At 51.1% G+C, this 70,376-nt stretch overlaps 2 protein-coding genes across 2 annotated transcripts; both read right to left on the bottom strand.

Moving 5' to 3' along the window:
* Positions 1-26,691: 26,691 nt before the first annotated feature.
* Fbxl18 (F-box and leucine rich repeat protein 18) lies at positions 26,692-52,948 on the bottom strand. The gene is made up of 5 exons (XM_036172479.1): positions 52,830-52,948; positions 46,912-47,127; positions 43,552-45,095; positions 34,261-34,479; positions 26,692-27,800 (listed from the first exon to the last, which is right to left on the bottom strand). The coding sequence occupies exons 2-5, from the start codon at positions 47,122-47,124 to the stop codon at positions 27,644-27,646; spliced, it is 2,133 nt and encodes a 710-aa protein (XP_036028372.1). The 5' UTR covers positions 47,125-47,127; positions 52,830-52,948; the 3' UTR covers positions 26,692-27,643.
* A 7,568-nt stretch (positions 52,949-60,516) lies between these two features.
* Positions 60,517-64,176, bottom strand: Actb (actin beta). Its single transcript, XM_036171847.1, has 6 exons — positions 64,079-64,176; positions 62,956-63,084; positions 62,623-62,862; positions 61,741-62,179; positions 61,471-61,652; positions 60,517-61,341 (listed from the first exon to the last, which is right to left on the bottom strand). Exons 2-6 carry the CDS (start codon positions 63,076-63,078, stop codon positions 61,198-61,200), a joined length of 1,128 nt encoding a protein of 375 aa, XP_036027740.1. The 5' UTR covers positions 63,079-63,084; positions 64,079-64,176; the 3' UTR covers positions 60,517-61,197.
* Positions 64,177-70,376: the final 6,200 nt, after the last annotated feature.

Below are 70,376 nucleotides of genomic sequence, written 5' to 3'. Positions count from 1 at the left end.
AAAGGTCAGTCAGTCTCCTCCTGGATGGCGACTCAGAGAAGCTGGGGTCACGGAGCTTCTCTGCCGGATTGGCAGGCAGCTAGCTCGGGCAGGTCTAAAGTCTCTCTTCCGCATCCTTACCTCTTGCGTAACCTTGGGGAGGGAGGGACCTTGTGCATCTGGTAAATTTCAGACTCCCTGAAACATGTGTGTTGCTTACTTCCTGAGTTCCAAGGAGCCTCGCCCTGGGGTAGAAGGTTTCAATTGGGAAGAAATTGCTACACTCCAGTCTCCAACCAACACAGCCCTCCTGCAAAGACCGACTGGAGTAGGAAATAGTGCATTTCCCTGTGTGGGACTGAGTCCCCGCTGCTCACAGGGGTAGCCCAAGTTTGAAGTGACGTCAGATACAGTGTCCGGTGAGACAGCTTCCTGACTTGCAAAAATTTTATCTCAGCATGACAGGGCCCTGGGCCTAGCTTTCATGCCCCAGGCCCAGTATTTAACCTGTGAACTAGTCAGGGCCTGTCCTTCCAGTTTCCATTTTTCTCTGCCTATCAAAATCCCATTCGCCCTTGAAAATCCTACCATTACGAACTGAGAGCCTCAGAAACGGAGAACGCAAATAAATCTGCCTTCCATAAGTTACCCGGTATTTTGTCCAGCCATGCAAAGGAATTCGCGAAGTGTCCCCTCTGGGGTTTAGGGTGTCAGCATAGGAATTTGGAGAGGGCCCATGGAGAGGCGCAGCAGACTTCAGTGAACATGCATTTAATGAAAGAAGTGACAATCTCGTGGTGGAGTGTCCGGCAGACGAAACTCAGAAGGGGCCGAGCCTGCCTGGCTCACAGTTTGGATACTGGACCTGAGAAGGTGCTTTCCTAGAAGCCAGATTAGAGAACTAATCGTCCACCATGAGAGGTGACAGTGGTTCAGGGTGCCTCACAGCCCTGCATGTCAGCCTTGGGGGGAACCAGGGCCCCCAGCTTGCCATAGGAGCCCAGCTTGGCTAATGTAGGTGCTGGCTTTCCCCTTCACAGCTGCCTGGCTTGATCAGTATTCATTCAAGCTTTCATTTTATTTGCATCTTTGTTAATGTGAGGGAATTATTCACGGATGCTTCCGGCTCTCTTCTGTCAACAGGCACTTCTTCCCCAAGGTACTAAATGGCAGCTGATTTCACCATCAGTCAGCTGTGGCTGTGGGGACCCCTGAGAGGTCAGTGCTGGCAGGAGGGGGTGTGGCCAGAATGGATCACTGTTAATCAAGAAAGGGAAAATGGGTAAGAAACAAGCACTTTGCTTCACTCAGTCTTCTCATCTGAAAAATGGGCTCTGTGTGCGTGTGCGTGTGCATGCGTGCGTGCGTGCGTGCGTGCGTGCGTGCGTGTGTGTGTGTGTGTGTGTTTGGTGTGGAAGATCATATCTCATCCGTGCTTGTGTGGACTGGGCTCACTAGTGCCCTCTGCAGGCCCCCCAGGAAAGGTGTATGGGAATTGCTGATTTAAAGGGGATTTACATAATCCTGAGCTTGCCTGGAACCTAGCCTCCCCTAATCCTGGGATGTGCCTTAGTTCTGAGAATATGACCCCCAGATTCTTTGACACTCTGTGGTGGTTTGATAGGTATGGCCCCCATAGACTCATATGTTTTGACCGCTTGGCCTGTAGAGAGTGGTACTGTCAGAAGGTATGGCTTTGTTAGAGGAAGTGTGTCACTGTGGGGGTGGGCTTTGAGGTCTCCTATGCTCAAATTATACTCAGTGTGGGACACAGTTCACCTCCTGTTGCCTACACTTCGAGATGTAGAACTCTCAGCTCCTTCTCCAGCACTGTGTCCACCTGCGTGTCGCCATGCTCCCTGTTATGACAAGAATGGACAAAATTTCTGAAACTGTAAGCCAGCCCCAATTAAATGCTTTTCTTTATAAGCATTGCCATAGTCATGGTGTCTCTTCACAGCAATAGAAACCCTAACGAAGACATAGTCCTTCTGCTATAAAGTGAGTGTCTGGGACCCCATCACTGGAGAGGAAAAAATGGGAAAGTCCAGGGTCCTTCCTTGTTATATAGGGAGTTAGATGCCAACTCAAGCTATGCAAGAGCTTATGTAGAAAATGAAGAACAGAACGGTAAAATAAGGGATACTAGACTATAACGTGTTACCACAGCTATCAGTTAGGTGAGTAAGACAGTCACTAAGTGGCTGAAAGGAAATCCACGGCTGGGCAGCAATGGCACACGACTTTAATCTCAGCACTCGGGAGGCAGAAGCAGGAGGATCTCTGAGTTCGAGGCCAGCCTGGTCTACAGAGCGAGTTCCAGGACAGCCAGAGCTACACGGTTTCCTGGACTTTAGACACTCAATTGCCACTGTCCAAAGGCACTCAGGTGTACCCCCCCACTTCCACAGCAGCCCTTGTCTCTGGGACGACAGGCTGCTCTCTGAGACCAGAACTAACATGACCTTGAACTGGCCTGACCTTTGAACTTTAGCTTAAAGCTCTTCAGTACCTGTCCATTTTGATGACCTCGGTGAACACAGTATTTATTTGAACCTGACTTCTTATCTCTCACTCAAGAAAAGGGTCAAGGAGAGGATGCCCAGGCTGGAGAAACACAGGGCAGGTGAGGGAGAGGGGTTTGCTCCTGCCGCCTTAGTGTGTTGTTCTGTTTTTTACTGCCTTTTCATTCTCCCGGGGGTTGGGAGGGGTGAGATCTAATTTTTTTTTTTTAATGTATACAGTATGTATGACTGCAGGCCAGAAGAGGGCGCCAGATCTCATTACAGATGGTTCCATGCTGCCATGTGGTTGACTGGGAATTGAACTCAGGACCTCTGGAAGAGCAGTCGGTGCTCTTAACCTCTGAGCCATCTCTCCAGCCCAAGATCTAATTTTTATTTCATTTTATTTATTATTATGGTATATTCGTGTGTGCTCATGCACCATGGAGCTTGTGTATGGAGGTACAGGACAACTTGAGAGATATGGCTCTCTCCTCTACCGTGCAGGTCCTGGGCATTGAACTCAGTCTGTCAAGCTTGGCAGCAAGTGTCTTTTACTTACTGAGCCATCTTGCTGAGGCAGGGTCTCACTCAGGTTGGCCTTGCCCTTGTGGCAATATGTAGCTAGAGTTTTCCTGCCTGGCCCAGGGTCAGGACAAATCTGTCTCACCCGCCAGTCCTGCAGCTGCTCAGACCCAACCAAGTAAACACACAGAGACTTATATTACTTATCAACTGTATGGCCGTGGCAGGCTTCTTGCTAACTGTTCTTGTATCTTAAATCAACCCATTTCTATTAACCTATAAGTTGCCACGTGGCTCGTGGCTTGCCGGTATCTTAACATCTAGTCATGGTGGAGGCTGGCACTGTCTCTCTGCCTCAGCCCTTCCTTTTCCCAGAATTCCACTTGTCTCCTATACTTCCTGCCTGGCTACTGTCCAATCAGTGTTTTATTTATTAACCAATCAGAGCAACACATTTAACATACAGAACATCCCACAGCAGCAATCCTCCTGCCTCAGCCTCACAAGTGCTGGAGTTATAGATGTGACTGTATAGTAGTATGCCTATCTTACTGTGTCCTAATTTGCTTCCCAGGGCCAGGCTGGAAGGAAGCCTTCACTGGAGTGAATGCATGGATGAGTAAATGGGTAGATGGATGGGAGGATGGATGGATGGAAGGATGGATGGATGGATGGATGGATGGATGGGTGGATGGATTAGTGAGATAGATGGGTAAGTAAGTAGATAGATGGATGGGCAGATAAATGAATATGTAGTAGGCAGATAGACAGATGGATGGGGAATGAATGAATGGTTAGATGGATGGACAGATGGACTGAAGCACATGGATGGGTGAATGGATAGATAGATGGGTGGTTGGTGGGTGGACAGAAGGATGGATGGGTGGACATGTAGGCAGGGAATGGAGAGATGGGTAGCTAGATGGACAGATGCATGGATGGATGTTCTCTCTGCTCCTGTCCTGCTCTGGAAGTCACTCTCTAGTTGGACTGAGAGAGCCTGGAAACTGGGAAACCTATGTCAATACTGCTGCCTCACAGGGGTCAGGTGGGAGCCACCTGTCTTTTCCTTCTTTTTACATTTTTTTTAAAAGTTTTATTTATTATGTACACAGTGTTCTGTCTCCATGTTTACCTGCATGCCAGAAGAGGGCATCAGATCTCATTCCAGATGGTTGTGAGCCACCATGTAGTTGCTGGGAATTGAACTCAGGACCTCTGGGAGAGCAGCCAGTGCTCTTAACCTCTGAGCCATCTCTCCAGCCCCTACCTGGCTTTTCTGGGCCTTGCTTGGACCATAGCTTCATGGCAGGCCTCTCTTGACACCCAGTGGGTCTTGGTGTGATGACAGAGAGAAAAGGAGACTGCTTCTCTTTTCTTATTTTATTTTTTTCAAGGCAAAGCCTCACTATGTAGCTCTGGCTGTCCTGGAATACACTATGTAGCCCAGGCTGGCCTCAAACTTACAGAGATCCACCTGCCTCTGCCTCCCAATTGTTGGGTCAAAGGCATGCACCACCATACCTGGTTGCTTCTTAAACCAGGCCAGCTGGTTCGAGGAGGCCTGGCAAGAAGCCAGTGGAGCCTAGGATGGCCCAGCCCCTCCTGCAACACCCACCCTGCCTGCCAGACGGAGGGAACAGAGCATCTAAGCTGGGATAGCACATGAGAGGTATAGGACAGAACCTAGGGGAGATGCGGAGCCCAGGGCTCCTCAAGCCACACATGTCATATCAGCAGAGGCAGGGGAGGGGACTGGCGCCATTTAATTTCTTCTTTATGTTTCTGTAATATACAGTGTTTCTCTGGGGTCAAGTATTGAGTTCTTAAACTAGAAAAGGTATAGTGTTTTGTTGTTGTTTCTGAGACAAGGTCTCATGTAGCCTAGGCTAGCCTCAAACTCTCCATGTAGTGGAAGATGACCTTGAACTTCTCATCCTCCTGTCTCTAAGTGCTAGGATTACAGGCCTGCACCCCTCTGCCTTTTTTTTTTTTTTTTTTTTAAGATTTATTTATTTATTATGTATACAGTATTTTGCCTGCATTATGTCTGCAGACCAGAAGAGGGCACAAGATCTCATTACAGAAGGTTGTGAGCCACCATGTGGAGGCTGGGAATTGAACTTGGGACCTCTGGGAGAGCAGCCGGTGCTCTTAACCTCTGAGCCATCTCTCCAGCCCTTCTGCCTATTGATACAACTCCGCAGATCAACAAGAGTCAAACCTTCCCTGTGGCTCTGTGGTTAGGGTCCAGGGAAAGGCACAAGTTGGTTCATGCAGTGAGAAGCCAGGCCCCCCCTGCTCCAGATTAAGCCCCAGGGACCATAGCAGCCACCAAACTAGATGTGCCTGCCCCTGGAAGACTCAGGGACAGAGTCAAAGCTGCTCTTGTCATCCAAATACTACTTACTGTGGCCTCTTCACTTTGCTTCCTATAGCAAAGGAGGTTACAGCATGGCTGCTAGTTCCTTCATGGACAGTGTGGGCCGCATCCTAGTGTGTGCGGTGCTGGGATGGGACCTGTGGCTTTGTGAATGCAAAGGAGGCTCTCTGCCAACTGGGGGTAGTACTAAGTCATTTGGGGGGGGGACTGAGAAAGACCTCCCACTGAGCCCCCAGGTCAGGGAGCCACTGGCTTCTCAGGGAAATGAATAAGGAGAACCCAGTGTGGGCTGGGTCTTCTGGCTTCCCTCAGGCCCATGATGACTGAGTACAAAAAAAATGTGTGTCATAGATTCTGAGCTCTGAGTTCAGGGCGGTGTCGGGAAGCCGTGCAGCTCAGAGGAGAGGGTAGGCTCTGTTTCTGTGTGGAGGGATGGCGGGTACAAGCCTCCCTGTGTCCAGCTGCCTGGGTGAAGTGGCTTCTGACCAGAGATACTTCAAGCCCTGGAAAACAAGAGCAGCCCCTGAGGTGAGCGGTGGTGGCAGCGGCGGCGGCGGCGGCGGCGGCGGCGGCGGCGGCGGCGCATGCCTTTAATCCCAATACTTGGGAGGCAGAGGCAGGCGGATCTTTGAGTTCGAGGCCAGCCTAGTTTACAGAGTGAGTTCCAGGAGAGCTACACGGAGAAACCCTGTCTGGGAAAAAAACAAACCAACAAACAAACACAAAACAAAACAAACACCAAGAACAGTTCATGTGTTGCAGCCTGTTCCAGGCCAGCCCTCAGGCATAATTTCACAAGGTTGGCTCCATCCAATCATTGCACTTTGAACCCTGTGGGTGTTAGCTCCCCACAGCTGCAGAAGGAACATTTCTCTCTCTGCTGTCCTGGGCTGTGTTCCTGATGGCAGGCCGCTGTCCCCAAGAGATGTAGCTTTAGCTTTAGTTAGCAGTCTGGGGTGATCCCTCTTAGCATACAGCTAGAAGAGGCCTGGGGGGAGGGGCTCCAGTGCCCCCCACCATCTCTGTGGCTCCTCTGGATTCTGCAGACTTTGGTGACACCTGCTGGCCACTTGCCCCATCTCCATGGCAACCACAGCAACTCCATAATGCTGAGATGGAGAAGGATCGCCTAGGCGATGGTAGTGGAGAGGGTGAAGGTTCACAGCACCAGACCTCTTCTGAGACTGATTCCTGTGTCTGTTCCCTGCTGCCCTGATCTTCCATTGCCAAAAAAAAAAAGGAGACTCCAGAGGGGCTCAGTTGATAAACAGCATGTCCAAGTCCTGGATTGGGTCCACAGCACCCCATAAACCACTCACAGTGGTGCACACCCATAATTCCAGCACTTGGGAAGTAGAGACAAGAAGATTAGAGGTTCAAGGTCATCCTTGGTGACATAATGAGTTTAAGGCCAGCCCTGGCTATGTGAGACCAAAGCAGCAGCTAGCTAGTTAGGAGTCTAATTGACCTGTGTGTGAGTCTCTGGAAGGAGAAAAGGGTACAGATACTAGAGCCGTGCATCCTCACTGTCTGTCCGAGTTCACCTGTGGCCTTCACACCTGCATCAGGCCTCGGCCTTCCCACACTCACCTGACAGCTCTAAGAGATTTGGACATCTGGATAGCGTCTTCGGGGCCAGCCCTGTCTCTTTGGCCTGCCACACCCTAGGCACCCCCCAGCCACGATGCTGGAAGGCCAGCCATCCAGCAGCATGATGGGTAAATGCTTTATGAGTGTGGTGATGGTCCCCAAAGTCCTAACCTGAGCTGCCCACTGAAGATGCTGCCAGCAAGGGAAGGAGAGTCCAGGATGGGCTGTGTCCACTTGCCACTGAATTCCGCACAAATGACAGAGAGGCCCAGGGGGAGAGGAAGCTGGGTCACATCTAGATAGGGTCATATAAATAGTGACGTGTTCCTCCTCCAGAGGGACCCAGGGGCTGGCAAGCTGCTGACAGCCCTGCTGGGCACCACTTCTCACCTTTCCAGTCTTGGTTATTGCTGTTTTGAGACAGAGCATCTCTACATAGCTGTGACTCTAGAACTCACTCTGTAGCCCAGGCTGGCCTCAAACTCACAGAGATCCTCCTCAAACCTCCTCTGCCTCCCGAGTGCTGGGATTAAAGGCTTTTGCCAGCCACCATGCCTGTCACCTTTCCATTTTTTATAAAGATTTATTTATTTATTATACACAGTGTTCTGTCTGCATGTGTCCTTGCAGGCCAGAAGAGGGCGCCAGATGTCATTACAGATGGTTGTGAGCCACCATGTGGTTGCTGGGAATTGAACTCAGGACCTCTGGAAGAGCAGTCAGTGTTCTTAACCACTGAGGCGTCTCTCCAGCCCGCCTTTCCATTTTCTAAAAAGTAAATTTATTTACTTCTGTGCATATATGTGTGTGTCCTTAAGTGTCACTGAACACAGGCAAAAGTGAGGACAAGCTGCAAGTGTTGCTTCTCTCCTCCCACCATTGAGTTTTGGGGTAGAACTCAGCTTTTGGGTGGCAGGGCTTGGCAGCAAGCTCCTAGACCCTGTGAGCCATCTTGCAGCCCAGTCAGCCCCCTTGGTTGTTGTTGTTGAGACAGTCTCACAGGATAGCCTTGAACTTCTCATCCTCTGGCCTCAGCCTCCTCCCAAGTAGAGGAGGAGAGGCGTGGACCACCACGTTGGGCTCTCCCCCTCTGGTTCTCTCTTTTTGTCCACCTGGTTATCTGGTTAGTTGGATAGCTGCTTGTTGTCAATTTTCTCCTTTGGGCAGTACTGGGGATAAAACCCACAGCTTTATCCAAGTGAGGAAGTGCCCTGCCACTGACCACACCCCAGCCCCTCACTGGGGGATTCTAGGCAGGGGCTCTACCACTGAGCCACACCCCAGCACCTCACTGGGGGATTCTAGGCAGGGGCTCTACCACTGAGCCACACCCCAGCCCCTCACTGGGGGATTCTAGGCAGGGGCTCTACCACTGAGCCACACCCCAGACCAACTTGCTCATCTTTCTTCTTTCTCCCTTCTGTCACTGCCTTTATGCCCTGTCTAGCTCGCTCGCTCTCTCTCTCTCTCTCTCTCTCTCTCTCTCTCTCTCTCGTGTGTGTGTGTGTGTGTGTGTGTGTGTGTGTGTGTGTGTATCTGTATACACATATATGTGTTTCTGTGTGTCATCTGCCTCTTCTAGGACCGGGTCTCTCAGCAGTGGTGGCACACACCTTTAATTCTAGCACTCGGGAGGTAGAGGCAGGTGGGTCTCTGTGAGTTCAAGGCCAGCCTGTTCTACAAAGTGAGTTCCAGGACAGCCTGAGTTGCTATACAGAGAAACAACCCTGTCTTGGAAAAACAAAACAGAAAACAAACAAACAAAAAAGACTGGTCTCTCACGGGCCTGAAGTGCATGGATTAGTCTAGGCTGGCCAAGAAGTGTCAGAGCCTCCTTTCAAGTACACACCACAATGCCCAGCTCTTTTAGATGGGTTTTGGGGATCAAATTCAAGTCTTCATGCTTGTTTGGTTTTGGTTTTGGCTTTTCAAGACAGAGTTTTGTTGTTGTTGTTGTTTTGTGTAGCCTTGGCTGTCCAGGAACTAGTTCTTTAAACAGGCTGGCCTCGAACTCAGAGATCTACCACTGCTAGCGTTTTTGTTTTGTTTTAAAATCTTCACACTTGGAAGGCAAGCACTTTGCAGACTGAGCCATCTTCCCAGACCTTGCAGACCTTGGCTGCCCCTCTCAGCCTCCAGCTCCAGCCTCTTCCTTGCCACTCAACTACATAACTCCCCAAGGTACACACAGCAGGTTCCACCCTAAGCTTGTTGCTGACTTTTCTTCTAGAACATCCTTCTCCCAGGAATGGGGCCAGCCTCTGCTCTGTAGGCCTGGGAGGTTCCTGCAGGGGCCCTGCAGGAGGACAAGAATGACATGCAGCTTAGCACACAGTTTAAGAGAAAGGCTTGAGGTTCTGTGTGTTGAGGCAGTGTAGACCTGTGAGCCAGCACTTGACAGAATTGAAATGAAGATGATCTGTGGCTAAAGAGTGAGCGGTAGGCTCATGTGCGATATATGAGACCCTGTTTCAAAAACAAAACAGCCAGGTGGTGGTGGTGGTGCATGCCTTTTGATCCCAGCACTCGGGAGGCAGAGGCAGGAGGATCTCTGTGAGTTCGAGGCCAGCCTGGGCTACAAATCAAGTTCCAGGAAAGGTGCAAAGCTACACAGAGAATCCCTGTCTCAAAAAACCAACCAAACAAACAAAAATAAAAACAAAAGACCGAAAAACAAAGGGATAGGAGAGGTAGCTCAGTGGTTAAGAGCACTGGCTGCTCTCGCCGAGGACACAGGTTCGGGTCCCAGCACTCACAGGGCAACTTGTAACTGTCTGTAAGGTCCCCTCTGCTCCACAGGATCCTGCATGCATATGGGGCACATAACTCACAAAGCACACATACATACACATAAAAACAAACAAAAGTGTGTACATATACATGATGCAATGTTCTTCAGCTTTCCTTTTAGAAATACTTATTTTTAGTTTGGGGGGGTTGATTTTTTTTCTTATTTCTTATTTTTATGTTTTGTCTGCATGTATGTTTATGTACCACATGAGTGCCTAGTACCTGAGGAGACCAGAAGAGGATGTTGGATCCCCTGGAACTGGAGTTACAGACAGGTGTGAGCTGCTCTGTCTAGGGAATCACACCCAGATCCTCTGGAAGAGCACTCAATGCTTTTGATCCCTGATCTGTCTGTCCAGTCCCCATCCACTTATGGGGTGGGGAGTAGGGGTGGGGATTAAGATCAATCTCACTACATAGCTTTGGCTGGCCTGGAACTGGATATGCAGACCAGGCTGGCCTCCAATTTACAAAGATCTACCTTCCTCTGCCTCCAGAGTGCTGGGACTAAAGGTGTACACTACCATGCCCAGACTGCTTTCCACAGGGCCTGAGGAGGCAGCGGCATGGACATTTCCCCCACAGGGGCTTGAAGTGACCTCACAGGGTTCAGGTACTTCTTCTTTGTTTTGCTTTATTTTTCTGCTTGTTTTCTGAGATGGGGTCTCACATAGTCCAGGCTAGCCTCACTAGGTAGCTGAGGATGAACTTGAAAACTCTGACACATTCTGCCAAGTAAGTGAATCTTTGGGACACACTGCTAAGTGAAATAATACAGACACAGAGAAATGATTTCACTCATCCGAATGCCCTAGACTCCTCCAATTTATGTGCACAGATAATAAAATGCTGAGTGCTGGGGCCAGGGAGAAAGAGTCAGTGTTTAATAGGGACAAGGGCACAGTTTGGGAAGTGGAAAGCTTGTGGAAATGAATGGTATCGATGGTTGTGCCACACTGTGGCTTGACAAGAACTTGATAGTTAAGGTAAGAAACTGTGTGGTGTGTGTATTATAACACAATTTTCAAAAAGGTTAAAGGCTGAAGGCATGCCTCAGCTGTGAAGTGCTTACTTAGGATTCCTAAGTAAGACACAATGGATGTGGCTCAGTGGTAGAGCCCCTGCCTAGAATCCCCCAGTGAGGGGCTGGGGTGTGGCTCAGTGGTAGAGCCCCTGCCTAGAATCCCCCAGTGAGGGGCTGGGGTGTGGCTCAGTGGTAGAGCCCCTGCCTAGAATCCCCCAGAGAGGGGCTGGGGTGTGGCTCAGTGGTAGAGCCCCTGCCTAGAATCCCCCAGTGAGGGGCTGGGGTGTGGCTCAGTGGTAGAGCACCTGCCTAGAATCCCCCAGTGAGGGGCTGGGGTGTGGCTCAGTGGTAGAGCACCTGCCTGGAATCCCCCAGTACAGGAGGAGCTCTTGTCTAGTGAGGCCCTGGGTTCCTTCCCCAGTACTGAAAACAAAAATTATGTACATGGGAGCTGAAAGAATAGTCTTCCCCAGCAATGAGCCCCTAAATTAGTTATCCAGTATCAAGTGTTAAGCCCTGAAATCATATGCATACAAGTAACATTATGTGAACTGATCTCTCTCTCTCTCTCTCTCACACACACACACACACACACACACACAAAACAATTTAATAAATTAAGGCCATGAATTCAAGAGAGAGCAAGGGAGATGTACAGGAGTGGAAGGATGGGGAGGAAGAAGGAAAAGATTGAGAATGATGTAAGTATACCCTGACTTCAAAAACAAAAGAAGAAAATCAGTTTTGTGCATGGATCAGATAGGATCATGTTTCCATGTGACAGACAGACACTTATGGGGGAGGGGCACAGCCTCAGGAAGGAAGAGATAAGCTGTATCGTTCCATCTCCTGTGGTGACGCACAGCCGGCTTTCCACAGCGCCCGCCCGAGGAGATGATGCCGTTTCTCCCAGAAGTCCTTGAAGTGACCTCACAGGTTCAGGAGCCTCATTCTTTTGTTTTTGTTTGGTTTTGTGCTTTTTGGTTTTTTGGGGGGTTTTGTTGTTGTTTTTTTTTGAGAAAGGGTCTCATTTAGTCCAGGCTAGCCGCCCTGAGGATGACCTTGAAGTTTAATCCTCCTGTCTCCGCCTGGGTGCTGGAAAGGCAGGTCTGCACTAACCCGTTTGGTTGTCCAGTTCTTTCTTATCGTGTTCAAGAGAAGAGGAGTTTTGGCCATCTGGGTGGTAAGGATGAAGCGATCCTCTGGTCCTGTGGGGGAGGGGTCAGCTCTGAGGTCTTCACAGCCCCGCCCCTGTGGGAGACTCTCATCTCTAATCTGAGATGGAGTTTGTGGGTCTAGGTTTTTGCTTCAATCTTCTTAAGCCACTTGCCCATCTCAGGAGGATTAGCCCTGCTCATCTTCAGAGCCTCTTAGCCACTGACCTCCATGACCCAAAGCAATTCAGGAGGCACATAGTGCCTCTGCCCCACTGGCCCTCCTCCTAAGAGAAACCACGTCCTCCTGGAGGTGGGATCACCATGACCTGCCAGCACACAGAACCTACTGGATATGTGAATTAACCTCTCGGCACCTGCTGTGTCCTTGGTATCAGTATTAGTCAGGATTCTATAGAAGAACAGAATTTATAGAATGAATTCATTCATTCATTCATTCATTCATTTATTTAAGTGGCTCACAGGCTGTGGTCCAGCTAGTCCAACAATGGCTGCCTACGAGTGGAAGATCCAAGGATCCAGTAGTTGTTCGGTCTACAAGCCTGGGTGTCTCAGCTGGTCTTTAGTATATGCTGGAATCCTGAAGAAGTGGCTCTCAAGGCCAGTGAAGGGATGGATGTGCTAGTGAGAGCAAGCTTCCTTCTTCCATGCCCTTTATATGGGCTGCCAGCAGAAGGTGTGGCCCGGGTTAAAGGTGGGTCTTCCCACCTCAAAGAGCTGGATTACAAGTTGGTCTTCCGCTGGGCGGTGGTGGTGCATGCCTTTAATCCCAGCACTCGGGAGGCAGAGGCAGGCGGATCTCTGTGAGTTCGAGGCCAGCCGGGTCTATAAAGCGAGTTCCAGGAAAAGCACAAAGCTACACAGAGAAACCCTGTCTCAAAAAAACAAACAAAAAAATGTTGGTCTTCTGCCAGGCAGTGGTGGCACATACCTTTAATCCCAGCACTTGGGAGTCTGAGGCAGGCAGAGAGATCTCTGTATGTTCGTGGCCAGCCTGGTCTGCAGAGTGAGTTTCAGGACACCTAGGGCTGTTAACACAGAGAAAGAAAAAGAAAAAAGAAAAATATCCTGGGACTCGGGAGATGGCTCAGTGGTTAAGAGAACTGGCTGCTCTTCCAGAGATTCTGGGTTCAATTCCCAGCACTACATGGCAGCTCATTACTGCCTGTGACTCCAGTTTCAGGTGACCCAATACCTTCACACAGACATACTTTTTTTTTTTTTTTTTTTTTTTTTTTGGTACCTGTCCTGGGTAGACCAGGCTGGCCTCGAACTCACAGAGATCCTCCCAAGTGCTGGGATTAAAGGCATACGCCACTGCCACCCGGCTCAGCCATTTGGGTTTTAGTTAATTCCAGATGTAGTCAGGCTGACAACCAAGAATAGGCACCACCGTGTCTACTGTGTGCCGTGGGGGCCTACTGTATCCGGGGTGTCTACTTGGTGCTGAGTACCTACTCCGTATCGAGCAACTAATGATGAATGCTTGTCCTACTTTGTGCTGAGTCAGGTTACGGCACTACTCTGCCCCTGTCCCCTCCCAGTGGTGCTTATGGGAGTCCCCCTTGCCATTCCACTTTACAGACAGGAAACCGAGGTCTGAGGAAGAACGAAGCTTGTGTGTTTGCTTTCTGGGCCCCGTTACTAGCAGCTCCGGGGGTGAGGAAGCTGCTTAAAGCACACAGCAAGAACAGGCCCATCTGCACTGGGTCGCAGTGGGCACTCTCGCTGCTATGGAGTCACCCTTGTGCCACCCTTGTGCCCTCCTTCCTGCCCTCCTTCCTGCCCTTCACCCGCTGAAGTGAGGACTCGGGTCAGGGCACGTGAAGCTGTTGCCTTTGGTGTTTTCAGAGAGACGCTGCCAAGCAGTCCTGAAGGGTGTGGCTCTTCATCCTCGTGGAAGACCCCAGTCTGCTTTCCCTCTCCCACAAACAAGTCTGCCACAGAGCTGGGAAGATGGCCCTATGGTTAAACATGGCCCCATGGTACAATAATGAGGACTAGAGTTCAGATCCCCATATAAATGTTGGGCAGGCGTGGCAGCCCAGCTGCAATCCTAGCCTCAGAAGGCAGAGGCAGGGGTCTCCAGAGCAAGCTGCCTAACAAGACTAGCCATGCACTCGGGAGGCAGAGTCAGGCAGATCTCTGGTGAGTTTGAGGATGGTCTGTCTGGTCTACAGAGTGAGTTCCAGGACAGCCAGGACTACACAGAGAAACCTTGTCTCTAAAAACAAAACAAACAAACATACAAAAAGCCAAACAAACGAAAAGGTGTGCACCATCGTGCCCAGCCAGATTTAATTATTTCCATTGTATGTGTATGCCTGGTTTGCCTGCATGTACGGCTATGAACCATGTGCTTGCAGTGTTCATGGAGGCCAGAAGAGGGCACTGGATCCCCATGGAACTGGAGTTACAGCTGGTGATGAGCCGTGTAGGAACTGAATTAGGGTCCCTGGAAGAGCAGTCAGTGCTCTTAATTTTTGAGCCATCTCTCCAGCTCCCTATTTTTCTTTTCTTTTTTAAAATTTTGTGTATGTATGTATGTGTTCACAAGGATGTAGTTTCCCATCAAGGCCAGAAGAGGGCACTAGACCCCTTGGAGCTGGGGTGACTGGTGGTTGGGCAAGCGTCTTACCAACTGAGCTTCACAGCAAACTTTTTTTTTTTTTTTTTTTTTTTGAGACAGGGTTTCTCTGTGTAGCTGTGTGCCTTTCCTGGAACTCACTTGGTAGCCCAGGCTGGCCTTGAACTCACAGAGATCCGCCTGCCTCTGCCTCCCTAGTGCATGGATCAAAGGTGTGCGCCACTACCGCCCGGCCACAGCAAACTTTTGAGCTAGGCATCCTGTACTTATACTAACAAATATACTCTGATGCAGGGGACAGGAGTTGCTGCAGACTCAAGACAGCAAGTAGACCACTTCAGGAGCCCGATGGGACGGTTTCCAGATGGAAGGAAGCTAGGGGACCAGTGTCAGGGAGGGTCAACCTGTGTTTTTGTTATTATTATGTTTAGTGTGTATATGTGGGGGGTGTGTCCCCATGTGTGGGCACTTGCATGACACAGCATGTGTGGAGGTCAGGGGACAAAAGAAGTCATTTCTTTCCTTCCACCCCATGTGGGGCCTGAGGGTCACATTCAGGTCATCAGGCTTGGCAGCAATTGCCTCTACCCGCACAGCCATTGCACTAGCCCCGAGCTGTATTTTGTCTTATTCTGTAACAGGGTCTCACAATTTAGCCTGGCTGCAACTCACTATGTAGACCAGGTTGGCCTTGAACGCACAGAGATCCACCTGTTCCTGCCTCTCAAATGCTGGAGTTAAAGACCTGCGTCACCCCATCCTGTCCAAGCTCTGGGCCTGCAGTGTCGAGTGGAGTGTGGCCAGGAGAAAGATTGGGGTGAGGGGGACACAAGGTGGAGCCTCCAGTCTCACTCCCTGGATCTCTAGGTCCCCTGGTCTGATAGAACGCTGTCCCAGAAGGTGTACCTGGCTGGCCCTGATGGGGAGAGGACCCCCCCCCCCCCCCCCTGAAATGGCAGAGTCTCCATCTGAGTCTGTCACTACATGTACTGCCAGCCCTCTCGCTCCCACTAGAGCCTCGCTGGAAAACCGCCCGCAAGTTGAAAGAGATTTCTTCCCAGCAGACAGCGCTCTGGCGGCTTCAGGCTTTATCTTTCCCATGCAGAGGGAGCGAGCACTGTTCATTTCATTTCCTACAATTAAAAACACCCAAAGCCCTAAATCACACATTGAAAAACAGGTGGGGCCTTCAGGATTTCTCTGCAGCTTGATAAGGAGGCGCTGGTTGCCAGAGCAACAGAGCAAGGAGCATTCTGGGGAAAAGGGCTCTAGATTTCCTGTGCTTGCTGTTCCCTGGAGGAACACAGCTTCCCAGGGCCTTTCTCCTTCCAGTGCATTTTGCTCACAGAGTTTGGGGTCCAAGAGAAGAGCTTGTGTGGGAAGATGGTGGAGCGCCTCCCATTCTCAGGAATTCTTTCCACACCCCAGCCCCTCACTGGGGGATTCTAGGCAGGTGTTCTACCACTGAGCCACACCCCAGCCCCTCACTGGGGGATTCTAGGCAGGTGTTCTACCACTGAGCCACATCCCAGCCCCTCACTGGGGGATTCTAGGCAGGTGCTCTACCACTGAGCCACACTCCAGCCCCTCACTGGGGGATTCTAGGCAAGTGCTCTGTAGCTGACCCACATCCCTATCCGTTAGCCTTCTAAAATCATTGTGATACAATACAAATGCCATATAATTTCTTTCTTTCTTTTTATACAGGTTTCTCTGTGTAGCCCTGGCTGTCCTGGAATTAGCTCTGTAGACCAGGCTAGCCTCGAACTCACAGAAACTGCCTGCCTTGCCTCCTGAGTCCTAGGATTAAAGGCGTGCACCACGACTGCCTGGCTACAATTTCTCATGGTTAAGTCCATACCAAGCAACTGACAGTGTGGTGCAGCCACCATTACCACTGACTTCCAGAGTTTTCTACTCCCAGGGTACTTGTGTGAAGGTGGATTTTTTTTTTTTTTCCTCGAGACAGGGTTTCTCTGTGTAGCTTCGGAGCCTGTCTTGGAACTCGCTCTGTAGCCCAGGCTGGCCTCAAACTCACAGAGACCCGCCTGGCTCTGCCTCCCGAGTGCTGGGATTAAAGGCGTGCGCCACCACCGCCCAGCTGTTTTATTTTTTTTTAAGTATTAATTATAACTGTGTATATGGCGTGTGTGTGTGTGAGAAAGGACAACTCTTTGCACATCAAAATGAACAACTTCAATGAGCTGAAAAGCACTGCAGTGGAAACAGACAAGACTGCAGAAAACAAACTGAGCTTTGCTGAAAGGCGGGGTTGCTCCCAGCACTGGGGAGGCAGAGGCAGGACAGCCAGGGCTACACAGAGAGACCTGTTTCAAATATAATAGGGAGGGACGGAGGGAGGGAGGGAGGGAGGGACGGACAGAGGAACGGAGGGAGGCAGGGAGGCAGGGAGGCAGGGAGGCAGCGGAGTGTACATCCTTTCCTGTGGCTCCCGATGGCCTTCCTTGGAAAGCTGATGTGGAAAGGTCAGGGACTAAGCTCTCTTCCAGCCCACATGACGAGAAGGGAGGTTTTCCCCACTGCCATTACTATTCTTTCAGCTAGTTAAGCTTTTTCTTTTTTTTTCCCCCTGAAAGCCACATGTGCAAAGTTCTCCAGAATCTCTGTACAGAGCCTTCTGAGCGGACATCAGGGTAGTCCATTACTTTTTAGTGAAATTAAAAAAAAAAAAAAAAAAATCAGGAGGCAGAGCCAGGCGGATCTCTGTGAGTTCGAGGCCAGCCTGGTTTACAAAGCGAGATCCAGGACAAGCACCAAAACTACACAGAGAAACCCTGTCTCAAAAAAACCAAAAAAAAAAAAAAAAAAGTTTACTAGCGATGGTGGAATATGGCTCATCAGGAAAAGGGGCTTTGACCATCTGAACTGAGTTGTATCCCCAGGACACAGATGGTAAAAGGGGGTCTTGAGTTTGTGTCTTTCGGGGATCCGCTAAGCATCTCTGAGCTATCACCTCCTTAAGCCAGGAATGCGGCTTCTATTGAGTGGGAAAGGAAGACAGAATAGGAGGAAGGGAAAAGGCCACAAAACTTGATGTCGTTGTAAAGAATTTTCCCAGTGTGACGCCAGTCTCTGGTTTGTTGCCAGAAATCTGAAAAAGTTGCTCTTAAGAAATTTGGGGGGTTGGGGATTTAGCTCAGTGGTAGACCGCTTGCCTAGCAAGCCAAGGCCCTGGGTTCGGTCCTCAGCTCCAGAAAAAAAAAAAAAGAAAGAAAAAGAAATTTGGGGAACTGGAGAGATGGCTCCAAGGTTAAGAACACCAACTGCTCTTCCAAAGGACCCAGGTTCAATTCCCAGCACCTCCCACAAGGCAGCTCACAACTGTCTGTCACTCCAGTTCCAGGGGACCCGACACCCTCACACAGACATACATGCAGGCAAAACACCAATGCTCATAAAATAACAATAAATTAAAAAAGGAAAATTTGGAAGTTTTTCCTGTGGTTTTTATGGAGTTTTTTTTGTTTGTTTTTTTTTTTTAATTTTTTTATTTTGCAAAGGTTGGGAGGATGGGATCTTATGTAGTAGCCCAGGCTGACCTAAAGCTGGAAATGTAGCTGAAGGTGACCTTGAGTTTTTCTTCTCCTCCTCGCTCCACTTCCTGAGTGCTGGAATTACAGATGTGCACCTACGGCTGGAATGGAGGAAGCAAGGGCCTCGTGCATGCTAGAGAGTTCTCTACCAATGCAGTCATAGCCCATACGGGCATTGTAGGATTCAATTATTTTATAATTCATTTCCTCCACTTAATACCCTGTATGTGTTTTCTCATATCCACATATATAAAAGCATGATTCTTTTTTTTTTTTTTTTTTTTTTTTGGCATAGGGTCTCAAGTAGCCCAGGTTGGCCTTCAACTCCATTCTCCTGCCTCCAGTTCCCAAGGGCTGGGGCTTTAGGTACGCAACGCCATGCAGGGTTTTGTGAGTAGTTAGACAAGCACTCTACCAAGGGGCTACAACCCCAACCCTGAAGTGTAGGGCTTTTTGGGTTTTTTGTTTGTTTGTTTGTTTTTTGTTTTTGTTTTTGTCTGTCTGTTTGTTTTTTGAGACAGGGTCTCACTATGTAGCTCTGGCTGGTCTGAAACTCATTATGTAGACCAGGTTGGCCTCGAATTCATAGAGATCCACCTGCCTCTCCCTCTGTAGTGTTGGGATTAAAAGTGTGTGCCACTGCACCTGGCTGTTCTTTTTGATGGTGTAGGTTTTTCGTTTTTGTTTTTTGGGTTTCTCTATGCAGTTTTAGTGCCTGTCCTGGATATTGCTCTGTGGACCAGGCTGGCCTTGAACTCACAGAGATTCCCCTGGCTCTGCCTCCCGAGTGCTAGGACTAAAGGCATGTGCCACCACTGCCGCCCGGCTGATGGCATAGTTTTTTGACACGACTTCACACTGTATCCTGAGTTGGCCTTGAACTTATACCATGGCATGTGTGGGGGTTCCGAAGACAGCTTTTCAGAATTGATTCTCTCCATGTGAGTCCCAGGGATTGAACTCAGGGTATCAGGATTGGTGGCAAGTGTCTTTACCTGCTGATTCATCTCAACAACCCTGGTGAGTTTTTAAGACTTCTTTTTCTTTTTTGATAGTGCTGGGATAAAACCCAGGGCCTGTGGTCTCTCACTGAGCCCACTCCAGCCTCAAAGTTTCTCCATCCGCCATTTCCTTTCTTTGCATTCATTCCCTTTGTAGCTGGATGGACATGTGATCATTTATTTAACCCATCCCCTGTGGTTGGACATTTAGAATACTTTTCAGACTCTGGCAATTACATGTGATGTTGATAATGAACATTACATATCTGTCACTTTGCACCTGCTTAATGAGCTGTGAAATAACCCCCTGAGGTGGAACTGCTGGGTCGTATCTACAGAGTTCATAATCTCAGTGACTGTGGCTCAAAGTGTCCACGTGACTTAGCAGAGCCCGCCGACATCCCCACCCCCAGGACAAACAAGCTCCTGTTCCCCTCAGTCTTGCCAACTGAAAGCCTTCTCTCGTGTGTGTGTCTGGAGGCCTCTGTGTGTGTGCGTGTGTTCAATATGTGCATACACATGTATGTGCGTGCATTTGAGTCCAGAAGTTGACATCTGGCATCTTCAATTGCTCTCCATCTTCTTTGCCTGCTTGCATGTCTGTGGACCGTGCACATATGCCTGGTGGCTCTGGAGTCAGAAGAGGGTATCAGACACCCTGGGACTGAAGTTACAGATGGTTGTGAGGCACCATGTAGGTGTTGAGAACCAACCTGGTCTCTAAGAGCAGCCGGTGCTCTCACCCGAGGCAGTTCTCCAGCCCCTTTTTTTCTTTTTTCTTTTTTTTTGTGGCAGGGTATCATGATATAGCCTTGGCTAGCCTGGCACTTATGTTGATAAGACTGGCTTCAAATTCACAAAAATCCATCAATCTCTGCCTCCTGAGTACAAGATTTAAGGTGTGAGCTGGGCAGTGGTGGCACACGCCTTTAATCCCAGCACTCAGGAGGCAGAGGCAGGCGGATCTCTGTGAGTTCGAGGTCAGCCTGGTCTACAGAGCGAGATCCAGGAAAGGCGCAAAGCTACATAGAGAAACCCTGTCTCAAAAAACCAAAAAAAAAAAAAAAAAAAAAAAAAAAAAAAAGATTTAAGGTGTGGAGTGTTCTACAGTCAGTTTTTGGTTTTTTTTGGTTTTGGGTTTTTTTTTTTTTTTTTGGTTTGTTTTTTAAGACAGGGTTTCTCTGTGTTTCTGCGTATCTGCTCTGGCTGTCCTGGAACTCACTATGTAGACTAGGATGGCCTTGAACTCACAGAGATCCACCTGTCTCTGCCTCCCAAGTTCTGGGATCAAGGCATGCACCACCACTGCCTGGCCATTTTCCATTCTTACACATCCAGTTTGGGAGGGTCTCCTGCTTAGGGAGTGATGCCACCCACAGTGGGCTGAGTGCATTAACAATGCTCAGCATTGAAGGGAAGCTATTAAAGGTAAAACAAGGTCACTCAAGATTTTTTTTGTTTATTTTTCAAGACAGGGTTTCTCTGTAGCTTTGGAGCCTGTCCTAGACTAGCTCTGTAGACCAGGCTAGCCTCGAACTCACAGAGATCCACCTGCCTCTGCCTCCCGAGTGCTGGGATTACGGGTGTGCGCCCCCACTGCCCGGCCACTCAAGTTATTTAAAAAGTTATCCCTGATCACAGGGGTTATGGCAGTCCAAACTAAACACAAGACATTAGATGGCTTGAACAAGATCTCTGAAGATCTTCTCTATGAAGGTTCTGGAGACTCTCTATGGGAGTTCTTGTCACAACACACTCAACTTTTCCCCTAAGATTTATTGTTTTAATTTCATGTGCATGAGTGTTTTGTGTGCATGCATGCCTGTGTACCACATGTATGTTTAGTGCCCACATAAGTCAGAAGAGGGTATCAATCTGGAACTGGAGCTATAGATGATGGTGAGCTATTATGTGGGTGCTGAGAACCAAATCTAGGTCCTCTGCAAAAGCAACAATGGACCCTTCTCTCCAGCCCCAATCCTTATTTATGTGTGCTGTCTGTGTGAATGTGTGTGTATATGAGTGTGTTTGTATGTATATGCACTACATGTGTGCGTTGCCTAAGGAGGCCAGAAGAGAGAATTGGATCCCCTGGGACTGGAGTTACAGGTGATAGTGAGCTACCTTGTGAGTGCTGGGAATCAAACTCTGGTCCTCTGAAGAGCAGCAAGTGCTCTTTAACCACTGGGCCAACTCTCCAGCCCCAATTTTTTTTCCAGACAGGGTTTCTCTGTGTAATATAATATAGCCCTAGCTGTCCTGGAACTCCCTTTGTAGACCTGGCTGGCCTTGCACTCACAGAGAACTACCTGCCTCTGTCTTCCGTCCACTACCACGCCTGGATATTTTCTTTTTCCTTTTTGACAAAGGTCAGATAGCCTCATCCTCCCAGCCAACTCTAAGGGTAGCTGGCTTCTTAGAGTGCTCCAGTCCATGACCCCATGGCTGCCAGTGCGCCCCACAAATAGACACTGGCTAGGGAGTAATGTAAGCCTCCCCAACACGAGGCAATGCTCCCGTACACACACACACACACACACACACACACACACACACACACACACACCCCTCACAGCCAGGCCACAGCCTCTGCCTTGCTTAGGCTGAAAACCCAGAGTGCAAACAGATGCCCTTCCTAATATGGGCACTGGACTGCCTCCCACCCCACCAGGTCTTCCACATTGAGACTCCCAACCCCCTGAGTACTTGGGGTGTGTCTGCATCCACTTCTGTTGAATGTGGTGGACTTCTGTGACTGCCCATCAAGGGTAGAGGTAACAACAATGACAAGAGCCAGAGCTGAACACATCTGCTGGTTTTCTTGGGATGCTTGTGCTGAAACTTGGCAGCCATGTTGTAAAGGCGGCCAACTGGCCCAGAGGAGGCCACATGGAGGTGTTTTTGCTGAGGCCAAGGTCAACATGATATCCATAACCAGATGGGAATGACGGTGCACACTTGTAAGCCAGCACTTGGGAGGCAGAAGCAGGATTAGGAATTCCAGGCCAGCCTGGTCTAGATATAAAGTCTGAAGCCAGCCCAGCCACTTGAGCTCCTGTCTCAAAAAAGAATGAAGGAGGGGACTGGAGAGATGGCTCAGCAGTTAAGAGCACCGACTGCTCTTGCAGAGGACCCAGGTTCAATTCCCAGCACCCACATGGTGGCTCACAACTGTCTGTAACTACAACACCCTTCCACAGGCAAAGCTAAACACTAATGCACATTAAAAAAAAAAATAAGTAATTAAAAAAAAAAGATAAAGGAACCTCCCCACTTGAGCCTACAAAACAGACCACACATGGATAGTCAAGAGTCCCTGTTGGAAGGACCACATAGTTGCCTGGTTTTCTAAATCAAGATCATTTTATTTGAGATTTTCTACATGCCACAAATTTACATTAAAGAACATCCATTCAGAATGTAGTTTGTCAGCACCACAGAGACACCTAGGTGGGTGTCACTACCAGATACCAACTACAGGCAGTTCTCCAAGCTAGAGAGGAGTCAGGGCAGTCTGTCATCAAGAGGGGTGGTGGTGGTCACTTAGCACCTGGTCACAAGGCCTTACCCCATGCCCCAAAACAAAACACTCAACTCAGATGCTGCCAGGTAAAGTTACACACAGTGTGTCATGGTCAGAAGAGGCATAGGAGAGGCTTCACACTATTACCTAGACACGTGCTCTTGTGTGTGCATACACACAGACACACCTACAGATACATGCAAACTCCTACTGTGGAAACCCTGGTTCATACACACATTCCTTGCACAGCAACCCGTGAACACTTCGTCAGCATAGAGGTCAGGGCTTTGGAGGAAGTCAAGCCTGTCCCATCCACACCCGCAGGTTCTGAGGCAGGTTCCAGGCCAGCATTAGCAGCAGCTGCTTCAGGGACCCTGGCTTCCCTGAACAGCACCTATGGGAGCCTGCCAGGCCACCTGGGGCGGGACAGGTTGAGCCAAGCTCCTGGTCCAACAATTCAAAGAAAACCCACCCACTGGTGGTCCTCCAAAGAGATGTAGGTGCAACCACTGAGCAGTTAACATAGTACCTACGGCTGGTCTAGACCTCCATACAGAATTGACAGAGCCTAGGAACTTCTATTGTACCCTGCAGCCCCAAATGCAGATGAGACCAGTCACAAAACCCTTGCACCAGTGCAGTGGATGCTGCTAATAATTCCAAGTACCAGTGAATTGGTGACATCCACAGGAAGAGGTCAGTATGTAAGACCCACACTACCTGCAGACACACTTCATACCCCATTCAAAATTTCCTTTCTCTCTCTCTCTCTCTCTCTCTCTCTCTCTCTCTCTCTCTCTCTTTCTCTCTCTCTCATCTCTATGTGGCATAGAGTCTCATGTAGACCAGGCTGGTTTCAAATTTCGTATATCGCCAAAGCTGGCCTTGAACTCCTGACCCTCCTGTTTCTACCTCCTGTGGGCTGGGACGACAGGTGTGCCCCATCACACTTCTCTTTTTCCCTTGTAAGAGTTCAGCAGTTTCCAGCTCTTCTAAGGGGTAGGTCACAGCAAAGGCTGGAGGAAAGGTGGCATGCTGGCATCTCTTGGAAGGGGTGCTAGGGTTGCTGTCCATCCTCAGTGAGGGTTCCGGCCTTGGCTCACAGAGGCCTGGCCCTTGGCACTCACAGCCCCTCTGCTTGGGCCGATCTTTCCCACAGACCCCTCTGAGCCTAGAGCAGCCCGATCCCCATCATCTTGCTAAGCACTTAACTTTGTCTGATACAATAGACAGATACTGAATTTGCCCTGGATCCCCAAATGAGAGGCACCCAGTGGGATCAATGTCTGGGCCCAGCCCTCCCTGGCCACAGCCTGGGTCTAGACCAGGTCTGAACCTCAGGGCCTTGTCACAGGGCCTCCAAGGGTCAATGGCAGGTCAGCCTGTCCATGTCATATAAGAGCAGAACACTTCTTACCATGGCCATAAAATTCCTCCCTATGAAAATCAGGAAAGTGGGTTGGGGAGATAGCTCAGTGGGTAATGTACTTGTTGCATGAGGACCTGAGTTCAGATCCCCAAAACCCACACAAAGCCAGACATGGTAGGACACATCTGTCATCACAGAACTCCCATCAAGAGATGGGAGACAGACAGGAGACTCCCTGGAAGTTCATGGGCGAGCTAGCTTAGTGTGACAGCAATCAAGAGACCCTGTCTCAAATGAAGTGGAAGGTGAAAAGAGACCCCCAAGATTGCCCTCTGCCCTCTGCACATGTGCCATGGCACATTCAGACCTGCACACATGTACACACATGCACGCTTACACATAGAGTTTTAAGAAGAGAGAAATGAGGAAAGCCACTGGGTGAACTCAGTATGGTTTGCTGGTATGTGCCAAGCCACGGGGTTAGGAGACATGGCATCAAAGACAAGACATACAGCACAAGGGCTGGCTGGGTGGTGTTGGCGCACGCCTTTAATCTTAGCACTTGGGAGGCAGAGGCAGGAGAATCTCTGTGAATTTGAGGCCAGCCTGCTCTCCAGAGTGAGTTCCAGGAAAGCCAGAACTAATCAGTGAGACCCTGTCTTGAAAAACCAAAATAAATATAACAACAAACAACACAAGGTCTAGAGAAGGAGGTAGAGGCAAGAGCAGCCTGGGCTGGGCTGAGGCAGGGATACAGGCAGCCATGGGAAGTCAGGGGATTTCTGTTTCCAAAGACAAGTTCACTTCTCTCCCTCCTCTCTCCCTTCTCTCTACCACAGAGAACACACACCAGAAGATGCAAGCTTGTGTGCACGCACACAGGCCTACCTAGGTATACGTGCACACACATGCAGGTGCAAACACACATGTGTACTTGCACGCGCACACTCGCACCAGGCACACAGATACCCACTCACAGGCACAAGCACTCACTGTCTTCTTGGCAGGCAGCATATGGTCTGCCACTTAACAGCCGAGTCCTGCCAATCTCTGACATTAGGGTGGGTTCTTCTCCCAGCATCAAATGCTGCAGGCTATAAATTGCGATTAACAGGGGTGCCAAAACAAAAATGAGCACGCGATTGACATCTGCTGGACCCTGCCCCGGTGGAGAAAGAGGATTCTCACTCGCAGTCAAAGGACCGCTGCAAGAGACGCCTAGAAACCAGGCCGACTACCGGGGGTTGCGTCCTCAGGCTGCACCCCAGCTCCTGTGAGCAGGCCCCTCCCCATCAGCCCAGTTTCTGGACATGAAAGATACCACTGGCGAAAACTGCTGGTTCTCACGGGATTCACAGGACGGCTCCGGCCTTTGGGATGAGATCCAAGCAGAAAGCTCAGCTCCTGTCTGAAGGAACAGGGCTGATGTTTGTTTGGTATTTTTGTTGTTTTTGAGATAAGGTTTCTATGTAGCCCTGGCTGGCCTAGAATTCACTCTGTAGCCCAGGCTGGCCTTGAACTCAGAGGTTCACTTGCCTCTGCCTCCTCAGTGCTGGGATTAAAGCCTGTGCCACCACACCCAGCTGAGTGGAACTTCCTTTAAAGGAAAAAGTCACAAGGCCTCTTGAGACCTGACACCTCCAAGCAACCTGTTCCCTCCTAGGCTGTATCCAGCCACTTTCTCATTTTAAGGGCTTGCAGCATCTGGTCCTGGAAAGCCTACACAGTGGCCTTCAGGTGCCAGTTTAATGCTCTAAGACATGCCCAGAAACTGGGGAAGGAGTCCCACTGCCTTTGGGACCTTGTCTACAGCTGTGTGGGACCTCAGTCTGCCCCCTGGAACCTTGGCAGCCTGTCCCATGGCCTGTAATGCCAGAAAAAGACAGGGCAAGCATATAGCTTTCAGAAACCGTGTTAGGTCTGTGAGGGCAGGAGCTCTGGGTGTGGGATGGGTATCCCCTGGGATCGGCCTACAGACTGACTGAGCACCTTGGGCTCTAGAGGGAATGAAGATCCTCTCAGGCAGGAGACTGGACGAGGACGGACAGGTTGGCACCGCAGGCTGTGTATAAACACTGGGGCTAGAACAGCAGGGGCCAGGCTGAAGTACTTCTCTTGGGGCCTGGGCCTGAGGGCTGTTTCCCTAATACCTTCTCCAGAGCCAGGTCAGAAGCCCCCATGCCTCCCCAGGCTCCAACTGCTAGGCACAGCCTGCCCAAGACCACGGGTCCCACATCCAGAGGCCAGTTCACTCTGTTCCTTACCTAGAAGGGAAGCTGAGGAGACCACAACTTAGGAAGACCTGTTGCCAAGGAGACAGAGGATGAGGGCAGGCTGGGTCTAGGATGGTCACCAGCAGTGAGCAAGGTCTGGTGGGCCTGCATGAACTGAGACGTCCAGACTGGAAGCTACCTAGATCAATGTCCACAGCACACTGGGGACCCATCAGCAAGAGAGACCCAGGCAGGAGTCCAGCTGGACCAATCCAGCTACAGGCTCTCACAAGTCCCCTCTAGGGGCTACTGACTCTTAGTCTTACAGACACTGGGTCCTCCCTCAAGTTTCTTTTCTTTTCTTTTTGTTTTATTGAGATTAAGACAGGATCTTATGTAACCCAGGCTAGCCTCTACCTCAGTTATGTAGCTGAGGATGTCCCAACCTCCTGCCTTGACCTCCTAAATGCTGGGATTACAGGTATGAGCCACCATGAAGGTGTAAGCAGTGCTGGGGATGGAAACCAGGGACCATGCCCACTGACTCACTAAAGCAGTACACACAGCTCTCAGTGACTTTCTGTAAGGACACACAGGTAAGTGCTCCTGCCGCAGCATCCTATGCACACTCTGGCTTTTACTGTCTTAGCTATCCTAACAAGGCCAGTGGTTGTGGACTTCCTAGGAAGCGTTCAGACCTCCACAGCACCTAGAGTTTGTAAGCAGAAGCCTATGACCTGTGGAGAGAAGTGACCCTTGTGAGACAGAGGCCCAACTCCTCAGGCTCAGCTTGGGGATGATGTCACCCCACAGTTCCTGCCCCAGGGGACCCTCTGGCACAGGTATCATTGGGCTGAAAACATCCCAGAGACATCATTGGGTTAAAACATTTTCTTTTTCTTTGTGGTGGGGATGGAACCCAGGGCTTCACACACAACAGGCGAGTGCTCTGCCATTGGGCCATGCCCTTATGTGTCTCAGTAGGAAAAGGAGCCACAGGATCAGAGATGTCATTGTGGGTATTTCACAGTGAGAGCCCAGCCCACCCTGACCCCATGTGAATACAGTCACATTACTGAACTCAACTGTAGATGACCATGGACAAAGGGACAGAAGGACAGTCCTCATGCTGAAGTAAGCAGGTGGATTGGGGCCTGCAGCCCACAAAGCCCCTGGGACTGTGGCCAGGCCCTGAAGGCTCGCACATCCATGGCCCACCTGATTACTTGTTACTGAGCCAAGTCCTCCTGAGAGCAAGTGAGAGGGAACCCAAGAGGACTGGGGTAAATGTCTCAGAACAACTGGAAACTCTTTCTTCCCATCACAAAACAAGGACCAGTAGGCTTCTTGGACCCTTGTGGAGAGTCAGACAGAAAGAGTCTCTGCTAACAAGAGTGGCGGGCGGGGCGGGGGCCAGGCAACCCTCTCACCACCACAGGTTCGGTGGCTCCTCAGCCACTCTGCTTTTAAACAAGGTGATCTCGTCCAGGTGCACCATGGGGACATCTCGGATGACATCTGTCAGGCCCTCGTGGAGCAGGGGGAAGATGACGACGTTCAATGCGGGCCTCTCAGCCTGGAAACTGAACCAGAGATCAGCCATTAACAAGGGACGCAGCTCAGAAGGTAAAGTGCTTGGGGAGCTCAGGAGACCCTAGGTTCAGTCTCCAGCACACATACTTCTGATTCTTCTTAAGTCATCAGAGTCCTAGAGCCAGAAAGTAGAGAGGAGGGAACTGGGGCTGGACAGTGAGTGTATAACACATATGGAACACCTGTCTGGAACATGAAGGGTTCAAGAACAGACAGTAGTGATGAGTACACACACTGAAAACAGGGATGGGTCTGGGCAGCAGTGGCGCCCGCCTTTAATCCCAGCACTTAGGAGGTAGAGCCAGGCGGATCTCTGTGAGTTCGAGGCCAGCCTGGTCTTCAGAGCAAGTTCCAGGACAGGTACCCAAACTACACAGAGAAACCCTGTCTTGAAACAAAAAACAAAAAATACAGTGATGGGCTAGAGAGATGGCTCAGGAGTTAAGAGCACTGGCTGTAGGTGGTGGAGGTGGCGCATGCTTTTAATCCCAGTGCTCAGGAGGCAGAGACAGGTGGATCTCTGTGAGTTTGAGGCCAGCCTGGTCTACAGAGTGAGTTCCAGGAGAGCCAGGACTACACAGAGAAACCCTGTCATAGAACCCAGGTTCAGTTCCCAGCATCCAAATGGTGGCTCACAGCTGTCTGTAACTCCAGTCCCAGGAGATCCAACACCGTCTTCTGACCTCTACAGGTACCAGACACACACGACACAGACATACATGAAGGCAAAACACTTATGCACATAAAATAAATAAATAAATCTAAAGGAAAAAGAGGAAACAGTTACTGCCAGGCTGGGCATGCTCAGTGGGTAGAGTGCCTGCCGAGTATCCCTGAAGCCCTGGGTTTGGCCCCAGCACTCCATTAATTAAACAGGTATATTTTTGTAGTCCCACTACTCAGGAGATGGAGGCTGGGGGTCAGAGGTTCTGGTCATCCTCAGCTACATAGTAGGTTTGATGCCAACCTGGGCTACAAAAAAACCCTGTTTCAAAATAAAAAAAAAAAAAAAAAAAGCCGGGTGTGGTGATTTAATCCCAGCACTCGGGAGGCAGAGGCAGGGGTCAAGAGCCAAACTCACTTGGGGTGAGAGGAGGGCAGGGATGGCCAGATGCTCCGCTTGGCCTGCTGGTCAGGTCACTTCTCTGCCACAGAGCTCCTGTCACAGGAGCCCCAAAGCTGGAAACACCTCACCCCACTGTTCTTAAACATTCCTTGCACTGTTCCCATAGCAGACATCAGAAAAGGCGGGGTGCAGACCAAAGCTGAGGAGGGCAGAGGGTAGATGGCGCTGTACCCACACAACCTAACCACCCTCAAACCAGCACTGGTTGACCAGAGTAGCAATGTGACCTGACTCTGGACTCATCTGGAAACTGGAGGCTCTGGGAGGGCTGCAAATGGCTGAGTGGTTAACGGCACCGGCTGTCCTTGCAGAGGACCTGAGTTGGATTTCCAGCATTCACATGGCAGTGCACAACCATCTGTAACTGCGGTCCTAGGGGGATTCAGCACCCTCTACTGGCCTCTGCAGGTAACTGGACCCACACGGACATACACAGAGACACAAGCACATAAAGATAAAAACAACTGGAGGCTCAGCAACAGGAACAGAATCCCTAGGTCACATCACCTTTGGCTCCACACACAGACGACAGAATGAAACACCAGACAACACTTTCCCATCTGAAACAACCTGTGGCCCCAGTCAGACACCTCATGTCCCTCATTGGCCCCTACATGCTGCCAATGCTACGGTGGGCCCAGGCACCTTGGCCATCTTCTCCAGGCCTCACAGTTCATAGTTCCTGGCTCCTGAGCATGCTCCATGGAGCTGGAACTTAGCAGCCACTTGCTCAGTACCCAGGCCACAGTTCTCCCAACCGAGACAGCCAAGATAGACCCATGTGGCCAGCTTGCCAAGTGGGAACATGCCAACAGCCAGCTCTAGAGCTATCATGGAGCAGTGTTGAGGCACGCAGCTCCCACACTCCGACTGCCTGGTACGGAAGATGTGAAGGCTGCAAAGCAGTGCAAAGCCCATTGTTTTCCTTTTCTTTTTTTCTCCCCAAGACAGGGTTTCTCTGGGTAACCCTGGCTGCCCTGGAACTCACTCTGCAGACAAGGCTGGCCTGAAACTCACAGATCCGCCTGCCTCTGCCTCCCAAGTGCTGGGATTAAAGGGGTGCGCTGTGCCGCCACCACCATGGCCAGCTTTTTTTTTTTTTTTTTTTTTTTAATTTAAGTTTTTGAGACAAAATTTCACATTTCATGTTTCCCAGGTTGGCCTCAAATTTGCTATGCAGTTAAGGGTGACCTTGAACTTCGGATTCTCCTGACCCTATTTTCCAAGTGCTGGAATTATAGACCACTATGCCCACTTTATACCATGCTGGGACGGAACCTAGGTCTCTGTGCATGCTGCCAAGCACTATACCAACCAAGCCACATTCCCGGTCCCTAATCCATTCTTGAAAACTGACATGCTCTCGGCGTTGGCCAGATGTAAGCAATCCCCTGTTCCACCTGAGGACATTTTCTCCTCTGCACATCTGCAGACCAGACGGAGACTGAGCCATTTTGCTGGCATGGAGAGTCACATCTGTGCATTCAGCCTTCAGCATGGCCCCTGGGGCTACCATAGGCCAGAGCTTGCCAGAACGCAGCAGCAGAGGACAAGTTGACAACTATGGTTCTGGCAAGCTGGAAACTTACGGGAAGAATGCCCCTGTCTCCACACAGGACACAGTAGGGGCTGGGGCAGCCAGTTGGCCTCCCAGGGCCATATGCCCCAAAATACGGCAAAAGGCCACAAACACACTCTAAGACCCCCCAAAAGAGAGCGGCATGGCTACCGCAGTGGGCAGCAGACCTCTGTCACACCAGCCGGAGAGGACCTGGAGAACAGTGCCTCCCACTCAGGTTTGGGATTCCTGAATCTTTAGGATGGAGGCTGCCTGACCCGAGCACAGGCCTCTGGGCTCACAGATGTCAGGTCTGCATGCTCCAGGGAAGCAGAAGCCCTTGCCTTCACTAGCTTGCTATTGGCTGTGGTTGTACCAGGGGCTGTTATGCATGCCCCTGAGCTCGGGCTCTGCTGCAGAGAAGAGGCGGGACCTGGAAAAATCCTACACAGGATTGAAGCCAGCATACCTGGGCCATGGGGAGGCACTGGGAAGATGGCACTGAGTGGGATAGCAGGCAATGGTACCTACACCACAGCCCACCCAGGGAGGGCATGGAGCTGGTCTATCACCGAAAGGTTCAGGTTGTGCCTGGAAGATACGGCTCACTAGAGACAAAGTCGGGAGAAGCTTTAGGGTCTCGGGACTGCTGAGACATGTGCAGGCTAGCCCTCAGCCATGCCACAGTGGCCAGCCCTCACTGGAAACCAAGAGACCAGGCGATACAGGGTCCGTCCGTCCCCCGCCCCAGGGCTAATAAGGAACAGGCCTGAGGGGGAGAGCCCAGGGAAGCAGGGACTTATGGGGCCTCCTTGCTTGCCAGGTCTGAGAAATGGCAGTGAGAAAGAGGAGTACAGGATGGGCTCAGCAGACGGCCATACGCCAGGGCCCAGACCCTCATGCCACAGTGCTGCAGGGAGACACCAGCTGGCAAGGTGGCCACACAGAACAGCCAGTACAAGTTTCTAGAAATGACAGGGATTTGGTCAGAGGCAGGGATGGTGCTGGACAGGTGTGTGTGCCTGCGGCCAGGAGCAAAGCGCAAGGTCGGGGTACTGGTAGGAACTAGGACAAGCTGGGCAGACACACTCCTCTGCTCATCATCCTGGGAGACCACAAGCCCCCAGGGTCCACCAGGAATCTCTGTCACTGAGTCTGGTCCCCAGACACTGAATTCATATGGGGCCAAAGAGGTCCAAGTAGGGGAAGGACATGCAGAAGAACACAATCCAACACCCAGGAGGGCTGCGCGTCGCAAAAGGTGTGAAAGGAGCTGGCAAGGCGGTGCACACCTGTCATTCCAGGGCTGGGGAGGTTAAGCTGTCAATCCCCAGAACGGCACCAGACACATGAAATACCGTGGGACATGGCTCAGCTACAGATATACGCGGGCCTCAGCACAACATACATCTAGTGTGGCAGCATATGCTTGTGAGACCAAAACTTGAGATGTAGAAAGGGGAGGATGAGAAGGGCAAGGTTATCCTTCACTCCATTAGAGGTTAGCTTGGGATACATGAGACCTTATGTAAAAAAAAAAAAGACATGGGACACAAAACATGGAGAACAAGTGAAGTCCGTGACATTAGACATAGAGGCAACCAGTTGCTTCCTGTGAGGTGAGGGGAGTCCAAATCGAAACCCCAAAACATGAAGAGCCTGGGCTGCAGTCTTGGCATCAAAAACAAAGACAGCCAACACAGGAGGGTGAGAAAGAAGCAACTGCAGGGACCTGAGGCACGCAAGCAGCCCAGCAAGGGGGCAGACACAAAGGGTGACCCCAGAAGGAACTAATCCTTCCCCAATCACAGTAGCAGGGAAGAAGGCCTTATTGGCTGAGACCTCCCTGCTGTGCATTGAGGGGGTCACTAAGCAGCCGGGAGGGGGTGCTCAGCGCTCCCCTGAGCTCTCCAAGTGACAGAAGAAGAGCATTGGGCATTGCTCCATGTGGCTGAAGCAGGGAATTTAAGGCCGGCCTGGGCTACCCCAAAGGAGGTGTGACGTGCCTACAATCTCAGCACTTAGGAGATGGAGGCAGGAGGGTGAGAAGCTGAAGGTCACCCTGTCTAAAGAGTCCTTCAACTAAACAGACAACAAAAACATCAGGAAAGAGGGCGGCCGCCCTGCTCTTCACAAACACCCTGGCCACTGAGGGGCTGGCCACTGAGAGCAACACTGCCACCTGCTGGACCACGGCAGCAGAGCACCCTGCAAACCGCCTGGATCAAGACTCGGCACTTACCCTGAAGGGCTTCTCATACCAGCCGAACTGCTCCCTCTCCCTTGATTTACATTTTCTTAAGACAGGGCCTCATGTAGCCCAGGCTAGCCTCAAACTCACTATGTAGCAGAGGATGACCTGAATCCTGCCCCACCGGCCAAGTGCTGAGATTACATCTGCGGTACTATAGAGATTGAGATCTATTTATTGATTTAGGTTCATGTATGTATGTGAGCCCACATGTGTTTATGTGCACGCCATGTATACAGGTGCCTGAGTGGCCAGGAGAGGCCATGCAGTACCCTGGGACTAGTGTTGCAGGCAGCTGCAGCTGAGCCACCTGATCTGGTGGTGCATCCTCTGCAGGAGCAGTAATCTGCAGGAGCAGTAAGCACTCGTAACTACTGAGTTAACTACTTAACTACTCTCTAGCCCTATGCTGCAGGAACTGACCCCTGCTGGGCAAGCATTCTACCAACTGAGCTAAACTCTCAGTCTCTCACTTGTTTTTTGAAATGGTCTTGCTGTATAGCCCAAGCTGGCCTTGAACTCACTATGTAGCCCAGGCTGACCCAAACTCAAACTCCCTATTCCGCCTCAGCCTTCTGAGTGCCTGAATTCCAAGTTTGTAGCACCAAGCCTAGCTTCTTTCTCCCTTCTAAGGTGCAGTTCCGTCCTGCATGCTGCCAACTGGCTCCAGGGCTTCCTGCCTCAGCTCCCCATCTGTAAGCTGTAGTTAATACACTCATTCCTCAGGACGCCTGTGGAAGGAGACCTAACTCCTGAAAGCTGTCCTCTCCCCTCTACACACGTTGTGGCATGCACACCTGTCCCGCAAACACAAAATAAATAAATGTACAAATGTAATACAAAATTTAAGTACTGACAGTCCATTCTGGTACCTGATAAAATGACCAAAAACATGGATAACCAGGGGAGCCAGGAGCAGGTCTTTCCCATGGTGGCATTTCAGTAAGCGGAACAAAGGGAAGACAGGAAACAAAACCACCAGCAATGATCAGGGACTGTGCTTGTGCCCCCAAAGTCCTCGTGCTGAGACCCTAACTCCTGACATGCTGTTAGCCAAAGGGATGAGATCTCAGCTCTCCAGAGGCAGAGGCAGGAGGAGCCACAAGTTTGAGGCAACCTGGTCTGTACAGTGAGTTCTAACCTAGCCTGGGCTACAGAGACACCCTGTCTCAACAACCAAAGGTGGCGCTTTGGGAGGTCTGAAGGCAGAGCCTTCACAATGATGAGGATCAAGAAGTCCCTCCCAGGCCCACATGAGACACAGTGAACTAAGAAGACTTCTAGAACCCAGGATAAACTCTGTAACTCAGGCTAGCCCTGAACTCCCAGGATCCTTGTATCTCAACCTACCAAGTGGCTGAGACCAGAGCTCAGTTCCCTGCAGGAGGCCAGGCCCTCTGATCATGCTGCTGGGATCGGGTACTCCATCTCCCCAAAGTCGCTACCGGGCTAGGACACTGGGTCCTGGGGACACTGGTACCATCCAAAAAGACCATGCTGGGCCATGCTACTCACCTCCGGAGGAGTGACTGCTGCAGACTCTTGCAGGTGATGAGGGATTCTCCAGTGAACATGTGACACACGACAACATGCAGGCAACGGGCCATAAAGGCCAGCACGGCATCCGGCTGCAGCGTGCCACTTCTAGACACCAGGCACAGGCGCTGCAGAGATGAACACTGGCCCAGTGCCTGGAAGAACTGCGCGTTGGCATTGAAATAGGGCTGCTCCAGCCTGTGGAGAGAGGGGTGTGAGTGCCAGGGACTTGGATCTCCCAAGGAGATCTTGACTCCCAGGATGAGATGCGGCTAGTCACTGTCTACAGACCCTGCCAGCATGCACTGGCTCAAGGCCATCTGCCTTCCTTCCTCAGTAAGCTCTCCCACCCCCACACTGTCACAGCTGCTGGCCTTAGGATCAGAGACAGATCAGCTGACAAGGCAGGAGGAAGGAGGGGTCCAGCAGGCCGGAGTGGGTGGGGAAGGGGCAGGAAAGGAAGAAAGCCCCTCAGGGCTGCTTCGAGGTCAGCATCTAATCAGCCCAGAGCTCAAGCCCCACCACACAGGCTCCACGGAAGGGTCACTGCTGTTCTTAGACACAATGAACAGGCCTCTCTTTAGGCCATGAAGGTGGTCATGTGGCTTTTCCCCTTCACCAAGGATACCAGTCACTTACACTGTCTGGAGAGCCCCAAGTGACACGCATTCACATTGGAATTTTGATTCCTTTCACCCCTTTTAATTAAAAAAGATAATTTATTTACATTTTATATGTATGTGTGTGAATTCCTGCACGTATATGTGCCATGTGTGAGCCTTGTACCCAAGGAGGGCAGAAGAGGCGTCAGATCCCCTAGAAACGGGGTTACCAATGGTTGTGAGCCACTTGTTTCTGGGAACTGATTCCAGGTCCTCTGCAAGAGTACTATATGCTCTTAACCACTGGGCCCTTTCCATGGCCCCACCCTTTTTCTTATTTGCTTTTGTTAGTGTGATGTCACAGATTGAACTCAGGCTCTTAAGCATGCTAGCCTGGCTCTACTACTGAGCTACAACCCCAGCCTTTCACAATTTTTTATATTTTCAATTGATTTTTCCCCCTCAAGACAGGGTTTCTCTGTGTAGTCCTGGCTGGCCTGGAACTCACTCTGTAGACCAGGCTGCCCTCCAATTCAGAGATCCACCTACGTCTGCCTCTCAAGTGCTGCCATTAAAGGTGGGCGCCGCCGCCGCCGCCGCCGCCGCTGCCGCCGCCTGGCTTTTCCCGGTGCTAGGAATTCCTCCACTGAACCATACTCCCAGCCCTTTAGTTTTTAATCTTGTTTTCACTCTTCCAAAATTTTGCACATGCCTATCATATATATTAGTCATTTTCACCCCTCAATTTATATTTTGAGACAGGATCTCACTGTTACCAAGGCTAGCTTTGAATTCAGTGGTCCTCCTGCCTCAGCTCCCCAAGTGCTTCTTAGGTGTGAAAGTGGCAGGAAAAAGGGGTTCAGGGCCCCTGGAAACCTTGGAGTTACCAGCAGCAGCGCGTGCTCCCCCTCCTCAACGCTTTCAACAGCAGGGGATGGAATCCCAGTACCAGGCAATAGCTGTCACCTCCACCACTAGATGGCGGCATGGACTTTCACTGTAGGCCCAGGTGTCTCTAGGTCAACTGAGTTACAGTGGCAATGTGTCCTGTACATACTTTTGGTAGCCCAGGCTGTCCTCGAACTCACAAGAGATCCGCTTGGCCCCTGCCTCCCGAGTGCTGGGAGTGCTGGGATTAAAGGCGTGTGCCATCACCGCCCGGCCCTGTACATACGTTTAAACCGTTTCCAACTAGACAGCCACTTACCGAACCCTGCCCTGAAAGAAGCCAAGTCACAGCGTTCAGCCTGGTGTGAATATCCTCTCTCTCACTCTCCAGCTGTGGGACCAGTGAGCCCTGACCCTCTCCCCTGTACACAAGGCTGGCCAGCACCCGGGATGGATGGGAACTGACCCAATGGAGGTGCCATCTGAGGGTAGACGGGTAACAAGGAAATGGGATCCACCCAGATCAGACCTCATCCTAACTCTGACCCTTCCCAACTGGCTCAAACTACCAGCCAGCAAGGATCAGACCTCTCCTTGCCATTCAGCTCTCTGGGGTGACTATACCCATCCCCTCTGGCTCAAGAGGCTGATGCTGTTGCGATCCGAGCCAGGCAGGATGAAGGAGAATGAGAGCTCAAAGTTGTTCCTGAGACTGTGCCAGGCCTGGCTCAAGCCAATCTCTTGCTTCCGCCCAGGCAGCCTAGGGTGACTCAGGGTAATACCCCGCCTCCAGTCGTGGGAAAGGTGGCACCCTTTTCTGCCTGACATGTGATCCTCTCACCATAGAGGTGTGCCCCAAACCCACAGCCAGAACAACCTGTCCCTGTGGCACCTCCACCCCACAGGGAGCCAGGCTGGTACAAGCTCAGGTTCATGGCAGGCTGCAGTGGAGGTGGTAGCAAGTGAGCCTGGGATTCCCGGGGCTGCCATCAAAGACTCCCCCAGAAAATGCACGTGCCCCTCCAGCCCCCACAGCCCCAGAAAGCAACTCCTGAGCAAACAAAGCCTCTGAAGCCTACAGCTAGCTCCTGCCACCTGCTGCATCATCTCTTTGCTCGTCCGCCTCAGAAGGCAAGGATCCAGAGGAATGGGGCCATTTGGCTGTTCTGGAAGCCTGTGTTTGTTCAGAACAGGCAGTACCTCACACAGCAGACGGTTCTGTGGCTGTGGGCACAGGCTGGAGCCTGGGTAGAGATGCCACTATGAACTGTGATCAAGCTCTTGGGGAGCCTACAAGACAAATTTAACCCCAGTCCTCCTGGCCCCCCATGATGCACACATGGTCCTGACTCTGGAGAGGACGCCAGGTCCCAGGGACAAACCAATACATAGCCCAGGCTGGCTTGGAATTCACAATCCTCTGATTCAGCCTCCCTGCACAACAGGTGTGCACCACCACACTTACTGCAAAAACATAAGGCTTGATGGACCCATGAAAAACAAACACTGTCAGCAAGACAGAAAAATCTGCAAAGACCTTGGCTCTGAAAGAGTCCAAGTCTCACCTGGTACCCTTGAATTCAGAAAACGGTCCCAATCACAAGAAGTAATCAACAGCAGCGGCCCACCAGAGGGGTTATTCATCACATGTACTCTCTGACCCATCTTGTCTTTCTTTTTTTTTTTTCCCCTTGTGACAGTCTCATGTAGCTCAGGCTGGCCCAAACTATGAAGCTAAGGATGACCTTGAACTTCTGACCCTCCTCCCTCTGCGCACCTCCCAATGCTCGTTTTGCAGGTTGTATGGTACTGAGGATGAAACCCAAGACTGCGTGTGCTAGGCAAGCCCTTTCCTGACTGAGCTGCATCCCCAGCCTGTACCTGTGATGCATTTGCCGTTCTGCACTCACTGGCTTCAGGAAGGACCAGGGGCATCACAGGACAGCCACAGGAAGACACAAGGGTGAGAGACACCACAAAGGAAGCAGTGAGGAAACGGAAGGCCTGGTGACTGGAGGGAGCACAAATGTAGCCAAGGAGGAAGGTGTCCATTTGTGCGCCTGGGAGAGGCAGATGTGGAAGAGGGAGGAGGGTGGCCGCTGTAAGAGCTCTTTCCCACCACGGCTCCAAAGTTTTCCCTGAAGGCAGAGGGGAACCCAAGGCCTGTACCTATCAACTCTGTCTTGTTTTTGTTGTTGTTAAAATAGGGTCTGTATAACCCAGGCTGGCTTCAAATTCACAATGGAGCCAAGGATGGCCCTGAATTCTTGCCTCCACCTCCTGAGTGCTGGGGTGACAGACAGGCATGCAGTCACAACATCTGGTTCTTTTTTTTTTGGGGGGGGGCTGTTGCTTTTGAATACAGGTCTCATTCTAGCTAATGCTGATCTTGAACTCAAGGCAATCCTCCTGCCTTAGCCTCTTGAGTTGGGGGATTTTAGCCATATGCCACCACAATCAACTGACTGGGACCTCTAAACTAGAGGAGTAAGAAAGCTCACAGGCATTTGCCAAAGCAAGTATAGCCAGAAGGCACAGGACCCATGCACACGGACACCCAGGCATGGACACCAGCTCTGTCACAGAGACCTTCTGAGCTGCAGGACTGTTCAGCTGAGGATCAAGCTGGAGCAGCAGGGCAGCTGACCAGAAAAGACAGAGGCTTCACATCCAGACAGCCTTAGCATGGCTTTGTTCCAAGGAGGACAGGAAGCAGAGCTCACAGCCTGGCTAAGCAGCTCTGGAAGGTTCTGGGCCAGGAGCAACACAGGACCCGCTGACTTCCTGTCACACTCAAGCTAGGAGGGGATAGGGAGGCAAAGGACACTCCCTGTCCTCCCTTGTGCGTCCTGAGACCAAAGCGAAGCTCTGGCTTAGATTGATAGGTAAGAGGCTTCCTGCTTCAGATCTGACATCAGCATCCATGGATACTGTGGGGGAAAGGTCAGCTTCGTGCCTGGCCCTCAGCACAGCTCCTGTGCTGGCTAGTTTTAGGTCAACTTAACACAGCCTAGAGTCATCTGACTGGAGGGAAGGAACCTCAATTGAGAAAATGAGAAAATGCTTTCATACGATTCGTCTATAAGCAGATAAACCTGCCTGTCCTGGTCCTGGATCTCGCTCTATAGACCAGGCTGGCCTCGAACTCACAGAGATCCACCTGGCTCTGCCTCCTGAGTGCAGGGATTAAAGGCAATGTACCACTGCCACCCAGCTGTAGGGCATTTTTCCAAAATTAGTTGATTGATGTGGGAGGGCCCAAGTGGTGCCATCCCTGGGCTGCTGGTCCTGGGTTCTGTAAGAAAGGAGCAGGTCAGTAAGCAGCACCCCTCCATGGCCTCTGCATCATCTCCTGCCTCCAGGTTCCTGCCCTATTTGAGTTCCTGTCCTGACAGGGATGTAGAAGTATAAGCCAAATAACCCTTTCCTCTTTAAGTTGCTTTTGGTCATGGTGTTTCATCACAGACTAGTAACCCTAAGACAGGTACCAAAGAGGCAGTAATTGTACTAGAGACAGCCATGCACAAATCCCTGTAGGCTAAGACATGACTTTGTGGCCCCAATGTTGCCTCCACCCACCCACCAACAGCTATGGACTGGCGGAATCCTGAAGTCCTGCCCCTTCTTGCCTGCCCAGAAGCAGGGACTTCGTTACATGGTGTGTCCTGCATAAACCTAGTATGGTGGAGCACCCTATAACCCCAGCACTTGAGAGGCAAAGGCAGGACAATCAGCAGTTCCCGTCATCCTCAGCTACACAGAAAGTGTGTGTGGAGCACATGAGGCCCTTTCCCAGAAGGAGAAAGGAATGCTTACAACTGAGGAAGGACAGGGCACCCCTGTGATCCAGACGCTCGGGAGGTTGAGGTAGGAGCTAAAGGTCTTCCTGGATGACAACAGTGAGCTCCAAATGAGCCTAAACAACTTGTTTAAAACACGGTAAAACGAGAACTGGAGACAGAGCTCCATGGTGGAGTGCGTCCCTGCAATACACACGGCCCTCACTGATCATGGGGGCACATGCCGATAATTCCAGATGGAGTGAGACCACTGTCAGAGACTATCCTGGGCTAGATGAACCTATCTAGAACCTATCTCAAAAACCCAAGGCATAGTGACTCACACCTTTAATCCTAGCACTCGGGAAGCAGAAAGATCTGAGTGTGAGGCCAGCCTGATCAACAGAGAGCTCTAGGACAGCCAGGACTACACAGAGAAAAAGAACCAAAAATCCAAGGACTAGGAGGTGTGGCTCAATGGTAGAGCACCTGCCTAGAATCCCCCAGTGAGGGGCTGGGGTGTGGCTCAGTGGTAGAGCACCTGCCTAGAATCCCCCAGTGAGGGGCTGGGGTGTGGCTCAGTGGTAGAGCACCTGCCTAGAATCCCCCAGTGAGGGGCTGGGGTGTGATTCAGTGGTAGAGCACCTGCCTAGAATCCCCCAGTGAGGGGCTGGGGTGTGGCTCAGTGGTAGAGCCCCTGCCTAGAATCCCCCAGTGAGGGGCTGGGGTGTGATTCAGTGGTAGAGGAACAAGACCTTCGTTCCATGTTCTATTTGTAACACAAGAGAATCTTTTTTTTATGTAGGGTCTCACTAATTAGCCCTGCTTGGCCTGGAACTTACTATGTAGACCAAACTGCCCTCAAACTTGCCTCTGCCTCCTGAGTATTGCTGGGATACAATGGAACTTTTAACCTTTAAATGCTGGATGATGACAAAAATACCCTTTACTTCACAAAGTGTTTCAGCATTAATCCACTCCACAGTTGGCTCTGGAAGTTTTGTACTAGGAGTTTTACCCCTCAGAGTCTTGAGCATGCTAAGTACTCTACCACTGAGCTATACCCTCAATCCTTACTTAAAGACTTCATTTCAAGACAGGGTCTTTAAGTCATCCAGGCTGGGCTCAGACTCGCTCTCAAGGACAATGGCCTATGTTCTCTATTTCATCCCACTTTTCAGGATGGATCCTGCTATCCTCCTCAAGGCCACCACTCCCAAAAGTCTGAGTTTACCCTGAGATGATCTGTCTCCCATCTCGCCTGCTCTTGTCTCCACCAGCAGCAGCAGCAGCAGCAGCAGCAGCAGCAGCAGCAGCAGCAGCAGCAGCTCCCAGCAGCTCTTCAGCACTCCTCTGCCTGCCCCGCCTGCCCCATCTCTCTCTCCCACTCTCCTCAGGGGCCTGGCTGCTCTGCATCAAGGAGGTTTGAATGCTCTGTCATCTTTCTGTGCTTTTGGCTTTGGTGAGAAAGGGTCTTGCTGCCCTGGAACTCAAGTCTGTTCTCCTGCCTCAACCTTCTGGATGTTGGGATGCCAGGATTACAGGTGTGCTTGTACTCAGTGAACATTTCTAGACCCCCAAGGCTTGTGTGCACATGCTATCAGATATCCCCTCCACCTTAGTCAAAGCCCCTATCCCACTGCTACATACACTCCAAGAATTACTGAGGGCACTTGGGAGACAGCTCAACTGGTAATAGTGCTTGCTAGTGGGCCGGAGAGATGGCGCAGTGGTTAAAGGCACTGGATGTTCTTCCAAAAGGACCCAGGTTCAATTCCCAGCACCCACACAGCACCTTATAACTGTTTGTGTTCCAGGGGGCCTGACATCCTGACACCAATGCACATAAAATAAATTATATAAAAAAAAGAGTGCTTGCTAGCAAACATTTAGAAACTGTGTTCAACTGGGCAGTGAGGGCGCACACCTTTAATTCCAGCACTTGGAAAGCAGAGGCAGGTGGATCTCTATGAGTTCAAGGCCAGCCTGGTCTACAGAGTGAGTTCCAGGACAGGCCCCAAAGCTACACAGAGAAACCCTATCTCAAAAAGAAAAACAAAAAGAAAATGTGTTCAAATTCTCAGTAACCATGTAAAAGCCAGATTGGCCACACATATCTGAAACCCCCAGAAACTCCCCGGCCAGCCAAAATGATCAACCCCAGTTTCAGTGAGACACCTTTTCTGAAAAAATCAGGTGTAGAACAAGATGGCCCAGTGGGTAAAAGCACTTGCTGTGGGAGGCTAAGACCTACGTCAATCCTCAGAGCCCTGTAAAGGGGAAGGGCAGAGCCAGCTGCACATGTGCACTGTGCAGTGTATCCCCATATATACACACCAACAATAATAGTAATAATAATAATAAAATTGGGGGCTGGGTACAGTGGCACACACCTTTAATCCCAGCACTCAGGAGGCAGAAACAGGAGGATCTATGAATTCAAGGCTAGCCTGGTCTATGTAAGTTTCAGGCCAGCCAGAGCCACATAAATCTGAGTCACAAAAAAATGGGGGGTATGGTGCTGGGCAGTGGTGGCGTACGCCTTTGATCCCAGCACTCAGGAGGCAGAGGCAGGCGGATCTCTGTGAGTTTGAGGCCAGCCTGGGCTACAGAGTGAGTTCCAGGAAAGGCGCAAAGCTTTCTCTATAGAAACCCTGTCTCGAAAAACAAAACAAAACAAAAAATGGGGGGTATGCGAGTGGGAGAAACAGGACACAGCACTGGAGAGATGGCTCAATGGTTAGGGGCATTGGCTGCTGTTCCTAGAGGACCCAGGTTCGGTTCCCAGCACCCACACCTTCTGTAACTCCAGTTCCAGGTGACCCAACATGCTTTTCTCACCTCCACAGGCACTGTACATATGTGGTACCACAAACACGCATACAGGCAAACACACACATATAAAAATAAAAGTAGGCTGGGCGGTGGTGGCACAAGCCTTTAATCCCAGCACTCGGAAGGCAGGGGCAGGCGGATCTCTGTGAGTTCAAGGCCTGCCTGGTCTGGAAAGCAAGTTCCAGGAAAGGCTCAAAGCTACACAGAGAAACCCTGTCTCGAAAAACCAACCAACCAACCAAATAAATAAATAATAAGTGAATGAATGAATGAATAAAAGTAAACAAAGCTAAAACAATTTTTTAAGATGTAAGGTTGTGGTGAAGTAGCACTATGTGGAACACATGAACCAAGGACTAAGTGAGTTTGAGAAGTGAACAAGAGGAGATGCTCAGCTCAGGAGCCTCAGGACTGCTGCCTCCCACACCTCCCATGGCTCTGCTCCACTACCATGACCCTAGTGTCCTGAGGCCATTCACTGTAGACAGAGGTCCCTCCTGCCTTCGATCTCTAGGTCAGGCCTGTGTTGGCTCTGAGCTCCGCCTTAACAGGCAGACTGCACATGCAAACCCCAGAGGCCTCAGAGAAGCCTGAGGTCTTTTACTCTTCACCCCTCAGGCCCTCAGCCCCTCACAACCTCAACTCCTCACCTCAGGCCCTGGCTCTCAGGCCCTTAGCCCCTCACTTCAGGCCCTCAGCCCCTCACAACCTCAACTCCTCACCTTAGCCCTCACCTCAGGCCCTCAGCCCTCACCTCAGCCCTCAGCCCCTCAGGCCCTTACCTCAGCCCCTCACCTCAGGCCCTCAGCTCCTCACCTCAGGCCCTCAGGCCCTCACCTCAGGCCTCAGCCCCTCACCTCAGGCCCTCAGGCCCTCATCTTAGGCCCTCAGCCCCTCACCTCAGGCCCTCAGGCCCTCACCTCAGGCCCTCAGGCCCTCACCTCAGCCCTCACCTCAGGCCCTCAGGCCCTCACCTCAGGCCCTCAGCCCCTCACCTCAGGCCTCAGGCCCTCACCTCAGGCCCTCAGGCCCTCACCTCAGGCCTCACCTCAGGCCCTCAGGCCCTCATCTTAGGCCCTCAGCCCCTCACCTCAGGCCCTCAGGCCCTCACCTCAGGCCCTCAGCCCCTCACCTCAAGCCCTCAGGCCCTCAGCTCAGCCCCTCACCTCAGGTCCTTCAGCCGCTTGCAGTACTTCAGCATGTCAGCAAGAGCAGGCATGTACACCACCTTCCCCATCATGCCCAGGTTGGCCAGCGACAGAGACTGCAGCTGCTGGCACTGTAGGCCAATGCTCACTAGTCCAGAGCCTGTCAGCAGGCCTGGCAGTTGGGCTAGTGTCAGGTGCCGCAGGAAGGCCAGCTGGCCGATGGCAGCCACCTCTGAGTCCCCCACGTTCTGTGCCCGGCTGCAGGGCGGGAGGGAGTTGCGGATGGCAGGTTCATTGCGGGGCATGGCTGAGGAGAAATTGGACCCAATCAGTTCCAGATGCTCCAGAAAAGGGAGCTTCTTCAGCAGAGACCAGAACACAGAGGCAGGCTGGGGGGCCGACTGGCCCAGGAAAGGGTTGGGACAGGTCTGCACCCCAATGCGCACCTTCTTTCCAAAGCCACGGGGCACCGCGTGCATAGCTGGCGGGGCAGGCGCCCGGTCAGGCCTGGGTGCTGAATCAGCCACAGAGCAGACAGGCAGGGAAAGGGAACGCAGGTGGCAGAGGCGGGCCAGGAGCTGGCAGAGGTGGCGGCCCAGGCCGTCCGAGCTGTGGTGGTGGGCAGCTGAGAGATTGAGGTGGTGCAGGTTACAGCAGGACTCCACCAGCGTCTCCAGGATGCTGCTGTCAATGTCGTCTTCCGCCTTCCGGAGCACTGAGTCCGCAGACAGGCAATGCACACAGCCGCTGAGGTTGAGGCTGGCCAGGCTGCTCAGGTCCTTCCCGCCATTGATGACCCGCTGGATCAGGTGACCGCCTGACAGTGTACACCGGCTAAAGCTGAAGTAGAAGGGATTGTTGAATTTCATATGCTGGAGGAGGGTGGAGCCGTTCAGCCATGACTTGGGCAGTTGCAGGGCGTCCAGGGCCACGTTGCGGGCCATGGAGTCCAGCAGGTTCTTGGTGGCCCCACTCTCTGCGAAGCTGCCAGGGACGGAGATGAGAAAGGCATGCAGGTTCTCGGGAGTACGGTCACTGAGCACAGCGAGGTAGAGCCGCACCACCTCCTGGTTGATGTAGCCTGGAGCCAGGCGTGCATAGAAGACACGCAGGTTCTGGTAATGGGGCACGTTGCTCTGGCCCACCATGAGCTGGCCTGAGAGGACAGCACCCTCACGTGTGCGGTCCAGGATCTCAAAGTAGAGCAGCAGCTTCTGCAGGCTGGCACAGCAGGGCACCACACCATAGGATGGCGTGAAAAGGGTCTGCTTGAGCTCCCGTACGCGGCTCAGCGTGGCCTTGCACTCGCTGCTCAGCTGGCTGGCATCGAAGCCAGGGCTCACATCGATGGCCAGCGAGCGCAGGTGCTGCAGGGCTGAAAGCACCTTGGACAGCCGCAGGGAGGTGAGGTGGCAGCCAGACAGATTCACCTTCACCAGGCTGTGACATCGGGCCACATGCTCAATGGTGGAGCCGGACAACCAATAGCAGCCTGCCATGTTCAGGTGCTGGATCTCCCGGCCAATCTCCTTCACCAGCTGCCTCACCTTATCCTCACTGGCCTGCAAGGTGGGGACAGGAGAAACAGGTATCCATGGCTACTCCCCACTCCTGCTCCGAGAAGAGCTGCCTTTCCTCTCCCATATACCTATCACTGCCAACAGGGAAGAGACCCCGTGCCCAGGAAGAGAAAGCAGAGAGATGTTCGCTGCCCAGGCCTGGTGGCACACGTCTGTCATCTCAACACCTGGGAGGCCGAGGGAGGAGCATTACAAGTCTAACACCTGTCTGGATTACAGAGTTCCAGGCTAGCCTGGGGTACACAGCAAATCTCTAGTTCAAAAGAAGAACAGCTGCTTGCTAAAAAGCTGTAACTGGGGAGGGAGAGATGGCCGAGTGATATGTGCTGCTCTTCCTGAAGGCCTGAGTAGTTCCCAGCACCCACATCAGGTGGATCACAACTGCCTGTAACTCCATCTCCAGGGGAATTTGATAACTTTGGCCTCCGGGGGCAAAAGCACTCACATGGGTACACACATACATTTAAAAATAACTAATTTTACTGAGCAATGGTGGTGCATGCCTTTAATCCCAGCACTTGGGAGGCAGAGACAGGCAGATCTTTGTGAGTTGGAGGCCAGCCTGGTCTACAAAGAGAGTTCTAGGACAACCAGGGCTGTTACACAAAGAAACCCTGTCTTGGAAAAAAAAAAAAACTAATTTTTGGTTTTTTGTTTTGTTTTGTTTTGTTTTGTTTTTTGTTTTTTGTGTTTTTTTTGGTTTTTCGAGACAGGGATTCTCTGTAGCTTTGGAGCCTATCCTGGACTAGCTCTGTAGACCAGGCTGGCCTCGAACTCACAGAGATCCATCTGCCTCTGCCTCCCGAGTGCTGGGATTATAGGCGTGCGCCATCACCGCCCAGCCTAATTTTTTTAAAACTATATATATATATATATATATATATATATATATATATATATATATATATATATATTTTTTGTTTTCTCTCTCTCTAAACTGTTGTTGTATTTTTGTGGGGGAGGGGAGGGTTTGGAACAGGATTTCTCTGTACAGCCCTGACTGTCATGGAACTTACTGTACAGACCAGACTGGCCTCAAACTCACAGAGATCTACTTGCCTCAGCTCCTGAGTGCTGGAATTATAGACATATGCTATCAGGCACACCTATCTGTTTTTTTTTTTATTATTTGTTTTTGTTTGAGACAAGGGCTTATAAACTGGTCTGAACTACGATCACGCCGCCTCGGCCTCCTGAGTGCTGTGACTACACGTGTACGATCACGCCGCCTCGGCCTCCTGAGTCTGTGACTACACGTGTACGATCACGCCGCCTCGGCCTCCTGAGTGCTGTGACTACACGTGTACGATCACGCCGCCTCGGCCTCCTGAGTGCTGTGACTACACGTGTATGATCACGCCGCCTCGGCCTCCTGAGTCTGTGACTACACGTGTAGCCTACTGCACTGGGCTTGTGTCTCAGGTTAATCAGAGACTTAGGCCCTGAGCAACAGAGGGCAGCCCTTTGGCAGCAACGTCAACAACTGTGCTGTCCACTGTGCCATCACTTCACAAGGCCCTTCTACAATCTGTGCTGTGGTGCAGCAACTCCACCCTCGGGTGCCTATGGAGAAGGAGGCCTCCCACTGACCCCTGCCTCTGAGGCCCAGGCTCCCTCCTCCCAGAACTACATCCACATGCTCTATGCCCTCCTCCATGGCACCCATCACCTCCCTTTCCTATCCTAGCTCCATCACTATATCCTAATGTGTGACCGTCCCGGCTACATGGTTTCCTCTGCAAACATCACTGCCACCAGCCCCCACAGGCTGGCACCTCGGTCGATCCTGGCTTCCCACCTGGTAGTCCTTCTGTAGCAGCACAGTGTGCACCAGGCTCTTGTCCAGGCACAGGGCCGAGAGCTTCCGGCAGGTACGCCGCACATTGAGAACCAGGTCTGTGCTGGGGACATGGCTCAGGATATGCAGGAGAATTTCATCAGAGAAGCCCAGCAGGTGGGTGTCACCCGCTGCCTCTGCAGCTGTGGGGGCAGCATCATCATCACTGGACATGTCCTAGAAGTTAGGGACAGCAGAGGGAGGGGGTGGATCAGTCATTAGATGCTAGCTGGACAAGCAGAAGGACCTGAGTTTGGACCCCAGCACCCACATAAAAACCTGAGAAAGGTAGCACGTGTCTGGAATCCCAGCACTAGGGATTCACGAACAGGAGGATCCCACCCCCCACAGCAGAAAAACTTCACCAACTCTTCACTGAAAGGTGAAGAACAGAGTTCCCAGAATCCCCTTAGAACTGCAAACCAGGAGACAAGGTGATAAAGAACTTCTGATGGCCACCTTCAGCCAACTCCCAAATGTTCTGGCTTTTCCTAGGTGTTAAACAGCCCAGGCTGGCCTTGAACATGGTGCTGGCAATATACCCATGTACCAACACTACTGGCTCCCGACAATCACTTCTACTCTCTTTCCTTCCTTCCTTTCTGACAGTGTCTCATGTAGCCCAAAGTGACTACAAACTGGCCAAGGATGACCTTGACTCCTGATCATTCTGTCTCCACCTCCCAAGTGCTAGGATCACAAGAACGCACAACCAGGCCAAGTCTCCTCAGTGCTAGGAATGGAACCCAGGGCTTCATGCGTGCTAGACAAGCACTCTAGCCAAGCCACATTCCAGCCCTCTACAGCCTTTGCCAGTGACCAGCACACAGTGCATATGGGCTCTGAACCACAGCCTACCCTCCTCCCCTCTGCCTCCAGGCACAGCTACCCGAGCAGGAGCAGACTTTACATAAGACACTCAGGGATTTTAACAGGTACATGCTGGACTGAATTTTCCCTCTTCTTTTTACATTTCTATATGTAATACTGTGTGTGTGAGAGAGAGTTGGTGAACAAGTTCCCGTGTTAAGGCAGAGAAGGGTGGGAGAGGGAGAGATTGATGTGTGTCATTGCACAAGAGCCTGTGCAAGACAGATGACAATTGGTAAAGTTGTGGAAGCTGGTTCTCTCGTCCACCATGTAGGTCTCATAGAACTAAGCTTGTCATGGCTGGAGAGAGGGCTCCAAGGTTACAAGTGCACACTGCTCTTGCAAAGGGCAGTTCCCAACACCCACGTTGGGTGGCTCCTGACTGCCTGTAACTTCAGTTCCAGGGAATATGATGGTTTCTGTGGGCAACTGCACTCACATGTGTATATACCACAAAACAGACTCACAAATATACACCATCATCATATCATCATCATCATAGCCACGTGGTGATGGCGCACACCTTTAATCCCAGCACTCAGGAGGCAGAGCCAGGCGGATCTCTGAGTTTGAGGCCAGCCTGGTCTACAGAGCAAGTTCCAGGACAGCCAAGGATACACAGAGAAACCCTGTCTCAAAAAAAGAAAGAGAGAAAGAGAGAGAGAGAGAGAGAGAGAGAGAGAGAGAGAGAAGAAAGGAAGGAAGGAAGGAAGGAAGGAAGGAAGAAAGAGAAAAAAAGACACCATAGCCTGGGTCTGGAGCATGACCCCAGCTGCCACCTGTGGGGCTCCGCACACTCAGGGTGGGCATTTGGTGAAGGGCCCTGGGTGACACACCTTTTGGTTTTTTCTGGTCTCACTATGGAGCCGGCAGGCCTGGAACCCCCCATCATCTAACCTTGGCTTCCTGAGTACTAGGATTACAGGTGTGCACCAGCACTCCTATCTTGCAGAACGGTGTGGTGATTATATTGTGTACCCTAATAAACTTTGCCTGAAGATCAAAAGACAGAACGAGCCACTAGATTAAATATACAGGTCAGGCAGTGGTGGCACACACCTTTAATCCTAGCACTCAGGAGGCAGAGATAGTTTGGACCTCTATGAGTTCAAAGCCACCCTGGACTACCTGAGATCGACTCCGTCTAGGAGAGAAGCAGAGCCATGCAGTGTTGGCACACACCTTTAATCCCAGCACTTGAGATCTCATGCCTTTGCTTGGGAAGCATGCACGCCTTCAGTCTCAGAAGTGACATGGCAGGGCAGAGAACGGTATATAAGACGTGGGGAGACAGAAACTTAAGGTTTCTTGGCTGAAGCTTTTTCTGCTGGAGCCTTTCAGGTGAGGACTCAGAGGATTTCAGTCAGAGGATTCGTGGAATTGACAAGGTGAGACATGGCAGTGGCTTGTTCCTTTGTCTCTCTGCTCTTTCAGCATTTACCCCATATCTGACTCTGGGTTTTTTATTAAAAGGCCTTTTAATAAATTCAATTAGTAGATTTAAACAACAGAAGGGTTCCCTTGTTTACACATGTGTGTGTGTTGTGCTATTGTTGTTGTGTGTGTGTGATGTTGTTATATATATGTCCACATGTATGTGGATGGTGTGAGTGTGTATATGGAAGCCAAGGTGGACAAGGACTGTCTTCCTAAGTCTTTATATTTTTCTAGAGCTCATCTAGGCAAGCCAGCCATCAAGCCCCAGGGATCTAACTATCTCTGCTCCACTAACATGGGATTAGACCCACAGACACCCACCATCTGCTTTGCTTTTTCTGTGGGCTGGAGATGCAGACTCAGGTCCATATCTGTACAGCAAGCACTTTACTAAGTCATCTCCCTAGATCAAGGATTTTTTTTTTTTACTACCTAAGAGGGGAAAAAAAAAAACAGAACCAGGCTAACTTGCCTCCAAAGGAGAGCAACTGTATGCCATGCCCACCTACCTTCAGACACCAGGCTCTGGCCAGGATTTACTTGTGGCAACTTGACCGGACTGTAACTGGCTTAGAACTAGGACACTCCAAAGCTGGCTAGGGAATTCGAAAAGCTAAGCACGGTGGTACACTTCTGTAATCCTACAGGCATAGGTGCACACATATACACACACATGCAAACACAGAAAAACAGAAAAAGAAAAAAAAAAACTTGAAAAAAAAATTTTTAAAGGCTCAGATGCCAAGATGTGGCCTCATAGGTCACTAGGCTGACTTAGACACTGCCCCTGGGATACACTGATTCTATATGCTTCCAAATGGCTCCTTCTCCATCTGAGCCCAAAGCTCTGTTCTCAACTCCAGCCCCAGCCAATCTCTTCTTCACTAGATCCTGCATTGTCTCGGAGCAAAAAATGAGGCCATAAGTTAGGAATTACCCCGTGGCGTCTGTATGATGGCACACACCTCTAATTCTAACACCCAGGAGGATGAGGCAGAATTATAAAGTAAAGGCCAGCTTTGACTACATCCATCCCAACAAAAATCAAAAAGGAAAGAGAAAAGAAGAAGAACTACCCTTGGGCTGGAGAGATGACTCAGAGGTTAAGAGCACTGGACGCTCTTCCAGAGGTCCTGAGTTCAATTCCCAACAACTACACTGGCTCACAACTATCTGTAATGAGATCCGGTGCCCTCTTCTGATATGCAGGCATGCACGCAGAACACTATACACAATAAATAAATAAATAAATCTTAAAAGTTTAAAAAACAAAACTACCCTTCAGGTTTCCAACAACCTCTTCTCTCCTGAGTTCTCCTTCCAACTGGATCTCAGTGCTGGTTTGGCTAGCTTGACCCTGAACTGGCAGTCTCTCTTGTCCTTTGGGGAGATGGCTTAGTAGTGAGGAGTTTGCCACACAAGCATGAGCACCTGAGTTTGGATCCCTGGCACCCTTGTAAAAGACTCGGAGGGGCCAGGTGGTGACAGGGTACACCTGCAATCCCAACACTTGGGAGGCAGAGGCAGGTGGATCTTCAAATTTGGATCAAACCTTACTGGCTGGAAGGGAGGGGCTTCTGAGTCAGGACTCCACAGGACCACATGACCAGACATGCCTAATTCCTGACCCATACAACTCCTTGAGAGCTGCTGACACAGATGTGCTCCCCTGGAACTCTTCTTGCTGGAGGCAAGCGGTATAGCACTCCCCTTTCTCACTCCTCTCTTATTAATCTGCAGCTGGACCACACACTCTTCCCTGTCAATTGAGGAGACACTTCAGGGCCCAGTTTCCTTCAAAAGAGAAGCATCCAAAAGACCCCAGCCATGCTCCATCTACTCTTGAAAACCTCCCTGGATAAATGCAAGGAAACTCCTAAGACTTAAAAGTGTGCCCAAAGGCCAGCAAGATGGCTAAGCGAGCAAAGGAGCTTTGCCACACAAACCTGATGACTAAGTTCAAGTCCCGGAACCCACATAAAATGCTGGATGCAGGCTGGGCGGTGGTGGCGGCCCACGCCTTTTGATCCCAGTACTTGGGAGGCAGAGGCAGGCGGATCTCCATGAGTTCAAGGACAGCCTGGTCTTCAAAGCAAATTCCAGGAAAGGCACAAAGCTACACAGAGAAACCCTGTCTCAAAAAACCAAAAAAAAAAAAAAATGCTGGATGCAGCGGCCCAGGTCTGCCATGCCAGCACTGTTACAGCAAGGCAGGAGGAGACAGGAGGATTGGTAATAAACTCAGAAGCCAGCTACTCTGAAGCATGCACCATGGTGGAAACAACACAGGGGAAGGCAGAAGCTGGAAAGAAGGCTTAGTGGTTAGAGGCAACTACTGCAGTTTCAGAGGACCTGAGTTTGGTTCCCAGCACCCATATCAGACCCAGCACCCACATGAGAGGGGCTGACAACCACCTATAACTCCACCTCCAGGTGAATGAGATCCCTCCGGCCTCCTCAGGCATTTGCACTCATGTGCCCATACCCACACACAGTTACACATTCGTAAACATAATTAAAAATAAGTTATTGAAGCCAGGTGCTGGTGGTGCACGCCTTTAACCCCAGCACTCAGGAGGCAGAGACAGGCGGATCTCTGTGAGTTCGAGGCCAGTCTGAGCTACAGAATGAGTTCTAGGAAAGGTGCAAAGCTACACAGAGAAAAACCTGTCTCAGGAAAAAACAAAAAAGTAATTGAAACAAGGTGAATGGCAAAAACCAACTCCTGAAAGTGGTCCTCTGAACTCCACATACGTGCCACGCCATGAACATGCCGGTACTCATACACACACACTAATATAATAAAGTGTACCCATGGGTGGGAATTCTAAGAAGGAACAAATATAAACTCAGATGGTCAAGCAGCAACAGCGAAGTAGCCAGATCCTCCACCCTTCCCCCATACTACTGTCTGCAAAAATACTGTACACCCATATAACAGGACGCAGTGGGATTCTCCAGTGGACCTAGATCAGAGAACTTTGGGGTCAGACGGAAGCCCTATCACCCTCCCCCACACCACAACCAGGCTCCAGAAAGAAGTGGGCTGCACTTATGCTGACAGAGGAAAAAAAAAAAAAAAAAAAAAGCGGAGGCTGGGGATGTGGCTGAGTCGGTAGAGAGCTTGCCTAGCATCTAGCATGCACGAAGCCCTGGGTTCCATCCTCAGCTTGGCATAAAACCCGCGTGGTGATGCACACCTATAATCCCAGATTACAGAGGCTAAAACAGTAGAACTGCTGTTAAATTCACGACTAGCCTGGGCTGCACACTGAGCTCCCCGGCAAGTCTGAGCTACAGAGTAAAAACAGCAGAAGGGGCAGCGTCCCGGAGCTGCGGGAGCTGAGCCAACGCACAGGGACATAGGGGAAGGCCTAGCCCTTCCGCAGGCCACGCGAAATGGTCCATACTGACCATCCGGATGGTGAGCCTGGGAACAGGACCGGGACAGACGAAGGGAGGGCCTGGGAGAAGGGTAGGAGAGGGCAAGGATGGGCCCCGAAGCAAGGCCAGGCTCGGGAGGGAGCACCGAGGGGACCCCGCCGCCGGGACGGGACAGGCGCCGGTCGTACCTCTCCGGAGCTGGCCGCCGGAGCTGCAGCCTCGCAGTCCCCCAGCCTGCCAGGGCAGGGATGCTCGAAGCCGGCACCGCCACAGCTCCACAGAAACCCCGGCAAGGGGCGTGGCTGCGCCTCACTTTCGGCGCCCCTCCACACGTACTTCCGCTGGCGCCCGGATGGACCGGGTGCTGCCGCCATATTGGGTGTGGCATAGGTACTCTCACGGCTAGAAGGCACCCAGAAGGTCACAGATGACTGGTCTCTAAACTACGTGGGCAGTCTCCTGCTGTCACTCCAGATCGCGCCTAGCTCGTGGCCTTTGCATTTGCCCTCCGCGCCGCTTACTGCGCTCCAAGCCCCCTGTTAGAGCACTCAGGCATCCTCCATAACCATAGCAACCGTCAGCGCACACGCTCCTGATCTTGCCCCTCATTTGTGTTATAACTCTCAATAGCTCTGTGCACCATCCGACTTACTATACCTTTTTTGTTTGTTTTGAGACAAGTTCTCAAGTGTAGACCTGGCTGTCCTGGAATTAGCTATGTAGATCAGGCTGGCCTAAAAGTCACAAAGATCCTCCTGCCTCTATCTCCCTTCTATGCCTAGGCCACTATATATATATAAACTTTTATTTTTATTTTTTACCACTACTGAGGGTTGAACCTCATTCGTGTTAAGTAAGTGCTCTGCCAGTACCCGTCCCCCATAACTAAGCAGAGGCTCTGACCAACACTGTTCTTTGCCTGTCATAACACTGAATAAATATTTGTTGAATAAATGAATAATGACTTTCCCCAAAGAATCTGCAGTTAAAAATGGTTTACTGAGGCAGAGCCAGGCGGATCTCTGTGAGTTCAAGGCCAGCCTGGTCTACAGAGAGAAATCCAGGACAGGCGCAAAGCTACACAGAGAAACCCTGTCTCGAAAAATAAATGAATAAAACAAACAAGTTTACTAGAGATGGTGAAATGGCTCATCAGGAAAAGGGCTTGACTGTCTGAACTGAGCTGTATCTCCAGGACCAGTACGGTAGAAGGAGAAAACTGGCTCCCAGAAGCTGTCCTCTGACCTCTGTGTCTGCACCTTCTCATGCTTACATGCCCTTCCTTGCCCAGGTGCACACAGAGAAAGAGAAAGGAAGGACAAATAATTTTTTTTTTATTATTTTTTAGTTAAGGTAATAGCTTAGAAGGAGCTGGGGGATGTAATTCAGATGAGTGCTTTCCTAGCAGGCATGAAATCCTGGATTCTGTCCCCAGCACTATATAAACTAAACCAAATGGAGGTGATCTCAGCATTCAAGAGGAAGACCAGCCTTATTTACATAATGTGTTTAAGGACAGCCAAGGCTACCGGGGAACCAATACATCCTTCTTACCTCCATTCGGGGTGGTGGTGGCACACGCCTTTAATCCCAGCACTCAGGAGGCAGAGGCAGGTGGATCTCTGTGAGTTCAAGGCCAGCCTACAGTGTGTGAGTTCTAGGACAGGCAGGGTTACACAGTGTGAGATCTAGGTCAGGCAGGGTTACACAGTGAGACCCCATCTTCAAAAAACCAACATTCTTCTTACCTCCTTGGGACAGAACACATTTTGAATAATTATAAAAATTAATACTAATAAATTATGAACACAGCGGGAAAGCTGGGTTTCAAGCCCCTGATTAAACCCTCCAGTTCAGCATTGTCAACTACTTCAGAGGGAAGAAAACCGCTTGAGCATTGAGAGGAAGGAGTGGGTGGAGCCTGGGACAGGGCTTAGGTGGAGTCCACTGAGAAAGCCGCATCACTCCACATCAGCTGGTTCTCCCTAAGCCAGATAACGACTACCACAATGGAGCTCCTGTCTCCATTTTTGGAGAGGAACGTGTCCGTCCACCAAAGATTTTGAGGGGTCCACAATTTCCATGGGCTCTGGCTCATCGATATACAATAATTTTTTACTTTTTTGGGTTTTTGTTTTTGTTTTTTTGAGACATGGTTTCTCTGTGTAGCCCTGGTTGTTCTGGAACTCTCTCTGTAGACCAGGCTGTCCTGGAACTCACAGAGATCCACCTGCCTCTGCCTCCTAAGTGCTGGCATTAAAGGTGTACACCACCACCAGGCTCTCTTTTTAATTTTTTAATTACATTCATTATTTTATTTATTTATTGTGTGTGGACCCCTCAAAATCACTGGCCTGGATAGAGACTGTCTGTGCTAGGGCAACCTTTAATCCCAGCGCTGGGGAGGCAGAGACAGGCAGATCTCCAGGTTCGAGGCCAGCCTGGTCTACAGAGTGAGTTCCAGGACAGCTGGGGCTACACAGAGAAACCTTGTCTTGAAAAGCAAAACAAAAAAAAAAAAAAAAAAAAAAAAAAAAAAAAAAAAAAAGGAGAAGGAGAAAATAAGATTGTCCTTTGGTTTCCACGCACAAACAGTGGTTTGGGTTGAAGTGATGAAGGTCAAGCAAGCTACCATGTCCTGACTTCATTTTGTATCTGCGTAAACACTTCTCAGTCCCCTACTCCCCGACAGCCATATTGGCCTTGGCAACATAGTTGGTATTTCTGTGACCCTGACTGTGGTCCAGCTGTATTAACCCAAGTAATTAATATTTATATACACTAAACATAAACTAAAAGAATTGGAAAAGGTATAAATCAGAATGCACTACAAAAAGATCTGCTAAATTGATTTAGATTTGATAAAAGTACACTATAAAAAGGAGCCGTATGCTTGCTGGGATGTGAACCTGGGTCCTCTTGAAGAGGAGTTTCTCCAGTCCAGTGTGAAGGGCTCTAACAGGCCCAAACGCAGCAAACATGGCACTGACGGGTCTTGCCCTCTCTGCTGCCCTCTTTCTTGCTAAACTATTAGATTACATTACTAAAGCTGGCCACCAAGGTCTATCCCCTTATTTGGACATTTCTTTATGCCTGGCTATAAAACTACAAGGTCCAGCTATCAAAACCCAAGGTCCAGCAATCAAAATTCATTATTTGAATTGAGTCCTGTCCAATCAGGACTTACTGACTTAGCCTAGCACAGATTTCTCCCTTTCTCCTTAAAAACCACTCCTGCAGAAATGCCTGCTGCTGTCTTTGTCCAATCCAGAGGCAGCCCCCCAACCCCCTCACCCCATCCACCCTCCACTTTCCCCATCCTGGCTTCTCCCTCTGGGGATAATAAATCTTTGTGCTGAGAATTTGGTGTCTGAGTGTGTTCTGTGCTGATTCCAAGGCCACTTCACAGCGGATCTCTGTGAGTTCAAGGCCAACCTGATCTACATAGTGAGTTTCAGGTCAACCAGAGCTACAGAGTAAGACTGTCTCAAAAATAAATAAATAATACATACATACATATGTAATTACTTTTAAGAGGCTAAAGAGATGTCTTAGTAATTAAGAATGTATGCTGATCTTCCAGAGGACCTGAGTTTGGCTCCCAGTACCTACAACCACCTGAAACTCCAGCTTCAGAGGAACTGACACCCTCTTCTGGCCTCCTCAGGCACCTGTACATACATTTGCATACACACAGACAAACATTCACATGGGTATGAGTGTCTAGCCTGCATGTGTATCAGTGTACTACATGCATGCAGTGCCCACAGAGGTCAGAAGAGGATGTCAGATCTCCTGGGACTGGAATTTCAGGCAGTTGTGAGCTGCCATGTTGGGTGTTGGGACTCAAACCAGAGTCCACTGCGAAAACAGAGTGCTCGCAACTGCTGAGGCCTCCCTTCTAGCCCAGAGTGTTTCACTGAAGGACCAAGGGAGCCGTCAGTTACCACCGTTCAGGTCACTGGAAGTGTGCAAGCCTACAGGGGCACACCATCAAGAGGAAAACCCAGTGCCCACTGCAGCCTCAGCACTGCCAGCAAGAAAGGGGGTGATGATAGAGACTCCTCATTTGTAGCAGATGGAGCACCCAGCTTCCCCGTGTTGGCAGTGGGGGCGGCTGTGGGTGGATGAGGACAGGCATCACACGGGAACTCTCAGTGCTTTCCCTTGGAGCTCAACGTGAGCCTAAAAACTGCTCCAAAGAATATTGACTTTTTTTTTCACCCGTGCTGGGTACAGACGCAGAAACTTGTATATGCTAGGGAAGTGCTTTGCCACTGGTCTGCACATACACAGTTAATTGAAAAATAATTTTTTTTAAATCTGAGGGAACAAAGGTACTGGAGATCAGCAAGTAAAAGTACTTGTTGCCAAGTCTGATGACTGAGCTGAACACCAGGACCCACGTAGTGGAAAGAGAGAACTGACTCCCATAAGAACTGACCTCTTCACACATACACCATACCCTGGTATGCTAGCCCCTACACTCAATGTAAATGAAAAAAAATGGGTTTTTTTTTGGGGGGTGGGTTTCAAGACAGGGTTATTGTGTGTGTGTGTGTGTGTGTGTGTGTGTGTGTTTAGCTCTGGCTGTCCTAGAACTAGCTCTGTACACCAGGCTGGCCTCGAACTCACAGAGATCCACCTGCCTCTGTCTCCCGAGTGCTGGGATTAAAGGCATGCGCCACCGCCCGCTGGCCTCTAAATTTAAATGTAAATAGACTCAAATCACACATAGAACTGAGCTGAGCAGGAAGAGTAAGTTTCTCCGCTGGGGGATGTGGCTTAGTGGCAGAATGCTCATCTGGAATCCTCCAGTTCACGGAGCTACAGCTCAGTGGTAGAGCTCCTGCCGAGAATCTCCCAGAGAGAGGGGCCTTCCTGGTTTATATGGTTCTAGGCCATCTAGAAGTTCACAGAGACTCTTTTTCATTTGTTTTGTTCTGCTCTTTTGAGACAGAGTCTCAAGTATCCCAGGTTGAATTCGAACTTCTGCTCCTCCTTCCTACCTCCCACATGCTGAATGCTGCAATGGCAGCCCTGTACCACCCTGGCCAAACCTGTCTCTGCTATATGCTGAATTTACTACCAGCTTGTGCTACAAGAGGCTCCGGCTGTAACACATGTGCACGCGAACAGGGTTGTGTTGGGCAATAAGTGAGTGGTTGAATGAAGAATCTAGTCATTGGTGTGGGCTGTGATGGTTCCTGTCCTTATCTGTTGCGTAACTCCTAGCTGGCCAGACGCAATGCACCCTGGGAGGGCCACCGAACACTCGCCCTCCTTCTGGTGCTAGGATGCTTGGCCAGCCTTCCTTCCCCAGCCTGACGCGTCCAAATCCTGCCACTGTCTCCCCAGAGCTGCCTCAGTTTCTCCACAGGTGAGATGGCCACCCTGAGAACCGTGAGCAGGCTTCCTTTGTCCTCTTCATGGGGCTCCATTAAGGAAGACCCAGAATTCCAACCCTGCCACCAGTGCTGGGGCGGGACCTGGGTGGTCTGTGGGAGCACGGTGGGATTCGGATCTGCAAAGGTGACTATTGGGGTCTGACTGAAAAGGGCGGAGCCAACTGTCCTAGGGGTGGAGTCTGCAGAGGTGAAGCTGCCCTGTTGCAGTGGGAGGGTGGAGCGCGGAACAGAATCAATCTCTCTCTCTCTCTCTCTCTCTCTCTCTCTCTCTCTCTCTCTCTCTCTCTCTCTCTTTCTCTCTTGTTTTTTGTTTTTTTAAGACAGGGTTTCTCTGTGTAGCCCTGGCTGTCCTGGATCTCGCTCTGTAGACCAGGCTGGCCTCGAACTCAGAGCTCTGCCTGCCTCTGCCGCCGCCACCCGACTAGAATCTGTCTTGTAGGGCACTTTTCACGTTTCTGGAAAGCAAGAAAGCAAGTGTGAGAACTTTTGCTTCTCAGCCCACTCACCCCACTTCGATTTTTTTTTTTCTTTTGAAACGAGGTCTCATGTAGCCTAGGCTGGCCTCTAATTCACTATGTTAGCCAATGATAACCTTGGACTGCTGATCCTCATGCTGGGGATCAAACCCAGGACTTTGTGTATGCTAGGCTCCTTGTCAATTGAGCTTTAGCTATTATTGTTGCTGTTATTATTATTGCTGCATTACTGGGGGCTTAGGGGAAGCATTCAGGAGCTAGTGGCAGAAAGACCAGAAAAAGGTTGAAGATAGACTTCTCTGATGATGTGTGAGGCCCTGGTACAACCTCAGGGTGGGGAGGGGGTGGGGGACGACGCACAGTGATAGGCCTTTGTTGTGAGCCTGCCCTTGAATAGCCAGTTTGCCTGCTAGACTTGGGAGGAAAGGGGGCGGGGACAGCAGATACACTGGATACTCTGGAGGCTACACTTTGGATCCTTTAATGGCAAAGATTGAAGGAGCATCAGCTGCTACTGGTGTGCCCATTTCTCAAATGGTGACTTGGCAACCAACCTGTGTCCTGTTCTGTCCTGAGGGTAGTGTTTTGTCTCCCAGCTTTGTCCCCGGTCAACCCTACATTCCAACCACGCTTGCACTGTCTGCCTTGGTCATTCTCCTCCGCCCTCTCTCTGCCCAGGTCTATCTATGGATGAGCCTCTCTTACCTTTTCTTTGGTCTCTTTTTCAAGAAGGTCTCACTACACAGCCCTGTCTGTCCTGACCAAGCTCACCTCAACTCACACATTCACCTGCTTCTGCTTCTAGAATACTGGAATTAAAAGTGTGCACCATCATACCCAGCCTGTTTGGGAGGGGAAAAAAAAAATCAAATTTCTTAGGTTTTGTTCTTGCCAAGGTAGGTTATTGTTTTAGGGACTTTGTCTGAGGCAGTGTCTCATGTATCCCAGGCTGGCCTCAAACTCAGTGTGCAGCTAAGGATGGCCTTGGACTTGTCCTCTCGCCTTTACATCTGAAATACAAGATTTATGAGATTTGTTGTTGCTTCATGCTGGCCTCAGCCTCAGAGCTGGGATAACAGGTGTCCACCACATCTGCCATTGAATTTGATGTCTACACTAGACAGACCACATCCAGACACAACTGTTTTTTCGAGTGGCCTCTGCTCTCATTATGAATTTGGTCTTGAACCTCAGCTTTGAAGAGCTAAGGCATCACTCCAGCCCAGAACCTTGTGATGGTGTATGCATTTGCCTTCTACCTTTGGCGTTCACCACACTGAATACCTCCTGAAGAAAGGGGGCACATCTGGTTTGGTTTCTACCATATTGGCCCAGTGGTTGCTTGGTGAATGAATGAGAGGGTGGGTGAATGGCTAAATGTAGTTGATAGATGGAGACTAGTAGGTATACTGCTAAGTAGATGATAGGTGGGCAAATGGATGGACAGGTAAATGGGATTTTTGACCCACCAGTTTTCTCATGTGTCATCAAGTGGTCCAGGTATCCATCACCCCTTACGCTGGAAAGGAAGCGTGCCAGGAGGCTACTTCCTTAAGACTCCCAAACCCAACACTACTTCCTCCATCCTTAGCAACTTGTCATGGCTGGCTGATCCTTATTTTGGAGCCTTACCATTGAAATTCCTGATGTCAGCCACATCCCAAAACTGCTCACTTCCCACTGTCTTGCAGAACTCAAAGGCTAACAGCACAGAAGCGAGGCCCCCAGCACTCACAGCCCTGGCCTCTTAGAAATGGTGATCCCCAGGTAAGAGTAGGTTTGTGTTTATGATGCAGGAGGCCAACTTGCCGCCCCCGCCCCCACTCAGAAATCTTTCCAATATCCACCCTTTAAACACATGAAGTCTTCAGAACTCAATAGGCTGTTATGCCTTCCCACTGGCCCAGCCCACTCTAGGTCCCTCTTTGAAGTGAATAGCTCCCATTCTCCGCCCCGCCCCCACCAACTAGCAAAGCCACAGAACCACAAGCTTTGTTTGTAAGGTGTGCACTTTATTAAACTGGTCTCAAGTCAGTGTACAGGCAAGCCCTGGCTGCCTCAACACCTCAACCCACTCCCAGGGAGACCAAAGCCTTCATACATCAAGTTGGGGGGACAAAAAAAAAAAAAAAAAAAAAAAAAGGGCCACTCTGATGGCTGACCATTCAAAAATAAAAACAAAAAAGTATTAAGGCGGAAGATTTAAAAAAAATTGCAGTACATAATTTACACAGAAGCAATGTTGTCACCTCCCCGGTGTGGACTCAGGGCGTGGACTCGGCCACCCTCCTCTAGGGAATGGGGGTGGCTTTTGGGAGGGCGAGGGACTTCCTGTAGCCATGTATCCCATGGACACTTGGAATGACTATTAAAAAAGAAAAAGAAAAAAAACCAAAAACCAAAAACAATGTACAATCAAAGTCCTCAGCCACATTGTAGAACTTTGGGGGATGCTTGCTCCAACAACTGCTGTCGCCTTCACCGTTCCAGTTTTTAGATCCTGAGTCAAAAGCGCCAAAACAAAACAAAAAAACAAACTTTTTTTTAAAAACTTAAAAAAAAAAAAAAAGAAACAAATAAAGCCATGCCAATGTTGTCTCATTTTTTTTTTTCTGCGCAAGTTAGGTTTTGTCAAAGAAAGGGTGTAAAACGCAGCTCAGTTAACAGTCCGCCTAGAAGCATTTACGGTGCACGATGGAGGGGCCGGACTCATCATACTCCTGCTTGCTGATCCACATCTGCTGGAAGGTGGACAGGGAGGCCAAGATGGAGCCACCGATCCACACGGAGTACTTGCGCTCAGGAGGAGCAATGATCTGAAGAAAGCAAGAAGATATAGTATAGTGATGGTGAGCATTCTGGCCTTACCTGCAGCCAAAGTGGTTGCTCTGGCAACCGCAGGGCCCACCCCACCATGGGTTGAGGCCTAAGGGCTCTCAGCTCACCTTGATCTTCATGGTGCTGGGAGCCAGAGCAGTGATCTCCTTCTGCATCCGGTCAGCAATGCCTGGGTACATGGTAGTACCACCAGACAGCACTGTGTTGGCATAGAGGTCTTTGCGGATGTCAACATCACACTTCATGATGGAATTGAATGTAGTTTCATGGATGCCACAGGATTCCATACCTAAGGGGGAAGGGAGACACAGGCTTATAGAGTGGCCTCAAGAGTTGGTCACCATTGGATGGAGAAGGAACTAGGTCACTCAACTCACCCAGGAAGGAAGGCTGGAAAAGAGCCTCAGGGCAGCGGAACCGCTCGTTGCCAATAGTGATGACCTGGCCGTCAGGCAGCTCATAGCTCTTCTCCAGGGAAGAAGAGGATGCAGCAGTGGCCATCTCTTGCTCGAAGTCCAGGGCAACATAGCACAGCTTCTCTTTGATGTCACGCACGATTTCCCTCTCGGCTGTGGTGGTGAAGCTATAGCCACGCTCGGTCAGGATCTTCATGAGGTAGTCTGTCAGGTCCCGGCCAGCCAGGTCCAGACGCAGGATGGCATGAGGGAGAGCGTAGCCCTCATAGATGGGCACAGTGTGGGTGACCCCGTCTCCGGAGTCCATCACAATGCCAGTGGTACGACCAGAGGCATACAGGGACAGCACGGCCTGAATGGCTACGTACATGGCTGGGGTGTTGAAGGTCTCAAACATGATCTGTAAGGGAAAATGGGCCTTTGTCAAGCTCTGAAAGCCACAAATAGTCAAGGGAGGTGGGACTGTCAGGACAGATTTGGGACATGCAGAGTGCAAGAACACAGCTAAGGTGAGAGTCTCAGGACAGGGGCTCCATTTAGACCTACTGTGCATCTACTGAATACACACTCCAAGGCCACTTATCACCAGCCTCATTAGCTTTTGTCACACGAGTCATTGTTAGTACCTACACCCACAGCACCGTAGGCTTTTAAACACCTAGTCAGAAAGGCAATCGAGAGAAAAAAAAGACCTCATCTGGGAAAAAGCAGAAACTGCAAAGTTCCAAGGGAGACTCAGTTCATAGAAGAGAGTCCTATGGGAGAACGGCAGAAGAAAGACAATTGAGAAAGGGCGTGGCTGAGAAGCTGGCAAAGGTGGAGGTGGCCACTGGGGCTGCTGACCTGGGTCATCTTTTCACGGTTGGCCTTGGGGTTCAGGGGGGCCTCGGTGAGCAGCACGGGGTGCTCCTCGGGGGCCACACGCAGCTCGTTGTAGAAGGTGTGGTGCCAGATCTTCTCCATGTCGTCCCAGTTGGTGACGATGCCGTGTTCAATCGGGTACTTGAGGGTCAGGATGCCTCTCTTGCTCTGGGCCTCGTCGCCCACGTAGGAGTCCTTCTGGCCCATGCCCACCATCACACCCTGCGGAGGGGAGCCGCGTCCTCAGTACAGCCACCTCCCTCCGGGGGGAGGGGGGCACCCCAACATCGCCACCCAACGGGAGGGGCCACCTACCTGGTGCCTAGGGCGGCCCACAATGGAGGGGAACACGGCCCGAGGAGCATCGTCGCCCGCGAAGCCGGCTTTGCACATGCCGGAGCCGTTGTCGACAACGAGCGCAGCGATATCGTCATCCATGGCGAACTACCGGGGCACAAAAGAGGGCCGTGGTCACGGCGGGGGCCGCCAGGCGCAGCCGCTGCCGCCCTGCCCACTTCCGGCACGCCGCGGCCTCGGGCCGCCAGGGGGCGCGCGCCCAAGCTCGGGGGGGGACAAAGGAAGCCCAGGCCGGCCGCGTTATTACCATAAAAGGCAAACGCTGGTCCGGAGGCGGCCCCACGGCAGGAAGCCAGGCCTCCGCCCCCTCCCCAAACGGGCGCAAGCCCCGCCTTCGCCCCCCGCCGGCGGGGCGGCTGGTGCGCGCGCGCGCGCGCGGGGGAGGCGACCACACCCAGCAGGAAGCGCGAGCGGGCGCCGGGGAGCCGCTACGGCCCCGCCCCTTCCGGACAACGGCCCCGCCCTCGCCCAGCCCCAGGTGGCCGTGCTTCCAGTCTCAAGTGCGCACGCGCCAAGTGTAACTTGGAAGAAGGGGGAAGAGGAAGGGCTCCCTCCCCAGCGTGCACGCGCCCCAATACCCAGCGAGAGAGCGCGCAAGCGCAGTGGCCTCCCAGCCCCCACCCGGCCGAGCCGGCCCGGCCGCGCCGCGCCCGCCCGCCAGCCAGCCAGCCAGCCAGCCGGGCAAGCCAAATGGGCAAACCGGTTTGGACAAAGACCCGTGGGCCACCAAGGCGTGATCATAGCATTTGGCTCCCAACACTGCGTCCCCTCAAAGCGGGCAGATACGACTCAGCACCCGATAGCCGCATCGGCTCTCCTAGCGCCCACACTGCGACCCTAGTGGGTCCCCAAGCAGCGTGCTCTGAGCCAGAGCAGACCCACGAGTGTCTACACCGTGGCAATGCGGCTGCAAAGGGTCCGCACCCTGGGCGGAAAGTTGCATCTGCCAGTGTCCACTCCACGGCCAGGCACCACCCTCCAGCCTTCCCCGGTGTCCGTACTGAGTGTCTCCCGCGCCCCTGCCGTGAGGTGACTGCCCACGGGAGGGCTGTGGCCGGCCGGGCCTGGTGTCCCTGCTTACCTGGTGGCGGGTGTGGAGCGGCGGAGAAGGAGCTGCGAGAGGCCTGTGCTCGCGGGTGGACGCGGACTCGACAGTGGCTGCGCGTTGCGCCGCCGGGTTTTATAGGACGCCGCAGCGGCCACTCGAGCCATAAAAGGCAACTTTCGGAACGGCGAGCGCTGATTGGCTCCGCGCCGCTCACTCACCGGCCTCGCCGCACAGTGCAGCATTTTTTTACCCCCTCTCCCCTCCTTTTGCAAAAAAAAAAAAAAAAAGAGAGAGAGAGAGAGCGAGATTGAGGAAGAGGATGGAGAGTTTTGGCAATGGGTGCTGGCCCCAGAGGTCCGGACATGCACGAATAGCCTCTGCCCTTGTGGACACTGCCGGGATTCAGGGTCCCGGTTATCAGGCCTGCCATTCCGGGGGTCACTCACCCACCTTAGGACCCTCTGGGTGTGGATGTCACGTGAACATTGAGTACCTCGGTGGGCATGGGTCAGCACAGAGGCCCGGGCCATGTTTACGTGGCTTCTTGTTTGAAGGACATGCGGAGCCTGGATTGAATGAGCAAGGAGTCACTCCCCCTTACCAGCTCTAGCCCGAAAGCCGTATCTGGGGGGACTCCTAGTGAGGTTGCAATTTGCTAGGTGTGTTGAGGTACAATTTAGAAGCAGAGCTGTGGTTGGAGGGGTCTTGACGGGTTTTGGATACTTAGGAGACCCAGAGCCACACTCCAAGAACAAGTCAAGCCTGGTGGTTCAGTGGTTGGAGCTGTTGCAGGAAGATGTCTCCTGCCCCAGACCTAGAAAGGAACTGTGCTCTGTAGAACAAGCAAAACTTATCATGGAGTCAGACACTTTTGGAGGGTTGCCTGATCACACCCCGGCAGGACTAAGCCTAGGCCGTTAGCTGGTGGCTCTGGGTGGTTGCCAGGCACCGTTGGGCTGGGGCCCACCATCTATCCTCTGTTTGTTATGTGCAGCCACAGCTGAACTGTGTTCTAGTTCATCTGGAGGCTGTGGGGACTCTGGGTGTGACAGCGTGCTTAGAAAGGAGTTAGTGGTGCCTGGAATCCCGGATCCACCGTAGAACACCCTCCCCTGCCCCCCACCCCCATCCCGCTCCCCTCAACATGGGTCTAGTTATCAAACTTAAGGCAAAACTTGAGCACCCAAGAGTGTTCTATTCAGCTGATATCTACACAAGGGACCACCCCTGCTTAGCTTAGAGGGACACACACCTCCTGGGAGAAGGTGACAGGAAATTGAATTTAGACAAGAAGGGTGCTTCAGGTGAGATGCCCTAGGCCGGTCATTGCTTTGCATATGCATACTAGGAGCTCAGTGAGTGTAGGTGTTAAAACCGAGGAAGGCTTCGTCCATATATGGACTACAGCAGTAGCCCAGCATGAGGAGGCTGAACCAACTTCCTTGTGTTAGGCGGGTAGCAGGACATTCTGAAGTTGCAGAGGCCTCCAGTATGAAAAGGGTGACCCCCAGCATCTACTGGGAGCACACCCCCAGTTCAGAGCTGACAAAAGTCTTCCGCAGTCACCAACCCTGGGCCAGAGAGAACTTTCCCAGCCTGTCCCCTCCCTGCCTCCGGGGGACGGGACTGCCCTGGCCCTGGCCCGGTATCTCTCAATTGTTCAGGCAGTTTGCCAGCTGCCTGAGGACCTGCCAGCCCTGCAAGTCACAGGTGGGGGTGGGGCAGGGTGAACACTACCTGAAGTGTTCCCAGGAGGGCCCTGGTGGGGTGCAGGGGAGAAGATGACACCTACCACCAGGGGTGCAGGATGAGGTGGGAAACTCCTGTGGGCAGCTTTACTGGGTAGGAGCAGACCAGATTCCCAGGCAGGACCTGAGATGCCACTCTCTCACCTCCTGGTCCTGGGGCCAGTCAAGGGGCAGGCACTCCAGCCCCACCCGACCTCTGGAACAGTTCTGACCTATCCCACTGGCTTATGGTTCTGTCTTGTCCGCAATGGCCATTTTCCAGTGTTCTCTTATACATTCTTGAGAGAGAGAGATTGAATCTCTTGATTTGTTGTTGGGAATTTGTGAGGGGGGCACGCGGGGAGGGGGGGAGGGTGTTGTTCTTTTGTTTTTTTTTTACAGGGTCTCAGGCAGCCTATGTAGCCAAGAAACCTTGAAATCCTGATCCTCCTGCCTCCACTTCCTGAGTGCTGTGATTAAAGGCACGTGCCATGCTCAGCTTCTCTTGTTGGTTTTTAACAGTGTCTCCCCCTATAGCCCAGGCTGGCCTCAAAGCCCTGATCTCCCTGCCTCAGCTTCCTGAGTAGCTATGAAGACAGTCATGGTGCCTATTCAGGCTAGTCTTAATAACTCACCCCCAACCCCCACAACATCAAACAAGCCAGCCCTTTGAGGGGCTCCATCACCCCCCACTGCCTCCCACTACACACAGACACTGAGGGGTCTGTTCTGTCCGGATGAATAAGAGACCGCCTGGCCTGGGTGTCCTCAGCCCTGAAGGAGGAGAGGACCCTGAGAGGGCAGCAGGGCCGGAGGGGCCCTGAGCTGTTGAGTTCGGGGTTCAGACAGGAGACACTAAGCACAGAAAACAGGGTGGGGGTGGGGGAGAAAGAGGAAGCGGAGGAAGGGGAAGGCAGAGGAAGTGAATCTGGTCTTCTGTGGAGAACTTTGCCCTCTCACAAAGAGCTGTCACTGTCAGGCAGGCACCCAGCTGGCAGTCCCAGCCTGGCCCAGCCCACGAAGGATGACACCTGTAGTTTTAATACATTTTTTTTTTCCTTCAGGGGTCCCCTGCCTTGAAAGACCTTGCAGCAAGAGAATATTTACAATCGAATTCAAGGCCTGCTCCCTGCTCCTCTCAGAAGCTACATGTCACTTCTGCTGGGGACACCCAAGCCCAGCTGTCCAGGAAGACCCTAAGCTACACATTTGTAGGGAAGAGATTGAGGAAGAGGAGAACTTCCTGTTACACTGGCAAGGGTTCTGTCCAAGAGGGCGGGTCCCTGGAGACAGCAGGATGTCAATTGTCAGTAAGACACTAAATGAATGAGGGAGGGCCTGGAGTGTTCCAGAAAACATACTCCCTTTTTACAGACAAGGAAACTGAGGTGGGACTGACTGAGTACCCAGTGCCTTGAAATCTAGCCGTAAGGCCTCTGTACTCAGGGCCCCTCCCTGGGTAAAGTGGCCTCTGGAATGTCCCTGGGGACTGGGTCCAAGGACTGCTCCAAAGTTGGAATTCCTGGCCCCACCCCCTCCTTAGTACATATTTCTAACTCCTGGGGTTCAGTAAGGGCAAGCCTAAGGCTCCTGGTCATAGGGTACCACTGGAAGAATGTACTGGAAGCCTGCTGGTAGGGTCCTCCTCACCCATACTCCGATGATCCAGAGTCCCTCAGGGCTTTTAGAATACAGGAGGTTTGTGAATGAGTGTGGGGTTCCTCTAACTTCTTAGCCTTTGGGGCCAGCTTCAGGCTGCCCTCTCCAGGCCCAGAGGGAGCAAATGATCCAGGTAAGATGACCCAGAAAAGGAATAACCTGGGGTCAAAGCAGCTGGACCTTTCCTCCCCAGCAGCTGCTGAGTTACACAGTCGGAAATACCTGCTCCCTGCTCTGAGGCTCCAGGGGCAGGGAGGCATGGAGGATGGTTTCTCAGGCCCTGTTTTAGCAATGGGAATAAAGTAAACAGATGTCTTGAGCTAGCCCCCAAACAAGAGAATGCTTGCTGGTACCGAGAAAGAAAGCAAAAGGTTTCTTTAGGGCTGGCTAGGTGGCTCATTGTAGAAAGGTGCTTGTCTCCAAGCCTCACTACCTGAGTTCAGTCTCTGGCATCCCCGTGATGGAAAGAGAGAACCAACTCCCTCAAGCTGACCTCTAACCTCCATGTTAGAACTGGGCCATGCATGCCCACACACAGACATAAATCAACGGAGGGTTTTTGTTTGTTTGTTTGTTGATGTTGTTTGCCTTTGAGACAGGGTCTCACTGTGTAACTCCAACTAGCCTGGAACTTGCTACATAGACTAAGCCGGTGTCAAACTCACGGAGATCCATCCACCTGCCTCTGCCTCCCGAATGCTGGGATTAAATGTGTATGCCACCATGCTCTGGCTCTAAAACATTTCTAAAAGGTTGATTTGTTACTTTTATTTATGTGTATGTATGTGTTCCTACAGGAGTTTATGAGCAACATATGAATGCAGATGCCAGACAGTTGAAAGCCACCTCATGAGGATGTTGGGAACACAGTACTCAGGTCCTCTGCAAGAGCAGTTAGTATTCTTAAACACTGAGCCATCTCTCCAGCCACCCCACCCCAAAAATTTTTTTAAGGTTTCCACCAGGCAGTGATGGCACACGCTTTTAATCCCAGCACTTGGGAGGCAGAGGCAGGCAGATCTCTGTGAGTTCAAGGTAGGGTGGTCTACAGAGTGAGTTCCAGGATAGCTAGGGCTACACAGAGAAACCCTGTCTCAATCAACCCTTCATTCAATAAGATTTCTGTCGGAAAGGCAGATGGTGAGGGTGCTTTTCTAATCTTTGTTATTTATATTACATTTATTTATTTGTGTGTATGTGCCACAGCAAACCTGTGGAAATTAGAGGATAAATCAGGGAGGCAGCTCTCTCCTTCTACCATGCAGATCCCAGGAATCAAATTCAGGCCTTCAGACTTTGTGGCAAGAGCTGGAACCCCCTGAGCCATCTCACTAGCCTTTTTTGGTCTTTCTTTATTTTAGATTCTCATAGTCCCGGCTGGCTTTGAATCCCTGATCCCTGGGTCTCCACCACTGGATGACATAGACATGCCCAGCTGTTGTTTTTGTCTTGAAACAAGGTCTCACAAGGCTGATGACCTGAAGCAGCTGTGTTGGGAAGACAATGGCCTTGACCCAACTCTTTTTTTTTTTTTTTTTAAGATTTATTTTGTACCCCTGGAACTGGAGTTACAGGCATTTGTTAGTCACCCATTGTGGGTGCTGGAACCGAACCCAGGTCCTCTGCAAGAACAGTTAAGTGCTCTTAACCACTGAGCCATCTCTCTAACTTCTGACATTGAACTCATGACCCTCTAGTATCCACCTTCCCATCACAGAAAACATGACCACAATCACACTCAGTTTCCACAGGACTGATAAACCTTGTATGTGTGTATAACACATGACTACTTGAAGAGTCAGGGCCCACTTTCCAGCACATGGTTTGCTGGGGACTGAACTCAGGTCATCAGTCTTGGTGGCAAGTGTTGTTATCCACTGAGACATCTCACTGGCCCACGTTTGGTTTTCTTTTCTTTTAATAATTTATTCATTCATGTGCATTGGTATTTTGCATTGGTATTTGCCTGCATGTATGCAGGTGTGAGGATGTAGGGTCCCCTGGAACTGAAGTCACAGACAGCCATGAGCTGCCATGTGGGTGCTGGGAATCGAACCTGGGTCCTCTGGAAGAGCAGCCAGTGCTCTAAACTGCAGAGCCCATGTTTGCTTTGCTTTAAGGCAAGTTCTCAAACTGTAGTGCAGCCTGGCCTCAAACTCACAGCCCAGTGCTGAGATTAGAAGCCCACTCCACTGCCCCAGCCAGGAACTGGGGAACTTCTTAGACTTCTTGGGAGAGTTTTGAAAAATCCTTTTAAAAACTACCTTCTGTCTTGGTCCCCTAGGGCACCGGGAAAACCAGCCCCACCCTTCTGGGGAGTTCCCACACTTGCAAATTCAAAGTAATGTATTCAGAAACAGAAACTTCCAGGTCTCCCCCTGCACACACACCAGTAGAGCCCTTTCTGTTTGTCCTGGGGTGGGCAGGACTCCTGTCCCTACTGCAGTTGGAAATATCACCCAGTGCTCAGTGGAAAGGCAGTCAGAGGGACAGAGGGAAGCTAGGGTATCCACTTACGCCTAGATCTAAATTAACAGCCTGCAAGGGGGGTGGCCACTGGCTTGATGTCACTGGAAGGCTAAGGCACTCCTGGGGACCTTGGTCTCTCAGGTCATCCAGGAACTTAGAATGCTCAATCAAGATGATCACCAGTTCAAGGCCTGCCTAAGGAACATAGAAAGTCTGTTTTGCCAGGCGGTGGTGGTGCACACCTTTAATCCCAGCATTTGGGAGGCCAAGCCAGGTGTATCTCTGTGAGTTCTAGGCCAGCCAGGTCTACAGAGCAAGATCCAGGACAGGCACCAAAACTACACAGAGAAACCCTGTCTTGGAAAAAAAAAGAAAGCCTATCTCAAAGAGAGATAGAAGAGAATTGGAAGAAATAGCTCAGTGGTAGAGCCCCTGCCTAGAATCCCCCAGTGAGGGGCTGGGGTGTGGCTCAGTGG

Source organism: Onychomys torridus, chromosome 22, assembly GCF_903995425.1.
Source record: "Onychomys torridus chromosome 22, mOncTor1.1, whole genome shotgun sequence".
Taxonomy (NCBI): domain Eukaryota; kingdom Metazoa; phylum Chordata; class Mammalia; order Rodentia; family Cricetidae; genus Onychomys; species Onychomys torridus.
This window is presented reverse-complemented; position numbering and strand designations above follow the sequence as displayed.

Coding starts and splice junctions, on each gene's coding strand:
- Fbxl18 (XM_036172479.1), bottom strand. CDS start 47,124: ATGTCCAGTGATGATGATGCTGCCCCCACAGCTGCAGAGGCAGCGGGT. Junction 45,096..46,911: donor TGCTACAGAAGGACTACCAG/GTGGGAAGCCAG, acceptor CCCACCTTGCAG/GCCAGTGAGGATAAGGTGAG. Junction 27,801..34,260: donor CAGCAGTCACTCCTCCGGAG/GTGAGTAGCATG, acceptor TCTCTGGTTCAG/TTTCCAGGCTGAGAGGCCCG.
- Actb (XM_036171847.1), bottom strand. CDS start 63,078: ATGGATGACGATATCGCTGCGCTCGTTGTCGACAACGGCTCCGGCATG. Junction 62,180..62,622: donor ACCGTGAAAAGATGACCCAG/GTCAGCAGCCCC, acceptor TTTCCCTTACAG/ATCATGTTTGAGACCTTCAA. Junction 61,342..61,470: donor CCAGCACCATGAAGATCAAG/GTGAGCTGAGAG, acceptor TGCTTTCTTCAG/ATCATTGCTCCTCCTGAGCG.